Source organism: Salvia hispanica, chromosome 1, assembly GCF_029641045.1.
Source record: "Salvia hispanica isolate PSC_SH4W2 chromosome 1, Shi_PSC_v1, whole genome shotgun sequence".
NCBI lineage: Eukaryota > Viridiplantae > Streptophyta > Magnoliopsida > Lamiales > Lamiaceae > Salvia > Salvia hispanica.
The window spans coordinates 44,293,686-44,351,597 of NC_142692.1; the positions used below are offsets into that span (position 1 = coordinate 44,293,686).

The 57,912-nt window shown below is 35.1% G+C and overlaps 1 pseudogene; it reads right to left on the reverse strand.

The window, feature by feature from the left end:
• Positions 1–23,696: 23,696 nt before the first annotated feature.
• Positions 23,697–51,141, reverse strand: LOC125220589 (limonoid UDP-glucosyltransferase-like; annotated as a pseudogene).
• Positions 51,142–57,912: the final 6,771 nt, after the last annotated feature.

The window sequence follows — 57,912 nt, forward strand, 5'->3', positions numbered from 1 at the left end:
ACCATGGTCAGCCATCCTCACTAGTGTCCTTACTGGTTGGGGTGGAAGCTCAGGGAGCTGGTACTCTAGCTCCTCTTTTTCTTCGTCGCTACTCGTGCCGAGGTCGGACAGTGCTGTCGACAGGCTAGAACGAGTGGTAACGAGTATTGTTCCTCTGGGAAGTATCCTTGGTCTCCACTGGCCAGGAGCCGAGCCACTTCTCATAAACTGAAAATAAAAAGAAAAGAAAAATTATAAACAGTATGTACACCAAAAAGATCACACACAATAACAGGTATGAACGCCATCCATCCCCGGCAACGGCGCCATTTTGAAGTGTTCGGTCTGGGTCTTATGTCCTCGATGGTTTCGCATGTGGAATTGGAGTCTATCCAACTGATTAGGAAGAGATTCCCGACCCAGCTGAGTCGTTGATACAACGACCGAGACCTGACTTCAAACAAATTTCCTCAACCCACTTCTACTGATTAGTATAGCGGAGGTAAGGGTCGAATCCCACGAGGATGGACACGTTTAGATAACTGTGGTGACTTTCCTGGGTGTTTGGTTAGTTACCACGCTTGGGTTGAGATTTTACCTAGACAGGAAATAAGGTAGTACTCTACTGACTAGTAGGCGGGAAAATAACAGACATGTGGGAGTGTTCATGAAAATAGGGGACAAGGTGTATCAGAGACATATGGAAAGTAGACAGTTACTAAAAAAAGGAAAGTTAGACAACAAGGTGTATCTGATGGCTGGGGGCTTTCTGACAAGTCTGGATAGTACCTTTGAAAAGTAGGGAACAAAAGTAAAAAGTAACTTAAAAGTAAAAGTGGTTCAAACTAAAGTTGATTTTGACGTTTTCTTCTTCACCAAGCATTAACATAATTCAGATAAACACAAACACCATGACTGAACTTCAGATTCACAAATTCAAACTCAAGATTCATCGATTAAAATGTTTAAACTTAATTTAAACGGTAAACTGCAACTTTTACTCCTACTGACTGACATGCAAGGTGGTAATCACGGCGCATAAAAGAACTCATGCACGAAAACTTGACTAACTTAGCTACAACTTCAAATCAACAACTCCCGATAAGAAAACACTTAGAAATTGAAAGCAATGACTAAATCTAACTTTCCTAGGCAGAATGAAGCAAACTCGAACCAAAGTGACATGCGAAATAGAAACTTCATAACGTAAAAGCTGGAAATTAGCAAGGTACTTCAAAGGAGCAACAGCGATGAGTGTTTGCAGAATAACTAACGATGAAAACAAGTAAACTTTAACTAAGAAAGCGATTAAGATTGTTTTTGCCACTCCGGGCGGTGATACTACTATACTACTGCGATAACTGGCTGGAAAGGCGAACTGATGACTTCTCCGGCAGACTCTTGGACGTCAAGTGACCATAGCTGTGGCGAGGAACGAAAGGTAAGATAATGCTGAAGGATGGATCTTCTAGAGAGAATTCTACTAAGTGTGATTGTCAAAACTCCGAACCGAACTCCTTCTCTCTCCAAATGGCTTCCTTTTATAGGGAGGCTTGCCCTTGCTTTTAGGGTAGACTTCTCCCGCATTTTGACCTTTTTGCCCTTGTAAAATAATCATCCCAGCTATCCTCCTTCTCCATCTCGAGCCTTTTCTCTGGCGTGCATTCTGGTCAGTATCGCACCCTTCTAGTTCCCTTTTCACTTTCGTCACACGAATCGTCACCTACTGACTTGGATCCTTCAATCCTGCACACTTAAGCAACTGTTTTGCAGATAATACATGTATTTCACGACATACTGACCAGTAACCAAGGCTTAGAATACGACTTATCACCCACCTACCCCCACCTGGATCCGCCACTGGCGCCGACGGCTTCGGGGGCGCAGAAGGTGACGAGGGCACCGAAGGAGGCGAAGCGGCAGCCGAGGCGGAGGAGGGGGTTGACGTGGCCTTGTCCCGGGAAGGAGACCATGAATGCATGGATGTTTTTCCCGCTGTTTCCTGCCATATCTATTGTCAGTCTTCTTCTTCTTCTTTCTTTTGTTTTTATTCTTGTTATCAATTTGGTAAGTGCTTGTATGATTTCACAATATGGGGAGAGAATAGGAGAATCATTATGAAGATAGTTAAAATGGCCCACGCATCCTATTCAATGCTGCAATACATATCGCAGTAAGTAACAAGACTTGTGAAGGGAAGTAAGGTCTACAAGTGAACTAAATCCAAAGGAACGAAAATCGTGGAGTCTGATGTCGATGACTCGCTGCCTTATGTCCGCAAAGTTCGCTGTAGGCAACTCTGGAGCTCGATTAAAAAAGTTATACTCCCTCCGTCCCATTAAATATGCAACATTTTGGAATCGCCACGGGTTTTTATATATGTAGTGTTGTTTTGTGAGTTAATGAAGAGAGAGTAAAATAAGAGAGATGAAAAAGTAGAGATAAAGATGTATCCGTTTTAGAAATTTTAGGAAACGTTTCATTTTTAATGGGACAAACTAAAAAGAAAAATGTTTCATTTTTAATGAGACAGGGGGAGTACTCGACAACACTAATGGGTCAAGTATGAAACGAAGGGAGTATTATTTTGTGACATAAAGAAAGTTATACTACTCCCTCCGTCCCAAAAAAAATGTCTCACTTTCCTTTGTAGCTTGTCACATAAAAGATATCACATTTTTTTTTGAAATAGTTCTCTCTCACATCATTATATAAAAATATATTTTCTCTTTCCATTTAACACACAAAATAAAATCTCCTAAAATCTCGTGTCGTTCCACAAGTATGACATCTTTTGTGGAATGGAGGGAGTACTTTAAATTTAATCCGTAACCAATAAATTTATTTTTCTTTTTTTGTCATCCACAAAAATAAATTACTTTTATTTTAGGTAAGATACTCCCTCCGTTTCGCGGTAGTTTAGTCATTTTGCCATTTCGGTACGTTCCATAGTAGTTGAGTCATTTCCTTTTATAGCCAAAGTCAACACATTTATTATCTGTTACTTTACTCTCTCTTAATTTATTCTTTCTTCATCTCTCTACCTTTTTCACTTTTTACTTTATTCTTCCTTTATTTAACACACTTAACACAATTTTTCTTAAATCCCGTGCCGAAAAGAAACGTTAGAGAATAACGTTATTTTCAATTATTTTTTTCTTGATATCTTTTATATTTCACCAATTTTTTATGGTACTCTTTCGTTCCGTCATAAGCGAGCCACTTCTTTTGGCATGGGACTTATAGAATTACTCCCTCCGTCCTTGAAAATTTGTCACTTATTTCCATTTCCGTCCGTTCATAAAAATTTGTTACATTTCCCTTTTATCATTTTTGGTAGTGGACCTCATATTCGACTAACTCATTCCCACTCACATTTTATTATAAAACTAATATATAAAAGTAGGACCCACATGCTACTAACTTTTTCAACTCACTTTCTATTATATTTCTTAAAATCCGTGGCGGGTCAAATAGTGACAAATTATGGGGTACGGAGGGAGTACGAAGATTTAATGTGGGGAGAGAAAAGAATGAGAAAGAAAAATAAAGGAGTGTAAAGAAAGTAGGTGGGAAAATAAAGTAAGAAATATAAATTTAACTTAAAAGGGAATTGGACCATTTATGGTGGGACATCCAATAAAAGAAAGTGAACGAATAGAGTATTAAATTTGGTACTATTATCTACTCCCTCCGTCCATGAAATATTCTCCAGGTTTACCATTTTAGTTCGTCCGTGAATGTCAACTTGATTTTGCATACTATTTTGGTAAATGGGCTTCACTTTCCACTAACTTTTTACACTCATATTTTATTATAAAACTAATATATAAATATGAGACCCTCATTACACTAACTTTTTCAACTCATTTTTCTTCATATTTCTTAAAACCTGTGCCGAGTCAAACTTGGATAATATTTTATTCCATTAGGGAGTACTATCAAGGAAGAATATCCATAGTGGACAAATGTAGAAGTATCAGTTCCTTCTATTCTTTGAATACTTGGCTGGAATTCGCAAGGCCCAGACTTTGGGAATATGTATTGTGTATGAATATGGGATTCAGTTCTACATTCAGTCTTGAAAGAGAAGATAGAGTACATGTTTTCAACTACCTTCTGCACAGGTAGAAGATTGTCACAACACTACAACCATGGATATTAGTCCTATTTGAGTTTGGTGCGGATTTTAGGAAATAAAGAACACTATATTCTCCATCGACACACTAATTCAAGAAATAAAATATTATCTTTACTTGGCAAATTACCCCTATTTCGATATTTATAGAAATTTTAACTCGAATTATAGTAGAAAGTTAGTCACATCCAGTATGAATACTCGAAACATATTTATACGGAGCTACTTTTAATATCCACCTCCTCTAAACACTGCACATTCATACAAGACGAACCTCCCTCTCTCCGCCGCCTTCTCTCACCTACTAAGAATAGTGAAAGTGTAATAAGATATTACTCCCTCCGTCCCACTCAAGATGACTACATTCTTGGATGACATGAAATTTTAATGGTGGAATAGTTGCACTACCAAAAAAACGCTAATTACCAAGGGATTTACTGGCAACAAAATATCCATCGGAATTTACCCATGGATTACCAAGGGATTTGCCGCTGGTAACTTTCCCGACGTTATTTCCAACGTCTTTGTCACGAACTTTGTCAGTTTATTTTACCAACAGACGATTTCCGTGGGTAAAGCTATTATTTTAATAATCATTAATTTAGGAATTAATTTCCGAGGGAAACATCCGTGGGAAAATTAAAATTCCATTTTTAATCATTAATTTATGAATTTAATTTCCGAGGGCCATTATCCGTGGGAAATTAAAATGCGCTATTCCGCTTTTTACTTTAACCCTAGCTCTTTCTACCGTTTCGACCGTTCTACTTCCTCAGCTTCGTGAAATCAAAAATTGCTCGGTTCTCCTCCAATCTGCGAAGATTGATATCTCCAATCTGTGAAAATTGCTCGGTTCTCTATCTCCAATCTGTGGAAATTAACTGCGAGGAAAGAGAGAGAAGACGAGAGAGAGCTGTCGTTTTTTCCGACACTGATTCGGTGATTTCTCTCTTCTTTTCTGCGGTTTACTTTAGGAATTCTCCACATTTTTCTGCTTTATTTGTGCATTTCTTTCTATCTCTCCAACTCTGTCAATTTTCGTCCATGAGTGTTGGTGTGCATTTTCTCATTCTCTATATTCAACTCTGTCATTCTACTATAGTTTGATGCATTTGATTTTTAGTTCAGAATTAGTCTTGATTTTGGGTTAAACTATGAACTACTAGTATACATTGCATTAGAAGGTTGTGGTGTTCACAAACATTTCTCAGTTGACAGTAGAATGCCGACATCTGAACTATGAACTATGAACTATGAACCACATATTTCATTGCGTTAGTTTATGAAAAACTCTCAAACTAGTAGAATCCAAGGCTATGGAAATTATTTCACATTGATGTGACTCTCATCTGCTATATCTCTGCGTTTGATACTTTGATTTGTGGATAGCAAGAAACTTCTCAGTGGGAATTAAAAGAGCATATTTGTATGACCTTCATGTTCTAGCGATCTCTGTATGTAGCATTGCTTTGGCCGGGACTTAAAAATTGTGGTGTTTGCATTCATTCTTATTCAGAGTTATTACTGCTAAGAGCTTCTTTATACTACTGTATAAGTTATACTCATTGAACAGTAGAGCTTCTTTATACTTCTCATGTGTAACCCTTTTTCTGTCCAACTGCATTCGGAAGGCTGCCACTGAGGAGGAAAGGACATCGGTAATGATAAGAAGTTATGGACTAATAGCTGCAAAATGCATTAGTACAGTCTATTAGATGAAATATGGAATATACATATTTCACAGATTAAAAACATTTGCTTCTCCCAAATTCATTTCAAAAGACAAATGTAGTATTCACAAAGATATCACGCAGAAATATGGGTTTAACAGACCACCATTCCCGTGTAAACTAAATAAACTTGATAGCCGAGTTGGTCTTTTCTAGTTTCATGCTTTGATAAATAAACTCTTTTTGTACTATTGATTATTTGTTGCTGCTAATTATTAACTATAATTATGTTGGCAGATATTCTTGCTTTTGCATGCTTTTATTTGAACTCTTTGATGCAGCGAAGAATGAATGAGGAGAAAATGCCAGCTGCTTGATCAAATATAGATGGTTCATTCTATGATTTCTTTTGGTTTTGGTGTTATAAGTTACATGTCAAAATAAATGGACAGTGAAGAACAGATGTAGTACCATTTTATTTTGTGCTTATCTGCTACTTGCTTATGCTCTATAGGCAATGGACCAGGCTTCAGAGCAAGGCTTAATTCTGATAGAGGGATCGGGGCCTACTTATGCAACTTCCACGGTGAGGAACACTATTGCAAAATACCGACTTTTATTACGTTCCAGCGATTGTTAACTAATATTTGAGATGACATTCCATTTCCCTTGAAAGATAGATTTATGATACTCATACGAAGTACAAGTATAATTCTTGTAGTTAAAGTAACAATCATCAGAATATTTCAGGCTGCTTCTTTTTTATTTCTAGTTGCATTTGTCTTTAGACATGTAACTTATAACACCATTATATATAATAAGGTAGAATAGCCATGCCACTAATCTGCTTCCATTTCTTCTCATCACAACAAAGCAAAGAAATTCCATTTCTTCTGAATTTTGTTTAAAAGCAGTGGAATAACCAAGGAAAAAGAAAGGAAGAGCAGGACCTTTGAGAGAGAGAAAGGAAAGTGAGAGGATGAGCATACCTTCCGTTTTCATTTATGTGTACTCCTCTCATTAGATCTTGGTTTACCTCTAATTTCCAATCCTTTTCTTCTTCTTTCAATGGTGAGGAATTAACTGGCATTGATGATTTTCTGTTGTTCTGGTTTACCTCAGGTTTGCTGATATTGAATCTTATTGATGAACCAAGGATCCGATAAATCCTACTTAGTATTTATTTGATCACTGACTGCTAACTGGATTCCTGCCTGATTTTCTGGACAAGGTATGATTTTTTTATTGCTTATTGGATGAATGAAGGATCCAATCATTTTATTGCAAATCCTGTATTTCGTATTTTATCATCGGTTTTGCTTTGCTTTGCTGCAGGATTCTATTTCAAAGGAACCCCTATACCGGGTAAAAATTCTTCATTTCTATCTTCTATTTCACAGTTGATTCAGTATTTTCATTCATCTTTCGAGCTTTTATAGGAAGATCATCGTATTCAGCAAGATAGCAAGGGTGATCACTAGTTCATTCCATCTCATTCCTAACATTACTGGTTTTACATGGGCATTAAGTGACTACACACCCACGCACTACACACTTACAAGGACAGGAGTTACACATATAAAAGGGCTGCTGATATAGATGTAAGTTGTGAATAGAATTGATGGTTGCATAAGTAGTACATAATTAATTATTTAGTTACATTTATATTGATTTAAAATTAATTGGTTGGCTTATTTTGAAAGAGAAACATGATAGGTCATAGTTGAGATATGTGGAAGATTGACGTTGTTGTTGTGAGAAATCAAGAATTAAAGTCAATTTGCCATTGGACTTAGGAAAACAGTGAAAAAAATTGATTTATTGACAAAGTCACAGTATGTGAGAGAGTGAAAGAGGGATGAGGTCTTGAATCTGCCTTCAAACTTTTGAAACTGTTAGCAGAACTATGATGCATAGATAGAAAAAATATTTCAATAATGTGTCAGTAAGATTGATATTGGCATCCCAAAGTTAACAAATTTTGACATTTGAAATCGCCAAGTCAAATGCAAAAGCTAGTACACAACCTGAGTGCTCCATCTGAATAGTAATTTTCTTATGATAATATTTTATTAACAGTTGGTAAGCTTCAGGGTTGATCCAATTCACTGTCAAATACATATATAAGGTGGATAGAAATCACAATTATAGAGGACCAGATGTTTGAATATTTGGAAAACTTTCTCAATCATCCACTGTGTTGTTTACTCTTGCAATTTGAGTAGAGTAACTGAGTAACCAAAACTTTTAGCTAGAAGGACCAATTTTCTGCTTCCTACTGCTCGTGCAAGCTCATTTATTTTTTCTGGAACTTCAATGAAAATATGTCCTATATTTTTCAATATTACATGGCAGCATGTGTTTCTACCAGCTAGCATATGTTTACTATTTCCCTTTGGACTTACTGCTTTTTTTACTTATGACTCGTTCCACGCACTACACACTTACGAGGACGGGAGTTACACATATAAAAGTCACAGTGTGTGTGAGAGTGTGAGAGAGTGAGAGAGGGATGGAGGTCTGAATATAAAAGTCACATATAAAAGTCACAGGAAATGATGGCTGAAATGGAGCTAGAAATGCTTAAGGAAAGACGCGAGCGAAAACTGGAGATGGAAGAGATGATGAAGCGGTTTATGTCCAAGCTACCCCAACAATCAAGTCACACTCATGTTGTTGATGATGACGATGATGATACTGGCTAGAATTGATGATGATGATGCTGCTGCTAATAGTTATTAGAATTGATGTCTCACAAACTAACTTCTAAACTTGATACTCTGTGCTTCTTTTTGATTAGTACAATATTGGTTATGTTTCGGTGAAGAATTCTAAAGTTTATATATTGTGATTCTTATTTTGTTGGTCATTATTTGTTTGATATAGATTTAATTATATAGCTAGAAACATGAAAAGTGAAATGGTGTTGTATAAAATTTATGCATTATTACCAACGGTCAATTGCCGTTGGTAATACTCTAAACCATAATCATCAGTTACCAACGGACAACTGTCGTTGGAAATTCCCTACACCATAACCCAAGATTTACCAAGGGATTTGCCGTTGGGAATTTTTCCAACGACAAATATCCCTTGGTAAAAGAAATTTGCGACGTGCCTTTTCCTCACGTCTGGTGTCCCTTGGTAATCCCTTAGTATCACAGTTTTCCAACGGATAATTTAATTTTACCCACGGATTTTGCCGTTGGTAATTAGAGCGTTTTTTGTAGTATTGATTGAATATTTTGATGAGGAGAGAAGAGGGAGGGATTTGATTCCAAATATAAAAAGTGGATATCTTAAATGTAACAAATTTATAAAAAGGAAATGTGGACATTTTGAATGAGATGGAGAAAATAATAGAAAATGGAGGGAGTATAACTTTTGACACTGATTTTAAAATTATTATTTTCCTACTTTTAGCAACTATCCCATGATAAGAATCGACAATTGTCCCATGATGTGAACTTGGAAAAGTTTGTATGCTATTTATTTAGCAAAAAAATCACATCGATTATTTCAAATAAATCGACGTTGTTTTAATCAACACTTAAAATAGAATAATGCCATTATCTCCAAAATATGGTAGTTTTAGTAATCACATCATATTTAATTTTATCATATAGTATTGATATTGATTTTAATCATCGAGCAATGATTGAAAATTTTAAAATTAGTGCAGTACTATAATTTTATTTCAAACTTAAAATTATGAAATTAACTACAAATATCCCTAAATTGATTGGTGTACTGTGACCCTGACAATATTTAAATAGGATGTTGACATGGTCACGTGATTCTAAGAGCATTCACAATAGGAGGATACTTTTTCCTGGACATTTCTTTTTATCCATAGCCACTTTTTATTTGTCCACGACCAAAAAAAAAAGTTTTCGCAGCAATAGTGGACACTTTTGTTAGCCACATTTCACTTTATTTTTATTCTTTGTATATTTTAATTTAATTAGAATTAAAATTATCGGACTAAAAATAATTAGAAAACGAGATAATAATAAAATTAAAAAAAGCGATGAGACCAAATATTCGTTGTATTAATGGATACCGGAAAAGTATTAGTGGGTCGATAATCCCGGAATGCCGATCGACCCAAATTCCTCTGATGCGAGGACTGACCCCGATATTGGGTTTGTTGCCACGGCAGGGATGTCGGTGACCACGACTGGAATGGAGGGGGATTGGGACTTGATCCCCGGGGAGTGGGACTCGATACCCACAGCTGAGATGGCTGGGAAGAAGGATAGGATCCGTATCCCGATTCTTCAGTGCCAGGTGAATCTTCGTCTCTCCCGTGCATTTTGTAATTCTATAGAGTGAAATTGGATGGGGAGTGAAAATGAAATGGGTGTGGAGTGAATATGGGTGGGATATTTATAAAAATAGGCAAAAAAAACAATATTAAAATTCGAAATTAAAAAAAATATATAAATAAATAAAAACCGCGACCTCCGCGGCGGTTTCGCCGTGCAATAGATAGTCGCAGCGGCCGCCGCGTTTCTCTCTCATACGGCTCGTCCTCGGCGCTTTCGGGGCGAAAGCCCTTCCGCCCCCAAAAAATCGTCTGCCTCCGGGGCGGACGCGTCCGCCACAATAGCCCGCCGCGACTTAGCCGCGATCGGGGCGGCCGCCGCGCCGCCCCTATAGACATGCCCAAGCCACAATGACAAAAATACTCTTTCACTAGCCACAAAAATTTATTCAGCCCAATAGTGAATTTGTCCACGGCTACAAATCACATTATTTTATTAGTTATTGATATATTTTAATTGGATTGGAATAAAATTACTTGAAAAAAATTAATAGAATGGAATGTAATGAAAAAAATGATTTGGGAATATATATTATAGATGAATTTTTTTAAAATAAAATAAAATAAATTATTCACAAAATTGGAGTCGGGGTCCGCCACGGCTTTCTTCGGCGTGCAATAGGTGTCGCGGCGGTCGCCCTCATCCATGGCCCGACCGCCCCATCCTCGCCGAGAGCTCTGCTCATGGACGTCCATACCACCCCGCCCCGGCCGCCCTTGTCCACCCCAATAGGGAGCCTTTCTATTGTGGACACTCTAACAGAAAGTATTCAAGTTGTTTTTAATCACTGTAGTGTGTGGGCAATGATCTTTTACTGTGCACAACAAGTTTGTGCTAAATATGCACAAACAACAATCTAAAAGAAAAGGAAAAAGCGATAATAAAAAAGGGATATTGGCACCTAATAACATGTAATTTTCAAAAAGTTGGATTTTTCCCACGAATTTTGAAATTGGCAAATAATATCACGAATTTTACCCCGAGTTTGTTATTTTCCACCAATGAAAAATTTTTGGCAAATAATTATCATTTTTATCGTAATTTCTCGACAGCAACTTCAAGAGTTTCAAGATCTTCAATCTTTGAGAATAGTTTTTCTTGAAGCACACCCTCCAAATTTTCTCTTCAATCTATTAATATAGCTTAAATTTTTTCATTGGAGGGAAATAACAAACTCGACGTAAAGTTCGTTCGTGATATTATTTGCCAATTTCAAAGTTCATGGGAAAAACCCAAAACTTTTTGAAATTCAAATATTATTAGGTGCCAATATCCAAAAAAAAAATAGTACCTTATACATACTAGGTGGAGCATATTTACCGTGAACTGAATTCCGTTGTAGATTTCTTGGCGAAACAAGCGCATTAGGTCTCTCATTCGAATACAACTATGCTTTTATGCTCTCCCACACTTCAACAGGTTTGCCACGTCTTGATAGTATTTCCTACCCATACTTGCGAGAAAAAAGGGCAACAACTCCAGGGTGACCTCCCAATACAAAAGATAATGGTGTGAAGATGCTCGAGTTGGATTTTCACCTTTGCGTCGAAGAGTGGAGCTGGGGAAGGAGAGGTGATGGTTAATGATAGCAGAAGGGCTTTAAAGAGTTTTACCATTTGATTGTTGATATGCAACCCGAAATAAGGATTGTTAGTTTAAAAAAGGGAATGTTATAAGATTTTACTTGCAGATTGTTTATTGACCGGCAATCTGTCTATCCTCATCATATATGAATTTGTTTAAAATTGATTAAGTTTATTAAAAAAAAAGTAAAAATGTTAGCCTAGTGTGAATCATACTTTTATATATAGCAATTATTTGAATGACATCTATCCAAATAAAAAAATATGAGATATTTAAAAGAATAGATAATATATTGAATGAACTTCATTTTTCTTTAATTTATAATCTTTATTTTCTCAACAGCTATTGATTTCCTTACTCCAAGTTATTTCAATAAAAAAAATCAACTAATAAAATGCAGTTTTTTCCAAATTTTTATTATCGACGGCTACGTAGAGTCGTTCACATCGTAGTTGTAGAAACATTATCAATCAATGTATTATATATGTTGAAAATATTTACCGTTATCGGTTGTGGTTGTTATTAAAATGGGCCCTTCTTCCTTAAAAGGCACCACAAGGGGAGATGGTTACCCACTCTTATATATTGATTAGATAGGACTAGGTAGCCTATTTATATGCTTGCAACTCTTGTTCATTTTTCAATGTGCGATATTGTGTACCCTTACACACGTTCCATCTCGTCAAAAGTATCCATCAACAAGCAAAAGGGTATCGAAAATTGCTAAACTGCCCCAAGATGGCGTCCCACACGAAAACGTACGGACTCTGAGGATGCAAGTTTTTAGGAAGCTCATTGTGCCTAAGGAGCGGCATGCGCGGGAGCTGGACGTCCATCTCCACCTCCTGCGCGGTCGGGAAAGGCACGAGGCCGTTGTGGTAATGTTGGTACGTGGAGAAGCACTGAGTCTAGAGGACCACGTTAGGGATGGCGAGCGAGGCTCTCCGCCACGTCGGACACCCACGGGATTAATGGATTGTTGATGAGGCACGAGACGGGACGGCCCGCTTTGGCCTCTTTGAGTATCAGTTACGGGAGTTTTACCCTCCTGATTGCCTCGATTTGGGCAAGGTAGGCGCGCAAGTTGTCGCGGCTGGGACTGTTGAAGTCCCAGCTGTCGTCGAAGAACTGGAAGCGGATGGCGCTGCGGCCACTGGGGGTGGGGCAGCAGCTGTTGTCGGTGATGTTGTTGGCCTGCGGATGCTGGCGCCGGCGGCTTCGGGTGTGTAGAAGATGACGAGGGTGCCCAAGGCGGCCAGGCGGTGGCCGAGGCGGAGGAGGGGTTTGATGTGGCCTTGTCCCGGGAAGGAGACAATGAATGCATGGATGTTTTCCCCGCTGTTTCCTGCCATATCTCTATTGTCGTTCTTATTCTTGTTATCAATTTAGTAAGTATTTGTTTGATTTAAAATGGGGAGAGAATAGGGGAATCATTATCAATAAAGTTAAAAGGGTCCATGCATCATGTCAAGGGATGTCAGTGTTAACGGTTAGGTAAATTGAGGGACGAAACTCGTGGAGTCTAATGCAATGGAGGGTGTCGATGACTCGCTGCCTTCAAGTATGTAGTTTAACAAAGTTATACTCCGACAACATGTGGTGTTCGATTTCCTAGATAAAATAGTACTACCAATATGTCTAGGATTGAGTTGTGAGATTATTTTAGTTGCGGGGGTTGGCTATGACTAATTATCCCATGATTATTCATCTAGGATTGAATTGTGGAATTAAATCTCATGAACCAAACACACTACATATACAATCCTGGGATACAATTTTGCTAACCGAACGCCCCCTAAGGGGCTTCTTGGTATGATGAAATGGAATGAAGATGAGAATAAAATGACAGTTCCATTCCATTCTTGTGCTTGGTAAGTGCATTGATAGGCTAGTTTTCGTCACTCGAATTTAATCACTTTTCGCACTTATTAGTTGAATATTTTCATGAGAAGATGCTATTTTGGTAGAGAATTGAGCTTATGGTTTGGAGGCACTGTAGAAAGGAATTTGTGTTGAGTGATGCAAAAAGGAGGCAACATGTGCAAGAATTGGAAAAAAAATCAGAACAATGCAAATTGCCAAGCTGTTGGTCTGGCTAGTTTGGACCCGACGGGAAAATGATTAAAGCCACTTCCACACACTTATCAAGGACAACTCTCACTTGCTACACACGCCCATATCTGCCCTTGGAGAGTAAAAAAGAAGGGGAATATCTTTTATTGAATATATGTATTAAAAAGACTTAGTCACCAACAACCCAGACACTTTATCACTTTAGCTTTAGTTTAGTTTAGCTATTTCTCTCTCTAGGAAACTTTTCTCTCTTCCTTAAGAAGAGAGATTTCAACTTCAAGGCTGCCAAGATCAGTGTTCACCATTGGTTGAAGTAGTAGTAATTTAGTAGTAGTGTTTGTTTTCTCTAGTTGCTTGTTCTTCACTTTTGGAGTTCTTTGCATCAATCTAACTCTTAGTTATTGTTGTTGTTTTTGTTTTAAAAGCTTATTTCAATAGTAATTTCTCTAAGTGTTTGTGTATTTAATGTTCTTTAAGTTTAACTCTTGTTTATTTTCGGTTTTTAGCTTGTTGATTAGCTCTAGTGCTTTTTATGTTCTAAAACTTCTTTCAAGCTTTTAAAATCAGTTTCTCAAGCATTTTCTTTTCACCATGTTTAAGTGTTCTTGAAGCTTCTTTCTATCATGTTTAAGTGATTTAATTTTCAGTTTTTCATTTGGTGTTTTCAATGCATGTTTATGTAGTTTAATTGATGATTTTATGTTTCTCTTGCATTTTTAATTATGTAGCAGCCATCTATTCTCTTTCTTACTCATAATTTCGTGGCCTTAGTGTAGATTTAGTAGCTAAAATCAGCTTTTAGAAGTTAAGTTAAAGAACCATTAGTTGTAATCTTTTATCCAATGGTTTAAACCTTGGGTAATAGAAGGTAGGAGACAACGAGTACATGATTCCTTTTCACTTTTGGCAGCCCTTTTAGCTTAGTTAATCCCTGCACTCCACCTCCCATTTACATGTAATATAGTTTACCTTTTAGAAGTTAATTAGTTTAGCCACTTTTAAGGGTCACAGTCCTAGTTTACAGACTTTGTTTAGTATCTGACACTTTTGCTTTCTAATCTTAGAAATGCTCATGCGAGTTACTGATCTGTTTTCATTTCCGAAATGTTCTTATTTTCGCCAAGTGCAAAATTCTCTGCCAAGTTGCCTAGTTTATCAGATTGCCCAGTCTACGCTTCAGTTTATATGCTTTCATCTTACTATATTTTATTTGCATGTTTAGTTCCCAATCTTAACTTAAGTGTTATTTATATTTCATAGTTTAGTTCCCACCCCCAATATAGAGCATGGCGGCATCGCCAAAACCCTTCTAAGTGTGGAAATACATAACAGATGCTATTGTTCCTCATGAGTTCGACACCCTAACTTACCATATGCTAATTAATACTAGTATTTTGGAAAGTGGGAACTTATAAATCTTGTTGAATAGGAAGGGACATGTGCAACGATACGCGTGCAAAACCCAACCTTTCAATGGCGCCGTTGCCGGGGAACGGTGTTGTTGTCTTGTTATGTTTTTCAACACTTATTGTATATAGCTTTTGACTTGTTTTCCTTTTGTTTGTTGTTTTTTTTTCTTTCTTTTTATTTTTAGTTTATGAGCAGGTCCTCTTCTCCAAGGTTGTTGTTCGATTGAAATTAAGAAGATGACGAAGAGGCTGCGTGAGGAAGCCGGTTTCAGAAGATAAGCAGGGGCAGTTCCTCGAATTGTCCAGTTCCACAGAATGCCCAGCTTGTCTAGTCAGGGAGTTTGGAGAAAACTGGCGAGGAAATCAATTCAAAAGCCAATGACGAGACTGGTGTGCCATTAAAGGGAAGCATGGATCATTTCACAGATCCATACGATCTTGGATGGGGTGATCGCTCCGATTTTGTATGACCCAATCGGAATCAACAATATCAAGGTCCACCACCACAAGTACATCACCAAGCTTTGCATGGGTTAGACAGAAATCATGTTTATTGGCCTCCGGATCAAAGTGGTTTCCTTCCATATTTCCAGCCACAAGAATTCGACCAATCTCAATCAAATAATCCGTCAATGCTGCCCAAGTGCTTAGAAGAAATGATGGAGGATCTAATCACATACCAACAACTCATGCAAAACAATTTGCAAGCCAATTACAATTTGGTGCATGAGATGCATGACGAACAATATGAGCAAATGATTAGTCTTGATCATCTTGCACGCCAAATGACACAATTGGCGACTTCCATCAATGATATGCGTGGGAATCATGGAAGAATTCTGGCTCAAGTGCAACCACCAAGGACGGAGACATTTAATCAGATTCTCTTTAGGTCGGCGAAAGAGTTGAAAGCTTCATTCAACAATAACTCGAACAGCGGACTGGGGGAAACAATGGTACACGGGCCCAGATTGCCCAGTGCAGCATACTGCCTAAGTCAGAAGACTGCTTGGTTTGAAGACGAAGAGGATAGCGATGAGGAGATTGAAGTGAACATTATCATTCAACCCGATAGGACTACACCCATATCTTTGAGACCAGAAGAGGAAACCATCATGAAGTGGTGCAACAAATTGGAGCATGCAAACTCCGCCAGCAACATGCCCAATCCAGACGAACTGCCCAGTCAGTGCAACCTGCCCAGTCTGAGGGCAGAGGAGGAATTAGTGCCATCAGAAGTTCGGCCACCGAAATTGGAATTGAAGCTGCTTCCTGCCAACCTCAAGTATATATACCTCGGGGAAAATGACACTCTTTCGGTCATTGTCAATAGTGAGTTGCAAAATGGCGAAGGTAAGAAATTGATCAAAGAGTTGAAAGGTCCCGACTTTCTTGAAGCCGAGTTGTTGCAAAATATGTATCTATTGCCCTCCATTGAAGAAAAAGTTGTGCTTGAAAAACTAAGTGAATGCAAGTTTTTCAACACTCAAGGGCTTAGTGATGAAGAGATAGAGGCTGAAATAATGACTTGGTGCAAGAAGAGGAATCACACAAACCCACCCGAGAGATGTAAACTGCCCGCTTCTAAGGAACAACCCAGTCAGAATGACCTGCCCAACACGAGAGCCAAAGAAGATTTGATACCGTTGAAGATTTATTCACCTAAATTGGAGTCAAATGAGACCATTACCACAATCAGTAGCCTAGACAAGAGCCAAGAAAAAGAGCTAACCACAGTTTTAAAGAGGCAAAAAGAGTTGATTGGTTGCACTTTGGCCGACAACATCGTGAGTATATGTCCACATGTTTGCATGCTTTACATGAGTTCAGAGAATGGCTCCAAACTCTACAGAGATCCTAAGAGGAAGTTGAATGCTTCTGCTTGGAAGAATTGGAAAGCAAGATTTGATGATATGTTTTTAGAAGAACACATGTATCCTGCCCAGTTTGTTGAACAAGGCAATATGAATGTCACGGTGGGTAAAGTAGCTGCAGCCAAAGGCGCCGCCAAGCCGACACATGAGCCTGAGATCGAACCCCAAGGAGGCAGCTCCACCAGCACCATTACCACCTAAACCCACATCAGCCCGTACCCCCGCTTTGTGCGGGGGAGGTGATTTCTATCCAACCCTCTCTTTTATTTGTTGTATATATGTGTTATGTATGTGATGTATGTGTTTGCTTTAAAGTTTTTGTAATTGTGGCCTTGCCGACCTTGTTTTGTATATATTGTGGCCTTGTCGGTCTTGATGCATGCTTTGTGGCCTTGCCGGCCTTCGTGATTGTTATGTGTTGTTAGTAGTCAAACACTTGGTCCACTTGCTCTCGAGCAAGCAATGCCCAAGTGTGAGGAGGTGGGATTCTTGTGTGTCGTTCTTGGTTTTCTAAGTTTTATGCGATGTGTTTCCTTTTCGAACATTTAAACCAAACTTGCTTGAGGGCAAGCAAGGTCTAAGTGTGAGGAGGGGGTTTGTTCTGTTGTTTGGTCGTGTTTTTATTGTGCCATTTTAGTAAAGTGTCGTATTTTATCTTTTCCCCAAGCCTTGATGAATGATTTGGTAATGATCCCCCTATTGAATCGTAGAAAAAACAAATGACTCGTTGAATCATAGCATAAAAAAAATGGCTTGTTGAATCGTAAAAAAAAAAGAAAAAAGAATTGGTTTGTTTTGAAAAATCTTTTCAAGAACTTGTGATTTTGATTGAATGAAGTGGAGTATAATGGAAATGTGAAGCACTATCACTTGCATAAAAACCCACAAATGGTAAGGTTCAAAGCCTCAAAGTAGAACACTTTCTACATGTATTTCGAGCATGGATTGACATTGCATTGCATGATAATTGATATCGCTTGGTCACTATGGCATAGATAGAGGCCACTAGGAAAAGCCAAATTGAGCCTTATTCTTTGTGATTATATCAACCAAAAAGAGCTATCCCTAGTTGCCACTTTGAAACCTTGAGCCTACATTTCATTCTATGTTAGAAAATGGTTTCCCTCTTGTGCAAAATAAATGTGCTTAGTTGCTCCTACATGATCACCACTTTTTGGGAAAGAGATAGTAGTTGTGAACATCCAAAAAATTTTCCTCTCCCATCCAAAAAAAAAATAGAAAAAAAGAAGAAAAAAGAATGGGAAAAAAAAGAGAAAGGAAGAAAGCAAAACAAAGAGAAAATGGCAAGGAACGGGTGGGAAGGAAGATGTAGATCGAAGAAGAAAAAAGAAAAAAAAGAAGAAGAAGAAGAAGAAGAAGAAGAAGAAGAAGAAGAAGAAAGGGAAAAAAAGAAAAAAAAGACAAAGAAGAAAATGAAGTGCATCTCTAGTTTTGGTTTGATCGTGGGTGATTGTGTTTGGAGTTTCTAAGTATCCCTTTGGAGAATAAACACAAGTTTTTGTTGTACTACACTCAATAGCTTAGGATCCCTAGGATCTAACCGACAATTTTAAATGGTCCCAAGCCCCATTACATCCCGTGCAAGACCCTCTTGAGCTACATGTGATAAAGTGATATCTCCTTGATGCATTTTCATCATTATTATTGAGAGAATTGTCCTTACATTTTGAGAGGGTAAGGGAGTGAATCTTTTGCTTGTGATATGTGCTTAACTATCTTGATGAGACCCGACGGTTGGAACCACATTGTTCGATGAAGAAAATTATGTTTTAAAAATTATGTTTCAAAAATCAGTTTTGAGCTTGTTCTTGGGGGTATCATTACGCTTATCATACAACTTGCTTGGTATGTCTTTCGTGTGTACCTTGAGTCGTTGTGTGTGTTTGTGTCTTGTAAATCTCTTTGTATTTTGTGTTTGTTTAAGTTAGTGTGTGTGTTTAGAAAGTAGAGGGGAGTGACTTAAACTAGCAATTGAGTTAAAAGTCCAACCTCATACTTGGGACAAGTATGATGCAAATGTGAGGAGGTTTGATAGGCTAGTTTTCGTCACTCGAATTTGATCACTTTTCACACTTATTAGTTGAATATTTTCATGAGAAGATGCTATTTTGGTAGGGAATTGAGCTTATGTTTTGGAGGCACGGTAGAAAGGCATTTGCGTTGAGTGATGCAAAAAGGAGGCAAAATGTGCAAGAATTGGAAGAAAAAATCAGAAGAATGCAAATTGCCCAAGCTGTTGGACTGGCCAGTTTGGACCCGACGGGAAAATGATTAAAGTCACTTCCACACACTTATCAAGGACAACTCTCACTTGCTACACACGCCCATATCTTCCATTGGAGAGTAAAAAAGAAGGGGAATATCTTTTATTGAATATATGTATGAAAAAGACTAGTCACCAACAGCCTAGACACTTTATAACCTTAGCTTTAGTTTAGTTTAGCTATTTCTCTCTCTAGGAAACTTTTCTCTCTTCCTTAAGAAGAGAGATTTCAACTTCAAGGCTGGCAAGATTATTGTTCACCATGGGTTGAAGTAGTAGTAATTTAGTGGTAGTGTTTGTTTTCTCTAGTTGCTTGTTCTTAACTTTTGGGGTTCTTTGCATCAATCTAATTCTTAGTTATTGTTGTTGTTCTAGGTTTAAAAGCTTATTTCAATAGTAATTTCTCTAAGTGTTTGTGTATTTAATGTGCTTTAAGTTTAGCTCTTGATTATTTTCGGTTTTTAGCTTGTTGATTAGCTCTAGTGCTTTTTATGTTCTTGTCTATTTAAAACTTCTTTCAAGCTTTTAAAATCAGTTTCTCAAGCATTTTCTTTTCACCATGTTTAAGTGATTTAATTTTCAGCTTTTCATTTGGTGTTTTCAATGCATGTTTAGGTAGTTTAATTGATGATTTTATGTTTCTCTTGCATTTTTAATTATGTAGCAGCCATCTATTCTCTTTCTTACTCATAATTTCGTGGCCTTAGTGTAGATTTAGTAGCTAAAATCAGGTTTTAGAAGTTAAGTGAAAGAACCATTAGTTGTAATCTTTTATCCAATGGTTTTACACCTTGGGTAATAGAAGTTAGGAGACAACAAGTACATGATTCCTTTTCACTTTTGGCAGCCCTTTTAGCTTAGTTAATCCCTGCACTCCACCTCCCATTTACATGTAATATAGTTTACCTTTTAGGAGTTAATTAGTTTAGCCACTTTTAAGGGTCATAATCCTAGTTTCAGACTTTGTATAGTATCTAGCACTTAGTTTATTATCCCTAGTCTGTTAACTTAGACTCGTATGCTTTCTAATCTTAGAAATGCTCATGCGAGTTGCTGATATGTTTTCATTTCCGAAATGTTTTTATTTTCTCCAAGTGCAAAATTCTCTGCCAAGTTGCCCAGTTTATCAGATTGCCTAGTCAGCGTTCCAGTTTATATGCTTTCATCTTACTATATTTTATTTGCATGTTTAGTTCCCAATCTTAACTTAAGTGTTATTTATATTTCGTAGTTTAGTTCCCACCCCCAATATAGAGCGTGGCGGCATCGCCAAAACCCTTCTAAGTGTGGAAATACATAACGGATGCTATCGTTCCTCATGAGTTCGACACCCTAACTTACCATATGCTAATTAATACTAGTATTTTGGCATCAAGGAATACAAAGGGAATGAAATTGTTATTCCTTGATGTATTACATTCATATGCTTGGCAACTACAAATAATTGATACGCTCGGATTTTGCACTATTTTAAGGCCGTTTTTTGGTCCGTTTTTAATGTCAAAGTCACTCTACACGTCCATTATTTGCATATTTTGTCTATTTTGGTATTTTGACGTGTTTTGTGAGAAACGTGCATAATTGAGCCGAAAAATGGAGCCAAAACACAAAGTCTGGAAATCTGGAGTCAGACGGCGACCGGAGACCGCCGTGGATGTGTGCGGCGACCGCCGGCGCCCGGCGGGCAGATCAATGCAGCGGTCCGCCTCGGAAAAATACGCTTGGAAGAGAAGTCTCGCCCGGCGACCGCCGGAAGTCGTGCAGCGGTCCGCCACCGAGGGAACAGACTCCCGGGAATCCAACGCGGTGACCGCCGGCCAAGGTGCGGCGGTCCGCCGGAGAAAGACGGCGATCCGAGATGCCCTAGATTTGCTCCAAGATTTACCATATTTTGGAGATCTTTTCCTTCTACAACAAGGATTGCCTTTCCCCTATAAATAAGACCTTAAGCTTCTTCAAATAGAGAGAGCTACTACTTGCAAAATAATTCATAGAGATCAAGAGCTAGAGTACTTCACTTGTACAAGGAGTTGGAGAAGGATTTCAAGAATATCAAGAACGACAAGGATTCAACGTACAAGTTTTATTTGCTTTAGTTTTATGTTCAAATTGTCTTTCCTTCAATCTATGTGTTTAGCTTATTTCATCATGTGTAACTAAACTCATAAGATTGTAGGGATGTGTTAGTAACGACTTTAGTTATACAATTCCTTTTTCTATTTAATATCCGTTTTGTTTTTACTCTGTTTCTTCCCTAAGTAATTCTGATGCTGCATGATTGAGTGACACAATCTTGTATGATTTAATATAGCTTGTTTCATAACTGTGACAGAGTTCTAGCGAGTTAGATTCACTTAGTAGACGCTACAGTTAGATTCCCTTAAAACGACACTGTTAATTGAGAGCGAGGACTTTTCAAGGGTTTTAGGAGCTTTTTGGAGTTACGTGTTAGGATTGACAACCCTAATGTTGTAATCAATGTTTGTATCGCATGAGCATAAGCTAGGTGACTCGTCCTTTCAAAGTATAAACTGTGCTAAGGTATTGTATTTTGGAACTTGTATAACCATAACTGTGAACACACATCCCTGGGATTCCCTTATCTCTATCTATTATCTCCGTGTTTTATTTGCATTTAGTTGTTATATGCTTTTTATTGTTTTTAGTTTTCAAAAGTTTTCCAAAACCTACTGGTTTTCCAGATAGTAATTGAGTCTTAGTAGAGGATAGACACTTTGTGTTTGCCTTCCCCGTGTTCGATATCCGGTACTGACATTTCGCTATACTATATATACTCTGTATACTTTGTATACTTGCAGGTTTATTTAGTGCTAGAAAATAGTGCATCAATAATATAGGAGTCGAATGGAATATGAATAATTAATATGTTGATTCAAAACAAGATAAACGACGCGAATTTAAGCTACGAATGACTGGATCTAAGCTAACGGACTAAGCAAAAGGACGTACGAACATAAACATACCATAATCATGCAGATCCAAAACTAAGAACACCAGATTTGATAAATTAGAACACAAAATAGCATGGATCCATGGAATTAAATGTTAAACAAGCTAGATCTACTAGATCCTAACAACTACCAGCTTCGAAAAGCATCCAACAAACACAAATCACACTCAAAATTATTAGATCCACATAGAACTTCAACATATACTTCGATAGCATCAGAAATAAATCAAATCCAACAAGATCCTACGTAGAAATTTAAATCTAACAACAAAATAAGTACGAAATTCAACTACTAAGAAGTTCAAAGTACCAATAACTTGCAAACAAAATTTAAAACGCAACAAAACAGAAAATGAAATTGTTTTTTCGCTCCGTAGAGCGTTGGAACACGATTACAACTAAAAGACACGGCCGAAACAAGATCCCCCTTTCAAGTGTGCGACTGAAAGTTGGAACATGGAGTAGTGGAGTGATTTTGAGCTTGGGAGACTATTTTGAGCTCAAACGTGCTAAGAGAGCTAAAAGAGCTACTAATTCGTCGATCTTCATCCCTTTATATAGGGAGGCCTGAGGCCCAAATCCCTAGGGCATATCTCCTTTGATTTGACAATCGTACCCTTAAAAATAAAGGTTTCTTCAAGTTTTTAGCTCCTTTCACCCTATTCCATGCTACTGCCTTCTTCTGTTCAGATTCTCCTAGGTCGGTTTGGTGTCTTTCAACAATTTTTCACTCCAATTCCTCTCACTCTGCATCTACTTGACCAGCCAACACGATCTGCTGGACCTAGTAGCTGCCTGCACACCTGAACTCAATTTTTGCACATTAACTCCCCAAAAGTATGTAAATTCACTCAATAACCAATTCATGAAACGAGCCTTATTAGTGAGGACTACTTTTACATATTGTTTTATAATAAAATGTGAGTAAAATGTGTCAGTGTAATGTAGAGTCCACTTACCAAATATAGTAAAAGTAAAATGAAACATTTATTGGCGGACGAACGAAAAAATACAAAAACATTTAATGACGGATGGAAGAAGTATTATCTCCTATCAAGAATATTTATAGTGAGACAACTCCTCATTTTGGTAGTGCATTAGAGTTAAAATCTTATTACTTTGTATTTAATTATCTACTATCATGAATATGGATAGTGGACAAATGTGGTAAGTACTGCTCCCTCTGTCCCATTAAATATGAAACATAATATTTTCGGCACAAGATTTTATGAAGTGTTGTTTTGTGAGTTAATGAAGATAGAGTAAAGTAAGTGAGAAGAAAAATAGAGAGTGTTGTTTACATTATGAGAAATGTTTCATTTTTAATGGGACAACCCAAAAATAAAAACGTTTCATTTCTAATGGTACGGAGGGAGTATATTACAATGAGGAGTAAGGGTCAAATGTGGTCCTAAACATATGACATTTATATGATTTTGGTCCTAGACATTACGTTTTAAATTATTACATCCTATACACATTTGAAATCGGGCCGGACACAGTCCAAAATTGACAACTCCGTGAAAAATAAACGATGAAGGGATGATTAAGCTATTTTAACTAGATTAGGGTTTAGAGTTGAATAATTAGGGGTACTATTGTAATTAATTTTAAAACCAAACATGTTGAAATCGTTTACATGTACACGCAGTGTTTTACGGACCGGATCGGCCGATCGAAACGGTTCGGCTGTGAACCGGTGCTCAATTCGGTCTAGTTCACCACATAAAACCGCTGGGAGGTTGAGCCATTTTGGACCGGACGAACCGACTGCTTCGACCGGGAATTGCCAACCGGTTGAACCGGTTTTCTTGATTTTCAGCAGTTTTTTCAAAAATTTGAGTTTAATGATATTCAAACCATAGAACTCATGTATGTAAGTCCAACTCCATTACCACTCCACCACTCCCTCCGCCACCGCAGTCTCCGCCGCCTTCTTCCACTTGAGCTCATTCGTCCTAATCTCATCCGCCCGAGGCCCACAGACCACCGCCTCCAGCACGCTTGCCACCTCATCCCGGGGAACAATCCTCCCCTCCGCGTCCCCTCTACACATCCTCACCCCGACCTTGAAAACATCAACCATAAACTTGGCATTGGTCACTTGATCCCCCCACTACGGGAATGCCACCACCGGCACCCCACTCGCTAACGCCTCCATTGTCGAGTTCCATCCACAGTGCGTCATGAAGTAGGCCGTGGTGGGATGGGCCAGCACCTCTTCCTATGGGCTCCACTGCACTATCCTCCCCCTCTCCCCCATCTTGCCCAGAAAGCCCTCCGGTAGAACATGCGGCTTCCAGTTTATCTCCCATGGCGGCGGCCTTACCACCCACAGATGCGCCACCTCCGACTCTGCTAGCCTGTTTGCTATCTCGTCCACCTGCTCCTGCAAAGCAATTGGGTACCCAAATATATAGTTTGTATTACTACATAGCTCTGTCCCATTAAATATAGTAAAACGTTTGTTTTTCAGCAAGACATTTTTATTATAGTGTTGTTAATACTCCCTCCGTCCTCCAAATATTGTCCCACTTTGATTTGGCATGGATTTTAAGAAATGTAATGAAAAGTGAGTTGAAAAAGTTAGTGGAATGTGGGTCCTACTTTTATATATTAGTTTTATAGTAATAAAATGTGAGTAGGAATGAGTTAGTGGAATATGAGGTCCACTACCAAAAATGGTAAAAAGTGAAATGAGACAAATTTTGTAGGACAGACGAAAATAGAAAAATGAGACAAACTTTCAGGGACGGATGGAGTAATAGAGAATAAAGTAAGAGGAGAAAAATTAGAGATGATGTTGTTTCCATTTTATTAAACATTTTATTTTTAATAAGACAATCTAAAAGAGAAAACATTTCATTTTTAATGGAATACTTTTATAGCAGTAGAGCCATTTTTCTATTTTAGACATTCCATGGTAGTAGAGTTATTTTCCTTTTTAGTAAAAAGTACTCCCTCCGTCCCACAAAAGATGTCACACTTTTAGGACGGCACGAGATTTTAGGAGGTTTTATTTTGTGTGTTAAATGGAGAGAGAAAATCTTATTTTTATATTTATGTGAGAGAGAACTTTTTCAAAAATGGAAATGTGACATCTTTTGTGGGACAAACTAAAAAGGAAAGTGTGACATCTTTTGTGGGACGGAGGGAGTACAACATTTTCTTACTCTTTTCTTTTTCTCTCTTTTATTTTATTCTACCTTCCTTTTCCTCTCTTTTTTAAGGAGTACATTACATATTTTTTTTCTTAATCTCTGAAAAAATATATTTTCACTACTATATAAAGGAGGGAGTAAGACATAGAGGAATAAGATAGGGGTCGAGAAATTAATGAATAGTGGTCCAGGAGGTACAATCACAAAATTAAATTGTTAATAATAATTTCCACCAACCAAAATGAATACCACAGCAGAAGCAATATAGCTATCATCTCACTACATCAAACACCAACAAAAATCGGACCGAAACTCTCTTTTTTAAGGAGTACATTACATATTTTTTTTCTTAATCTCCGAAAAAATATATTTTCACTACTATATAAAGGAGGGAGTAAGACATAGAGGAATAAGACAGGGGTCGAGAAATTAATGAATAGTGGTCCAAGAGGTACAATCACAAAATTAAATTGTTAATAATAATTTCCACCAACCAAAATGAATACCACAGCAGAAGCAATATAGCTATCATCTCACTACATCAAACACCAACAAAAATCGGACCGAAACTCTCTTTTTTAAGGAGTACATTACATATTTTTTTTCTTAATCTCCGAAAAAATATATTTTCACTACTATATAAAGGAGGGAGTAAGACATAGAGGAATAAGATAGGGGTCGAGAAATTAATGAATAGTGGTCCAGGAGATACAATCACAAAATTAAATTGTTAATAATAATTTCCACCAACCAAAATGAATACCACAGCACAAGCAATATAGCTATCATCTCACTACATCAAACACCAACAAAAATCGGACCAAACATTCAATTCGGTGAAAACCCACACAAAACCATGTTTGTTTCACTCAAAAAACCTTAAAATGCAAAAAAACTCAAAAACGAACACATCCATCAGGCTAATCATACACTAACACCAACGATATGATAAAAACACAAAAAGAAATGACGGAAAAACGAAAAATGACCAAAACACGACCATCACTTGGACTTATCGATCAACCACAATCAAACACCAACCAGCCAAAATCAACACAGAGAGATAAAACAAAGAGGCAGGACAAGGAGGAAAAGCGAGGACCGACTAAATCAATCAATCTCACCAAAATAGTGATACGTATAAAAATACTCGATTTTGTAAGTACTACCTCCGTCCGTGAAAGTTTCCCATTCCAGCTCGTTACTCAGCGGGCCCACAGTTCTAATGGGTCGACCGATAATTTGAGACATGTATTCAATGTTTTCACCTTCCAACTCTTCAAAAGTATCCATCAATACACAGAAGGGCAGAGACGAAGCCAGAAACTTTATGTTGGGGGGCCCGAGGCTTAGGTATTTTTTAGTGTTGGCATCGTCGAAATTTTTTTAGCATCAGCAATGGAGAATTGCAAAAGATATAGTAGATAAATAATGAGAGGAAAAAAAAAGAGAATGCATAATAGAAATTAGAATTATGCTAGTACTATATGTGCTTATAATTGTTATAAAACAAGGTGCAAGTAAATTAGAGTAATATAAAACTAAAAGTTGGATATATGCAAATAAAATAGCAGTGAGAGTAAAACTATTAGACATAAAAGTGTAAGAAAATAAAATAAGGATATTTTTTTTTATTTATAGGTAGAAGGATTTGAACTTGGAAACAAGAAAAATACTGTAATTAAGAAACTAAAACAAATTCTTGGAAGTAAAAGTGTAAAAATAATGATTTGTTACTGAATGAATTGAATTTTGGGAACATTAAACAAACTCCTAGATATAAGAATGTAAGAAAATAAAGCAAAGAAAAAAAATTGAATTTTAGGCTCTAAGGGGGGTCGACTTGGGAGCATAAAAATGTAAGTAAATTGTGCAAAGGATAAAAAAATGAACAATTTGCTAGCTTAGGGATTTGAACTTGGAAACAAAAAAAATACTGTAATTAAGAAACTAAAACAAATTCTTGGAAGTAAAAGTGTAAAAATAATGATTTGTTACTGAATGAATTGAATTTTGGGAACATTAAACAAACTCCTAGATATAAGAGTGTAAGAAAATAAAGCAAAGAAAAAAAATTGAATTTTAGGCTCTAAGGGGGGTCGACTTGGGAGCATAAAAATGTAAGTAAATTGTGCAAAGGATAAAAAAATGAACAATTTGCTGGCTTAGGGATTCAAACTCGGGTATTGCAAGAACAATGACTTCAGCTGAAACCAACTGGGCTACTCACAATCTTTATCTTTGTAATAGCATATATATACTAATAATTGTATAAGCTGGGGGGCCCAGTGGCCCCCCAGGCCCCATAGTGGCTTCGTCACTGCAGAAGGGTATCGACAAATTACGAAACTCCCCCAAGATGGCGTCCCACAGAAAAACATACGGACTCCTCGGATGCAAGTAATTAGGAAACTCATCGTGCCTTAGCAGCTGCATGCGCGGGAGCTGGACATCCATCTCCGGCTCCTACACAGTTGGGAAAGGCCTGACGCCGTTGTGGTAATGGTTGTACGCGGAGAAGCATGCGCACGACTGAATCCAGAGGACGGCGTGGGGGATGGAGAGGCTCTCCGCCACGACGGATACCCACGGGATGAATGGGTTGTTGATGAGGCAGGAGACAGGATGCCCGCTTCGGCCTCTTTATGGATCAATTGCGGGAGCTTTATGTAAGTTTTATGTCTCACATGTGTGATATGTGAAAGAATCCTAAATATAATTGAAATTTTAATATAGTACATTCACTTGGAACAAGATACATTTTTCCATAATTAATTAGCTATCAATTAATTATTGGTCTTCGATCAATTAATTAGCTATACTGTATATTGTCTATTTTAACTAGACATTAATTGGTTGAATTAAAAAGAATATCTTCATTCCTATTACTAACCAAGAAATGAGAATATATATATATATATATGGCATGATTACAATTAGTTTAATTGTTGATATTAAAATAATTGACTTTAATCAATTAGTGTTTCCAATTGATTGAGTAAACGTGTATATTAATTGATTGTGATCGATTATAGTCTTGATTAATAAGAAATGTATATATTAATTATTTTAATAGTCATTTTGATGGAAAGAGCTTTAATGTTTTATAATTAGGGCTTGTCCTCTCTGTCTAAAAATACAAGTGTGGTGATCCCATCAAACACACACATTACAGAGAACACATAAACGAGAGAAAAGAGAGAGAAACAAATCCTTGGAGTTGGAGTTGCGCTATTACGCCAAAGAAAGTCCGAGGAAGTTCTCTCCGTCTTCCCCAATCGCTTATGCTATGGATCATAAAGATAAGTTTTTGATCCATTATGTTTATGGTTAATACATGAAATACATGATATTCAAAGATCTTGCTTTATTTATATTCAATTATGTATTCTTGAATATATTATGATAAATAATTTTCAACATGTGGTAAATCATGTATTTTCTATAATTGAAACCATACTTATTGAATGAATCGACTATTTTTAAAACATGTTTCAAGCATTTTATGACTTCAGAGTCGATGAATCAATTTTTATTGAATTCAATTCATGTATGACGTATTAGTGGATTTAATGACTAAATGAATGATTATGATTGACTCTCTTTATGAAAAAGTTATTTCTGAATCCACGAGACAGTGGATGAAGGGAGTGGAAATTTTATTTGCGTTATTTTTTGTGAATTATCTTTGTGTAATTATTTTATCAATTGAAGGCTGTGGACGAAGGGAGTGGAAATTTTGTTTGCATAATTTGTCTGTGAATTATATTGGTTTAATTACTTTATCGATTGAAGGCTGTTTATTTTGAGTGATTATATTTGAAATATGTTTGTATGTAGTAGTTTATACAAATGATTGTTATCTATTGCCATAAATTTGAGAGAGAAATTTGTGTGTGTGTTTTCTCAATTTTAATTATATTAGTGTATTATTATTATATTATGTTTATTTTGCAATCATTAAAGTGAGGCAAAATAAGTAGAGTTTATAATCAAATTCATATGAAAATTTGTTTAGCAATAAATCACTATATTTTTTTTTATTATATTATGTTTATTTTGCAATCAACAAAGTAATGTAAAATAACAAAAGTTTATAATCAAATTAAGTAAAAATCTGCTTAAGCAATTAATTAACTATACATTCTTGATTATATTATAGTCATGTATAGTTGCACGGATTCTGTCTGGGAAAGTAATCTGATTTCTTAAATTTTAAATTCATGTGTTTGTTTCGGTTTTTAATCAAACTGGGAAAGTAATCAAAATCCCGGAACAAGGAAAGTTAGTACAACTTTTCAGGATTCTAAATCAAGCTTTTCTTAGGTATTCTTTTTTCGAGTTTTTGGATTCTGACACATTTAATTATTTAATAATTTCAATCTTATACAACTATTATTATTATTATTATTATTATTATTATTATTTAATATTTAAAGATTTTTGTTAAAAAATAATTTAAAATTAGGAATCTACTTCTTAATTTAATTATAATAAATAACTATAATAACACTATAATTATAATAATTATTATATTATTATTATAATATTTATAATTATTAATAATTACTAATATAATTATTTAAATTATGTATCATAATAATATTAATAATAAAATGTTACTACCATTTTATAAACTAATTAATTACAAAGCTTAATGAAATTTTGAAATTATAAATTTTATTCAAATATAATATCAATAAATATTTAAAATTATAAGAATATGTTTATATATATAATTATATAAGATAAACTAATAAATTAAGAAAATCTTAATTAAATTATTAAAATTATCATTGTAATAATAAATAAAATAATAATATATTATAATTTTTTTAATTAATAATTTATTAAAGGAATCTTAATATAATATCAACATTATTATTATTATTTAATCAAATATGAAATTTAAAATCTTGATATTTTTCAAAAACAAGAGAGTTAAGTTGTTAGTAATCAAATTTCAACAATTCATTTTCCTAGGATTCATTTTCCTTGCAATCACCAAAGTGAGGTAAAATAAGAAGAGTTTGTAATCAAATTGATATGAAAATATGTTGCAATTAATCATCATGCTTGTTATGGCTATTCATTATCTAAATAATTTGTTTGTCACAAAAGGTCTAGATTCTCAAAGGAAATAGTCTTTGCGACATAATAAACACTAATGGAGTTAATAATATAAATTGGTGTCGATTACCCAAAGATAACGCCAATTTATTATTACTCAATTATTGAACTAAGATATGGATATTAAAAGCATGATTTTTATTATTATATGAAGACTACCCAAAGGAGTTTTCATAACTGCTTCATGATATGGATTTTCAAATTAATGTTTGTGTTATTATTCAAAGCTTTTATATGTGAGCATTCATCTCTTAATTGCTCCTATAATGAAAAAACAACATTTTTTTTCCCTACTAATATGTTTACTTCAAACGTTCCCCAACTTAATGGAATTAACTTCTTTGAATGAAAAGAGAAACTTAAGTTCACTCTTGGAGTAATGAACTTAGACCTAACACTGTTGAATGATAAGCCAATTATCTTATGATCAAAGTAGTTTGGCCGATTGCCCATAATGCTTGGGAAAAATCTAACAGGACTAAGTTTACAGTTCATTAGAATGTTCGTTGCAGATAAAGTCTCTCAACGATTGATATTGCAAAAGAATGTTGAGGATCGCTTTACAACTGCATATAAGGCTATTGCAGGAAAACTTATGAAGGATCTCATGAGAATGCAATATAATGGTTCTCGGACTATGTACTAGAATGTGATGGACATAAATAACATCTTTTCTAAGCCAAAAAAAAAAAGAAAAAGGATTATAGGTGGATGAGGATTTCCTTGTCCAATTCATCCTAACTTCCTTACCTCCTCAATATGAACCATTCTAAATTGATTCACTATAAAAGATTAGTGGACTCTTAAAGAATTGGGAAACCTATTGGTCTAGGAGGAGCATAAGATGAAGAAGTATGGAATGGGTGCATCTCATGCTCACATTGCAACCGAAGGAGCGTCTAAAATATAATATCCATTCGAATTTATCATTCTTATGGCATAAAGGAACTGGATCATATTTCTAATGAAAGAATTAAGAGGTTTATATAGGATAATATTCATTCGAATTTAGACTTTACAAGCATTACCGTTTGTGTGGATTGTATTAAATGTAAACAAACCAAACACAAACTAAAAATGCCACAAGAAACAATGAGCTTCTTAAAATTATACATACAAATTTTTGCGGACCTTTTGATGTCTCGACTTTTGATGGAGAAAAATATTTTATCACCTTTATTGACGATTTTTCCGCGTTATGGATTTATTTATTTGCAAGAAAAATCTCAGACACAGTTGAACATTTTATGACTGAGGTCGAAAGGCAAATAAATAGAAAGGTGAAAATTATTCAATCTGATAGAGGTGGTGAATTTTATGGTCGTACCACTAAAATAAGTCAATTACATAGACCTTTTGCCAAATACTTAGAAAAGCATGGCATTTATGCTTAATATACTATCCCAAGTATGCTTAGACGAGTGATGTTGCTGAGAGACGAAACCGAACTCTCACGGAAATGGTTAGAAGTATGATAATTCTACTCTACCCATAACGTTGTGAATTTATGCTCTTAGAACGGCTATTTATGTATTAAACTAGGTTTCTATTAAGGTTGTTCCAAAGACTCTTTATGAACTTTGGACATCTAGAAAAATCTAGTTGCAGCACCTTCATGTTTGGGGCTATCCAGCAGAAACTAGAGTATACTCTTCGCAAGAAAAGAAATTGGACTTTAGATTGTTAGTGGTTACATTATGGGTTACCTAGTAAAGTCCAAAGGGTATAGTTTTTACCGTCCTAATCATTGCATGAAAATTGTTGAAACTGGAAATGTGGGACTCTTTAAGAATGATGAGATCAGTGGGAGTTTTAAAACTCATAATGCGGTCATCAGTGAGATAAGGTAGATTTCCCTCTTCTCTCTTTTCCTTAAGAGTTAAGTGTGCTAAATATTGTTGAACAATCTTACAATATTGAACATTTGAATCACCAACCACTTAATGATGATACCGAAGTCATTGAACATAGGTGTGGAAGAAGCATCTACGGAAGTGCCATTAAGGCGTTCTCAACGAGAATGAAGGCCGGCTATTTTTGATGACCGTATGGTATATCTCTAAGAATCTGAATGTGATATAGAGACACATAACAGTCCATATTCATATTCACTAGCCATTAAGCGTAATAATTCTAATAAATGGATTAATGTCATGATAGAAGAGTTAAAATCTATGGATTATGATAAAGTCTGGAACCTTGTCGAATTACCTGATAGACACAAATGTATTGGGTGTAAATGGGTCTTCAAGACCAAAATCGACATGAATTGTTTAATCAAACGATTTAAAGCCAGACTTGTTTTCAAAGGTTATACTCAGAAAGATAGCATTGATTATAAAGAGACTTTCTCTCAAGTATCAAAGAAGGACTCACTTAGAATCATTTTGGCACTTGTAGCCCATTTTGACTTGGAACTACATCAAATGGATGTGAAAAACTGCTTTTCTAAATAGCGATTTGTAAGAAGAAGTCTACATATGAAACAACCTGAAGACTTCATTAAGAAATGGAATGAAAATTTAGTCTGCAAACTTAAGAAATGAATTTATGGATTGAAATAGGCTTCTCGACAATGGTATTTAAAATTCCATGACACTATTACTACTTTTGGTTTTAAAGAAAACACCGTCAATCGGTGCATGTACCTCAAGATTAGTGGGGGCAAGTTCATATTTTTGGTTCTATATGTTGATGATATATTGCTTGCTAGTAGTAACATTGGATTACTACATGACACTAAAATTATATCTCTAAAAATTCCAACATAAAAGATATGTGCGAGACATTCTACGTCATAGGATAGAAATATATTGTGATCAATCACGTGGACTTTTGGATTGTCTCATAAAAGCTACATAGATCTAATTTAGAGAGATATAGGATGAGTGCATGTTCTCCAAGTGTTGTTCTTATTCATAAAGGTGACAAAATTTGTTTGAATCAATGTCCAAAAACTGAATTAGAACGTAACGCGATGAAAAATATTTTTTATGCATCTATCGTGGGAAGTTTGATGTACGCTCAAGTCTTTAAGCTTTGCGCTCGAAATGCTAGGTCGTTACCAAAGTAACCCTAGCATTGATCACTGGAGAGCTGCAAATATGATAATGAGCTACTTAAATGGGACAAAAGATTATTATGCTCACATTTAGGAAATCTGATCAATTAGTAGTGATTAGATATTACGATTCCAGATTATGCTTGATGTGTTGACTTTTGATTACATTCTTCTTATGGCTGGAGGAGCCATATCATGGAAAAGTGTAGAGCAAAGTTTTAATTCAACATCCACTATTAAAGCTGAATTTATGACTTGCTTTGAAGCATTATTGATTGCAAAATTTTATTTCAGGCCTTGGTACTGTCTCCTCAATATCCATGTCCTTGAAATTGTATTGTGATAATAGTGCAATCGTATCTTTCTGTCAGAATGACAAGTATTCAAAGGAGCTAAACACATTGAATTAAAGTTTATTGTCGTGAAAGATGAAGCTTTGGGAACAAAGAATATCTATAAAATATATAAGCACACAGCTTATAGTAGCTGATCCATGGATAAGTTAACAGAATGAGTCTTGGGTATTGGAATGTCTAATCTTTATGTTTCCATGTTGATTCAGACACTTAAGTTATGGATATTTTGAATTCAATAAAGTTGTTTCTAGTTTTCTTGCATATACTTATTATTTGATATGCATATGTACGTTTTCTTGCATATACTTATTATTTTGAATATATGTCTCACTTGTATATATTAGTTTTAAATGATATGTAAGTGCATTGAGTTGGTGGAATATGGAACCTCTTTATCATTTATGATAATTATGAACCGGGACTCTTGTTCGCGGGTGAATCAAAATAGAAAAATGGGACTCCTATTCGCAGACGGAGGGAGTATTTCACTATCAAAACTACCTATTAAGTCATACAACCTAGTATATTTTATCATTCATTAATCATCCAAGAAATTAAGGTAATGATTTGTCCTCCTTTTCAAACCATCTTTTTCTTATGAGCCGCAAACTTGAATAATCAATCGCCAGCTTCAATTACCAAAAAAGTGCACGAAATCATAAAGGTACAGAACAAGAAAAAAGGATTTCATCAATTTTGCGTATATAATTGCCTTTATATTCGTCTGTTCCAAAAAATATATCAATTAATATTTTTGGTTGTAGACCTCATATTCCACTAATTCTTTTTCAATCACATTTTACTATAAAACTAATACATATAAAAGTACGACCTACATGCTACTAACTTTTCAACCTACTTTCTATTAGTATATTTTTCAAAATTCGTGTCGGGTCAAATGGTGACAAAATATAAAGGGACGGAATGAGTATTGTGTAGGAATAGGTTATTCAAGAGTATACGGAGTACTTAATACTCTCATACCATAATAGGAGTCACATTTAGTGTGGACACAAATTTAAATAAATATAAAAAATAGTAGGTCGAAAAATTTAATGCAATATGAAGTCCTTTTTTATATTAATTTTTAATAAAATGAGAGTAAAGTGAGTTAGTGGAATGTGAGACCTACTTACTATACTATTTATGATAAAAATGAAATATGACTTTTATTGTGGGATATACTAAAATGATAAAATGTACTCCCTCCGTTCTATAGTAATACAGTTATTTTGTCATTTTGGTACGTTCCATAGTAATAGAGCCATTTCACTTTTTAGTAAAAGTCAACACATTTCTCCACACATACTTTGCTCTTTCTTCTTTTTCTCTCTCTTCATCTCTCTACCTTTTTCATTTTCCACTTTATTCTTCATTTACTTAACTCACCTACACAATTTTTTCTTAATCTCCATGTCGAAAAGAAACGCCTCCATTACTATGGAACGGAGGGAGCAGTAACTTTTATTATTATGGGACGGGGAGAGTAATAGTATTAGAGTAGATATTGGTGATGTGGTACATGGAAGGAACTATATCGATTGAATGATATATGTCCGCCATGACTCTCATTAGTAGTTTCTTTAATATAATACTCATGTTTGTCTATGATGAAAGTATTTATAAAGTCCAATATTATGCGCGCCTTATGTTTATTATGTCTAGTTTACTGTGGTTCTGTCAAGTGTGACAAGTGGTAGAATAGGAAACTTTGTGTCCCACATTTCCATTAAGTGATAGAATCCTAAATAAAATTGGATTTTTAATATAATATATTAACTCAGTACAAGACACATTTTTCACTAATTAATTAGCTATCAATTAATTATTAGTCTTCAATCAATTAATTAGCGATAATGTATATTATCTATTTTAACTAGGCATTAATTGGCCGAATTAAAAGGAACATCATCATTCCTGTTACTAACAAATACATGAGAATATATATATACATTTTGATTACATTCGGCTACTCAATTATATATATATATATATATAGAGGGATGTACTAAGATGACAACACTCTTTATTGTAACATCATACCACCATTTTAGGTCATTGGATCTGAAAATCATGTGCTTGTCATGCTGCCACGTGTAAAAACACGGAGGGGTAAAATAGGAAATTTCTAATTTTACGTTACCAAATTGCAGTGCTGTTCATTGAATATTGCAGTCTTACCACAACAATATTGCAGTTTACTACGACTGCAATATCTAATACAGTAGACTGCAAACCCGTGTTTTTTCACGAAACTTAATCCTAGGCGTCCATAGATGAGATCTACCAGACTATATTGGTGGTATGGTGTTATCCTATCTATGGTGGCACCCTAGTGCAACCCTATATATATATATATATATATATGGTAGTGATAAAATGAAAACTTATATATTGTACAAACTCAAAACTCTTCAACATAGCTTCAACACAGTTTCAATACAATATCAACACAGTGTAAAATTTCAAGATTTTAATGTCAATACAATATCAACACAACATCAATCATTGACTACCGTTGAAATTCTGTTGATATTTTCCTATTGATGCTTTTTTGTGATCTGTTGACATTTTTCAATTGTCCAGATCATAGTTTTGAGTTTGTACAATATTTAGAGTTTTCATTTGATCACATCCCTATATATATACATATAGGTGCGTTAAAATGACAACACTCTTAAAATAACACTGTGACACCACGCTAGACTGCAATATCCAATACACTAGACTGCAATCTATAGATTGCAGTCCAGCATATTGGATATTGCAATTCGCGAAAATTTACCCTTGAGCAATTTTTATGATTGCCACATGGCAGATGATTATTCGTCCATGTGTACAAATGATTGGCTAGGATTGGTGGTATGGTGTTACCTTAAGAGGTGTTGTCATTTAAACACAAAAATGCAATCTAGTTGTATATGCATTTTCACAGATTGCATTTTAGTTGTATGTAAATTGCATTTTATAGTGTTGAGTTTTGCATTTTCACATAAATTGCATTTTTTATTATTAAGTTTTGCATGTTCACATATAAAAATGCAATTCGTCTATATATAAAATGCAAATTAAACAGTCAATATCAAAAATGCAAAACTCAATGATAAAAAATGCAATCTGCATATAACAAAAATGCAATCCGCCGAAATTCATTTATAGCTTCTACAAATGTGTATTGCATTTTTCTGTATACAATCATGCATTTTTCGTGCCACATGGCAGCACGTGGTTGGATGTACGTTGTAACTTTAAAATTAGTTGTTATACTAGTACATCCCTATATATATATAGGGGTGCACTATGGTGCCACCACAGATAGGATAACACCATACCACCAATATAGTCCGTTAGATCTCATCTATGGACGCCCAGGATTAAATTTCGCGAAAAAACACGGGTTTGCAGTCTACTGTATTAGATATTGCAGTCGTGGTAAACTGCAATATTATTGTGGTAAGACTGCAATATTCAATGAACATCACTGCAATCTGGTAACGAAAAATTAGAAATTTCCTATTTTACCCCTCTGTGTTTTTACACGTGGCAGCATGACAAGCACACGATTTTCAAATCCAATGGCCTAAAATGGTGGTATGGTGTTACAATAAAGAGGGTTGTCATCTTAATACATCCATATATATATATATATATATATAGGGGTATGTTAGGCTCCTTTGCACCCTAAGTGTCCTATTTCCTTCTTAATCTCAGCCCTTGGATCCTTGAATTGGATGGTTGTGATCAATGCATTATTAGTCTATAATGTTGCATTATTAGCCGCAGTGCATTATTAGAATGAAAATGTGCATTATTAGTCTATAATGTTGCATTATTAACCGCTGTGCATTATTAGAATGAAAATGTGCATTATTAAATGACACGTGGCATTAATCTAACCGTCAGATGACAAAATCGTGGGGCTAGGATTAAGAAGGAAAAAGGACAAAAGATATGAAAAGTATTTGAATACATCCCTATATATATATATATAGGGGTATACTAGTATAACAACTAATTTTAAAGTTACAACGTACATCCAACCACGTGCTGCCACATGGCACGAAAAATGCAATATTGTATACAGAAAAATGCAATACGCATTTGTAGAAGCTATAAATGAATTTCGGCAGATTGCATTTTTGTTATATGCAGATTGCATTTTTTATTGTTAAGTTTTGCATTTTAGATATTGACTATTTAAATTGCATTTTATATATAGACGGATTGCATTTTTATATGTGAAAATGCAAAACTTAACAATAAAAAATGCAATTTAATGTGAAAATGCAAAACTCAACACTATAAAATGCAATTTACATACAACAAAAATACAATCTGCGAAAATGCATATACAACTAGATTGCATTTTTGTGTTTAAAATATTGCATGTTTTGTGCCACATGGCAGCACCAGATTGGATGTACGTTGTGACTCTAAATAAGGGGGCACCCTAGTGCTCCCCTATATATATATATATATATATATATATATATATATATAGGGGCATGTTAGGGTGCCACCACCCCTTAAAATAATACCATACCACCATTCCTAGACAATCATTTGTACACATGGACGAATAATAAGCTGCCACGTGGCAAAAAAAAAAAAAGAGACGGTCAGCAAATTGCTGGTCTTTATCCAGCAATATCCGACACACTATACAACAATCTATAGATTGTTGTGTAGTGTTTGTAATATTGTGTAGCGTTTATAATATTGTTGTATAAGTGGTGTCACAGTGTCATTTTAAGAGGGGTTGTCATTTTAACACAAACCTATATATATATATATAGGATTGTGATCAATTGAGATTTTTTATGTTAATTGAGAAATGAGATGCAATATCAGCCACTCATTTTTATTAAATGAGTGGTTAAGATTTTTCCACATGGAAAATATCTTTAGATTAATTAATTATGAAATGGCAGAATGGTAATATCATAGTAAATTTTATTCAATAAGTATTTTTAAAAATTTTTAATTTTAATTTTTTATTAATTTGTTTTTAAAAAAATTAAATTATTTTTTATTTTTTATTTTATTTTTTATTTTTTTTAAAAAACAATTTCGTTTTTTTTTAAAAAAAAATTTTCATTTTTTTTTTTTTTATTTTTTTTAATTTTTATTTTTCAACTACATATACAATTCATGTCAACTACACACATATAATGTCAATTATGTGTGCAATCCATGTCAACCATACACACAATTCATGTCAACTATGTGTACAATCCATGTCAACTACATATACAATTCATGTTAACTACACAATATAATGTCAACTACATGTACAATTCATGTCAAATAGTATTTATTGAATAAAGTTGTTGACATTTGATGTGTAGTTGACATGAATTGTACATATAGTTGAAAAAAAATAAAAAAATAAAAAATAAAAAAAAAACGAAATTTTTTTTAAAAAAATTAAAAAATTTTAAAAAAAAAATTAAAAAATAATTAAAAAATAATTAAAAAATAAAAAAATTAATAAAATTACAATTATGCCCCTCTTTGACATAAACTACATGCTGTTGACATTTCACAAATATTCTGGATGAGTGGCCCATATTGCATCTCATTTCTCAATTTAGCTAAATAATCTCAACCTAACAAGACCATATATATATATATATGATATATATATATATATACATAGTTGTGATCAATGCCGAACCCTTCTTAAAGATCGAACTAGAGACCAAATATTGCCCATCCATTTTCTTAATCTTGTGGTTATAATTAATTTACCATTATTTCATTATTTTATCCCAAAAAAAACTTGTTGAAGGGTATTTTGGGAAATCAAAATATTATGAAACATAAAATACGTGTTTCTTCCCATCTCTCAATTATTCAATCGCTGATCTCTCATTTAATCTTCATCAATCTCCTTCTCGCAATTTTCTTCATCTTCATCGATCTCCTTCTCGTAATCTCCTTCAATCTTCATTGATCTCCATCATCGAACAATTGTGTTGCCTTAATTGCCTCAATTGGAAATTGAATTAGAGTAGAAATCATACTACGCTGGAAGAACCACGTGCTTGTGCGTCGACGATTCAATTTGAGAAACATCGAGAAACTTGAAGATTTCTCCATGAATTGGCCGCCGCCGCTGCCGGAGGAGGTGCTTCTCCCGCTCTTGCTTCGGCTGCTGCTGCTGCTCCCCTTCTTGTTCAGCCTCTTGAAGAACATCGAGAAACTTGAAGATTTCTCCATGAATTGGTGTCTCCGTTGATCTGATTGAGAATGGGAAATGGCGGTTGGTTACGATGAGTTTTGGGTTTTTTATTTTTGAGAATTATGAGAAAATTGTGTTGTTATTGGCTACAGATTTGGAGAAGAAAAAGTATAAAAATCATTGTTATTTCGATTTCTATATTTACTTCATTCAGCTAGACTATTACTTCATTCAGTTACATAACTACTTCATTCAGCTAGACTATTACTTTATTCGGATATTTCTGTTCTTCATTCCTTAGGTTCTGTACTTCAGTCCTGTAGTTTCTTACTTCATTTACATTTTGAATTTGAATTTGTTTAAACTTTTTGCAAGCTTAAAGAGAATAGATTGAAGTATTTTTTATAATGGCTATTAATCTTAAAGATAATAGAAAAAATATATAGTAGGAGTAGATTATTAATCTTACTTTGAAAGTATTTTCCATTTGTCAATCATCTATCAATAGTCAATAGATCTCTGAAATGATAAAGTGTATGAATGAAGTAACAGGAAACATGAATGAAGTAATAAGGTATATGAATGAAGTAACTGGAAACAAGAATAAAGTAATAAAGTGAATGATTGAAATACAATGAACAATCTGAAAAATGAAGTAAAAGGCAACACGAACGAAGTAATAAAGTGTACAAATGAAGTAACAGAAAACATGAATGAAGTAAAGTGTATGAATGAAGTACTATGAAGAATCTGAAAAATGAAGCAACAGGAAACATGAATGAAGTAATAAAGTGTACGAATGAAGTAACAGGTAACATGAATGAAGTTATAAAGTGTATGAATGAAGTTATAAAGTGTATGAATGAAGTACAATGAACAATCTGAAAAATGAAGCAATAGGCAACATGAATGAAGTAATTAAGTGTACGAATAAAGTAAGAGGAAACATGAATGAAGTAATAAAGTGTATTAATGAAGTACAATGAACAATCTGAAAAATGAAGCAACAAGCAACATGAATGAACTAAGATCTTATTAGTTTCTCTGAACTGAACTAAATCTGTTACACAATGCAGTATTTCAGACTGACTTATAATGAACAAAATTAAAAAACATGGACTTTATTCTCAATTGCTCAAAACAGATGTATGTCTATTCCAAAACTTTCCTAAAATCATCATTTCTTCTTTAAATATGATGCAATCATGTTCTCAACATCTATTACACTGTGTTTGCTTTCCTTCTTGTAATATGCTGCTGTAACGTTTTTGTTGTTGAAGAACGGATGGAGAACTGTGTTGTAAGTATAGTTTGCTAAGAATTAATATTGCAATGAACTAAATAACACACATGATGAACTAATAACCTCAAATAATGAAGTAATATGAATTGAACTGTATTGTATGCATAGTTTGCGAAGAATTATAATAGTAATGGACTAAATAACGCACTTGATGAAGTTATAACCTTAAGTAATGAAGTAGCGTAATATGAACTGATCTGTGTTGTATGCATAGTTTGCAAAGAATTATAATTGTAATGAACTAAATAACATACTCGATAAAGTTATAACCACATGTAATGAAGTAATATGAACTGAATAGGGTTTATGTATAAGTGTGCAGTTGGACTTGTACTTGTGTTGACTAAATAACCTAATTGATGAAGTTATAATCTCATTTAATAAGGTAGTGAACTTTAGTAATAACCTACCTAAAGTTTGATGAAGTAAAAAACTATTGTGATGAAGTGATATACTTGTTGAATGAAGTAAATGCACGTACAAATGAAGTAGTGATCACTCTTCCTGATCTACACTTGAATCATTTATAGTATTGGTTTATAAATTTCATCTCGTAAATGATTTAGTTTCGTCCGTTCATTACTTTGAGTCAACATAAAAGAAGACACAAACTATTGATAAATGATTGTCCAACAGAATATTTATCATGATAATCTTAATCATACGCTATATATTTTGTTTGGAAAGAGATTGGAAGGTTAAAGTTTGCAAAAAGTTTATACAAATTCTAAATCAAAGTGGAATGAAGTAATAAAGTACAAAAATGAAGTAGTTAACTACTAAAGTATCAAACCTATTGGAATGGAGTAAGAAATTACAAACAAATAAATGTATCACAACATTTTTAGAAAATCAATATACTAACAAAAGAATATCAATAAAACAACTCATCACTTATATTTGTTGCTTCTTCTTCTTATTTGTTTTGTCACAATTTCTTGAATCATGCCGACCAACCACGTGGCATTTTGAACATCTGTGACTAAGCTTGAACAAATCCTTTATTTCTTCATTTGGCACATCTACGACCGGGCTTGGACATATACTTTATTTGGCATAAAACATAAAAACTAATTGTTGTTAGTCAAAAATCATAACAAACACAATTATTTCAGTATGTAATAAATTGAAAATGAATAGATATTTACTTCATTCGAGTAGGATTTTACTTCTTTCTAAAACATTATTACTTTATTGGACTACGATTTTACTTCATTCCAGTGTTTGATCAGGTGAACTTTCCTTGTGATTTCATTTTTCTACCGATTGTGATTTAGCCAAAGGCCTATGAGTATATTTGACGCCTATATTGACCTTTTCCCGCGTTGCTTCATGAACTTATTGGACAAAAATAAAAAAACAAATACAAACAGATGAAGTAAATTAGAATTTCGAAAACTATAAAGCTTCAAACGAGTGTATTACAAGTTACAACAATGAAAAGCATTGGATAGACAAAGTAATTCTAAAGCAAGAAACGTACGGGGAGATTCATGTACTAATCCAGAGATGGAGAGGAAGTTGGGGTTGGATGGAGATGAAAAAGTAGACGCTGTCATCGATTATTACTTCATCAATCATGTTATTTAGTTCACCAAGATTTAACCAGTTCAAAAAATATAAACACAACACAGCCCCTAGACCATATACTCATGCATCTACACTTTAAATTCATTTTTTACCTTTGGTATGAGGGATTTCTGTCGAATTACTTACATCCTTCTTTGCTTCAGGGAAATGTTCACCTATACAAAAGAAACACATAATAAAAATACAATATATGGCCCACAGTTATAGTTAGTTCACTGGAATAGTCTGTTACTTCATCAAATAGGATACTTGGTTCATTACAAGTATTATTTCCATTCATATTAGAAGAAACACAGAATAAATATACAACATATGATCCATAGTTATAGATAGTTAATTGAAGGAGTATGTTACTTCATCAAAGAGGATATTTAGCTCATAAAGTTATTCTTAAATAAAATTAACAAACAACACAATTATTTTTATAAACCCCGATCCTAAAACCCTAAACCCATAAAACACAGTTTATTTCATTCTATAAGTAGTTCATTGGAAGAGACTGTTCCTTCATCAAGTAGGCTAGTTAGTTCATTACATATCATTTTACTGTTGCAAGTCAGTTTAACTTCATTTTTACCTTGTGGAAGACGATCTCCAGTTATCTGCTTCCTTCTAATTTGATTGTTTTGATTTACCCTTCACCTTACGAGTATATTGTGTGGCTATGTTGACAAAAATCAGAAACAAATTTATAAATATATGAAGTAAATTAGGTTTTAGAACTCTTCAAAGCTTTAAAAGTGTATTACCTGAGGCAGTTGTTCGTCCGGAACGCAATCGGCGTCCTTCATCTTCTATAGATGTGTTGTGCGTTTCAACCATTTTTGAATCAGCGTTGGATTTGAATTAGCCGCTTTAGTTGTTGAGCTTCACAACTCGAGATGCTTAATCGTTGATGAAATCGATTTGAGATGAGAAGTTAATTGGATGTAGGCGAAGTCGTATGAAGCGAATCGGGAATAAATTGATTGGGTGTTGATTTCAGTTGAGATGAAGGTACTTACTCGATCTGAGATGAAGATGCTAAATCAATCCTCAGTTGATGATGAAATAGAGTAGAGATTGAGATGAAATGCAGATGGAGATGAATCGGCTCTCAATTTTGAGATTTGGAGATTTGGAGAAGAAGAAGTAGCAGCGGGAATGTGAGAGAGTAATTTTGATTTGGATGTGTGTAGCCCTAAATTTTTAATCTCAATGCAAAATGACATAAATACCCCCGTGTTGAAGTAATTTGTGTACGTAATGAACTGCGAAAATTAACACTATAACATTTCATCTAATCCATCAAATTTAAGATCTAAGGGCCTAAATTTGGCCTCTAATTCGGTCTTTAAGACTTGATTTGTGAATAATGGGACTATATATATATATATATATATATATATAGGGGTGCGTTAGGCTCCTTTGCACCCTAAGTGTCCTATTTCCTTCTTAATCTCAGCCCTTGGATCCTTGAATTGGATGGTTGTGATCAATGCATTACTAGTCTATAATGTTGCATTATTAGCCGTTGTGCATTATTAGAATGAAAATGTGCATTATTAGTCTATAATGTTGCATTATTAGCCGCTGTGCATTATTAGAATGAAAATGTGCATTATTAAATGACACGTGGCATTAATCTAACCGTCAGATGACAAAATCGTGGGGCTAGGATTAAGAAGGAAAAAGGACAAAAGATATGAAAAGTATTTGAATACATCCCTATATATATATATATGATTGTGATCAATTGAGATTTTTTATGCTAATTGAGAAATGAGATGCAATATCAACCACTCATTTTTATTAAATGAGTGGTCCAGATTTTGTCACACAATAAATATTTTTAGATTAATTTAATACGAAAGGGCAGAATAGTAATTTTAACAAAAACAACAAAAATTGAAGAAGAAGCGGCTCGTCAATTCTTCTCCGCCAATGAAAAGAAAGAGAGGAAACCAATTGCAAAATCGTTCTGGCAATTCCGGCGCAGCAGCAAGTGTCAACTGCAGTTATTGTACAAATTTTGCGAGAGGTAACGAAAAACTAATCTTTTTGTTTTATAATCCGAGTATTAAACGCAATTTTTTGTGGCGATTTTGGTTGTTTTGTTTGAGGAATCATTGAATTACGCATTCGTATTTGATGAATTATGATAGTTTGCTCCTTTTCTAGATTGAGTTCTGCTACGCTGATTGATTTCCTAATTCGTTGAAAATTTATGTTGTGTAATGCGGTGGTGTTCAGAACTCAATTGTTGTGATGATAGAATGCAATTGGTAATTTGTTGCTCATTACTTGTTTGATGAAAAGCATGTTAGAATTCTGATATTATATTGTTCTGAGGTTGGTCATTGTTCTGAGCTCCGAAGCTGTCAAAGAAGTTTAGCGAGAGTTTCGTGAAGGAGGGGCAAGCGTCGGCGTCAATTGGATTAAACTCACGTAAGCAAGCTGTTCCGGAAGATATAAGGGAGAATTTTACATGTGGTGTTTCTGATTCAATCGATTTGTTGACTTTTCATTGTGCTATGATTTTGTTGCATTAATTCGAAATTGTGGGGAATTTTAGTGTAATCATGTGTTAGAATTGAATTCAAATTTGTTTCTGTGAATCATTTGTTTTTATTTGAAGAAAATTGCATTATTTGAAAAAAAAATGTTGATTATTTTGTAATCTATTTACAATCTCAAGAATTTGATTATTAGGATGGAGTATATGTAGATCTATTGACATTTTATATAGCTATTGACATGTTGTTGACATTTTGCTATAAGTTGTTGATATTTGATGTCAACTACACATATAATGTCAAGTATGAATTGAATTGAAAATTTTAGTGTGATTGTGTGAGTGTGTGTGTTCAAGAACAGATGTTTTAGTATGGATTGAATTGAAATTGTTTTTCTTGGATAGGTTTAGGGGTAAAGGATCTGATGCTTTGTAGCTTCTTCTAGCAAATAGCTTTTCTGTGTGAATTTGTAGAACATTATTGTGACAGGTATTAATTCCAAATTTCCTCCCTTAAATAAATGAAAATTGAAATTTTGCTTGATGTATTGATGTGTTGAAGGCGATGATCAAGCTGAGTATTCCAGCGGAAGCAGGGCATTACAGTGTTTTGATTGAAAATTGCTGCAAGGCTGGTCAACATGATAGAGGTATGAAGATGCTTGACCAGCTCATTAAGAAGGATATCATATTATAAGGCCTCATATTACTTTGCATATGGAACCGAGTGCTTACATGATGAAAGGTCAAAAATTTTCTTCACTTGAGGTGGAAGCTTGTGCACCAGAGTTCAGGAGCGCGTGAACATGTACGCGCCACTCAGAGTGACGAATTTGAGTGCCAAGAGTAGTTGTTACTTCATATGTCTCTGATTCAAGCTTCGTGGTTGTGAAATTGAACGATTTTGCTTTTGATTCGGAAATGTGAGATTGTTGGAAAGTTCTAGATTTATTGTTGATAAGCTGTTGAAATTTTGTTGTAAGTTATTGACATTTAATATGCAGGCTATTGACATGTGTTGTATGATCATGATGCCGGAACTTGTGTTAAATAAAAAAATTAAGATAAAATAGTTGTTAGTTTTTAACTGCAAGAATTGTTTTTGAGTTGTTGACACTATATAGAAGTTGTTGACAAGCTGTTGACATTTGATATATAAGTTGTTGACATTTTTCTATAAGTTGTTGACCGAGAAATTGTTGATTGCATGAATGGAAGTCGTTGTCGGTGAAAGCTGTTGACATTTTGTTTTCAATTGAATACTTCTACAGTAAAGAGATGTTTTGTTTCAGCATAAATTTCTTAAATCTGAGGCTTCTTTATACGAGTTGTTGACATTTGATATTGTGGCTATTGATATGTGAATTATAAGTGTTATTTTTTAGTTGTTGACATTTTAATACGAGTTGTTGACATTTGATATTCTGACTATTGATATGTGAATTATAAGTGTTATTTTTTAGTTGTTGACATTTTAATACGGGTTGATGACATTTGATATTCTATCATTTTAGAAATGAAATGACGATAATACCCCCTAGTTGACATAATCATGTCAACTATACACATATAATGTCAACTATAAGTTGTTGACATTTGATGCAGCCACTCATTCACAAATTTCACGCGATGTCAACTATAATTATGTCAACTATGGTGCACATCGTGTCAACGACACATAAAAGTCATGTCAACTACGGTACATATCGTGTCAACTACATATACAAGTCATGTCAACTATGTTACATACTATGTCAACTACACGTACAAGCCATGTCAACTACTCATAGAAAACATGTGAAAAACAATTATAAGTCATGTCAACTACACGTACAAGCCATGTCAACAACAATCAGAGTTATTTTTTAGTTGTTAACATATACTACAAGTTATTGACATTTTCTTGTTAGTTGGTGATATTTGATTTTGCTCTCTATTGACATCTATCGTATGATTTCTTTTTAATTATAATATTTGTTTTCCGAGTTGTTGACACTTTATACAAGCTGTTGACATTTGGTTATAGGTTGTTGACATTTCAATATAATTTGTTGAACTGATTAACATTTGATATAACTGATAAGTTCAAAAGTCAGAATTCACAATAATAGTTTTAAAACCCATCCAAAAAATAAGTTAACATCAAACATTAAAATCACTTTTTGTTCACTTCTTATTTCTACGACTAAACAACTCCTTGTACTTGTTGTTTAGCTCAAGCAATTTGTCCATGTTTGCTTCTATCAAATCATGAGCCAGTTGTAACATCGGCAACCTCTGGTTATTGTAAATTGATGCAATCATCGTGTAGCAATACATTTGTCACCATATCCGATGGGAGTAGGTTCTGAGAAGAAGACCCAACTCCACTGTCATCTACATCAAGACTTTGTTCTTCATTCCCTTGCTGTTGCTCCTCATTATGAATGTATCTCTTCTTTATACGTCCTAAACCAAAAACTTCTGCACTGATCTCTCTATCTTCTCTAGCCTGAAGATGCTCACTTTCCCATCCTTTCATTAATGGAAATGTCCGAGGAACAGAACGCTTGTCTTTTGTAACTCTGTCTAAGTAGCAGAGCTGCATATGTTAAAAAATGCATGTCAATTACTAGTGTGTAGTGTCAACTCAATACGCAAGCCACTTAAATAACTAATACAACTTATGTCAACTATAGTACAAGCTATATCAACTACACATACAACTCAATGTAATCATGTTAACGGTTAATAGTCTGTAATGCAAAATGTAAAACATACCATAAGGAAGAGAAATGGTCCTGCAAAGGCGTTCTTCTCTGTCTTCGACCAATTTCCCATTGCAAACTTGAGGACATACATTGTATGTGATAAACAGTTGATATTTCTCACGTTATCCAGATCATCAATTATCTCTCAAATCTTAGATTTTATCATTCCACATGTTGATTGCTCAATCAATGCTGATTCTAATAGGACCAAGAACATTCTCTTGAACTGTGTTCCTCCTTGAAGATCTGCTAACATAAGTTGTTCAACAGCTTTATGGTTCACGTTTCCTAGTTTCGTATTACATTGTTCTGCTATCTCCCTCATGAAAGGTGCATTTCTTTTCCACTTATCTCTGGAGTAAGTAATGTCACCTGTTGGAAATCTGTATACAAGCTCCACATCCTCTTCAGTGATATGAATTTTTTTTTCCCATTATAAAGCTTTATCTTGCACTTTTTTTCATCAAAACTTTTTAATAATGAGAATGCTAATCTACTAGGAATGTAATCAATGTTGAAATGTAGGACACTCTCAAAACCCAACTCCTTCACAACATTAATTTGTTCCTAATTCAGTTTGCTTATCAACAAAAAACAAAGGCTTCCTTTTCACTAGAAGCATTTGAGATAAATTTTCAGCAATCTCAATCCGTTTTTCATCCTTTACTGAGATACTGAAGTACTCATTTTTCGCTTTGATATTTTTCAGTTATTGGTTTTAAATCAAACATAATAAATCAATATCAATTATACACAATATCATGACAATAACAAGTATACTTTGTTGACAGCAAGTGTATGTATATTACTAAAATTACGTCAATAGATATACCAAACACAATTAACAGAAGTTCAGACATTAAGTATACTCTGTCATTAACAGGTATATCCCATATATAGCAAGAACAATTATCTTTTACTATTATGTCAATAGTTAAAGTTTATAATGTTGACATACCTTGTTGATTATCTTATAAAGTTTATGGCAAGCATACCCTGTTCACATAAATATGACTATGTAAACAACTATTCAAACAAACACACAATATGGCAATAGCTATTGATATACTATTACGACCATACATATGTTTTCTACAGCCATCCTAACAGTCATTCAAATAAGCATACACTATGTCAAACAAGCATACACTATGTCAATATAATTATGTCAACACCTATTCAAACAACCATACACTATGTCAATAGCTATTGACATACTACTACAGCCATACATATGTTTTCTACAACCTACCTAACAGCCATTCAAACAAGCATACACTTTGTCAAACAAGCATACACTATGTCAATATAATTATGTCAACAATCATTCAAACAATCGCACACTATGTTAACAGTATATTATTATAGCTATGTCAATAGCGATAAATTTAAAATGTCAATAATCTTAAAAATTTAAACAAATCCTTAACTGGAAGGTGATGCTTGTCCTCTTCCGTTTTTTCCAGAAGCATTGTTCATTTCCATCTCTTCCGATTCTACCATTGCTAATAAAAAAAAATCAGCAGAAATTGATTTCATAAGAAAACGAATCCAGATGTGTGGTAATACACTAAAATCGAAGCAATATACTTAAAATTTGAATCAATTTCTTAACCTGAAGAAGTCGTTTCAACGACCGCCGATTTGGAATGCCTTTTTCTGGATGCAATCGCCGCTTCAGCTTCAACTATTTCTTCGATCCTCATTTTTCGAAATTAATTGATGTAGAAAACTGACCGAAATCTAAGATTGGGAAATGAATCGCAACGAAGAGGAGAGAAGATTCAAAATTGTATTTAGAATCGCGATGAATCGCGACAGAAACTTGGGAGAGAACTTTGAGAAACCGTTCGAGAGTTTTACAGAGTATTTAGAATATAATTTAAACATTTTAGAACTAAAATGACAAAAATACCCGTGTTGACATAAACTACAGGTTGTTGACATCGCGCGAATGAGTGGCCGTGGTTGCATCTCAATTCTCAATTAGGCCCAAAAATCTCAACCTAACAAGACCTATTATGTCAACAACAACATTTTACAAATAATTAATGTCAATAACAAATATTTTCATGTCAATGACCTATATTATTTATGTCAACAACAACGTTTTACATATAATTCATATCAACAATAATGTTTTACATATAATTTATGTCAACAACATATTTCATAAAATTTATGCCAACAACCTATATAATTCATGTCAACAACAAACGTTATTATGTCAACGAGCTATATAACTCATGTAAAAAATAAACATCTTCATGTCAACAACTTATATAATTTATGTCAACAATAATATTTTAGGCAATATCACAAACACCTTATCTACACAACTAAAAAATTCCAGCACCACAATCGAATTAAAAGCTGCATTCATATATTCAGATCAAAGATTGAAACATTACTTCTCAACTAGCAGTATACTTAATTGTTCAGATAAAAGGAAGTTAGATCTAAACAACAGCTATTGTGATTCTGTGATGCAAGCAGTAGTAAAGAAAAATCACTCAATTGACTAAAGAGAACTTGAAATCCTTAACCTAACTGAGTGATGTTCTTCATTTCCCCAATTTCACCCTCCCACCCCAATATTCGTATAACTCAGCTCTAGCATACACAATTAATCAAACCATAACCTCGCAAACAAAAAAAATTTGACACACAGAGATCCGTTTGATTGAAGAAAACCTACCTTGGAAAGAATGTTCTCAAAAATTCAATCTCAAAAATTGCTGACGGCGGATTCTCCGATGCGGTCGATTGCGTCGACGAGATCTCCCCAGCAGGAGCCGCCATAGATGGTAGGGAGGAGGAATTGGAGCCCCTCGTACATATCGAGGTATTTGAAGAGCTTCTCGGCGGATCTCTTCGCCATGGCCGTCGTGTCGGCGAAATCGAGGAGTTGGATCACGACGCCGCGGATGATGTTGCTGAGGTAGCTCCGGCAAATCAATGGGTAGTGAGCGAAGACGGACTCGCCGAGGCGTTTTTCGCCGGGGAAGATTAGATCTGAGCAGGATCCACCGCGAGGTCTCCGCCTCCAGCGTCTCCGGCGAGAAGGAAGGGGATTAAGAGAGAGAATGTGGAGAGGTGAGAAATCACGACAGACTGCTTCAATTGGGTTTGTTTTCGTTTATTTTTACTGAATTTACCATTCTACCCTTTCATATTAAATTAATCTGAAAATATTTATTGTGTGGCAAAATCTGGACCACTCATTTAATAAAAATGAGTGGCTGATATTGCATCTCATTTCTCAATTAGCCTAAATAATCTCAATTGATCTCAATCCTATATATATATATATAGAAGTTTGTGTTAAAACGACAACCTCTCTTAAAATGACACCGTGACACCGCTTATACATCAATATTATAAACGCTACACAACAATATTACAAACACTACACAGCAATCTATAGATTGCTGTATAGTGTGTCGGATATTGCTGGCCAAGAAATATTGCTGGATAAAGACCACCAAATTGCTGACCATCTTTTTCTAGATTTTTTTTTTGCCACGTGACAACTTATTATTCGTCCACGTGTACAAATGATTGGCTAGGAATGGTAGTATGATGTTATTTTAAGGGGTGGTGGCACCCTAACATGCCTATATATATATATATATATATATATATATATTATATATAGGTTTGTGTTAAAATGACAACCCCTTTTAAAGTGACACCGTGACACCACTTATACAACAATATTATAAATGCTACACAACAATATTACAAACACTACACAACAATCTATAGATTGCTGTATAGTGTGTCGGATATTGATGGACAAGAAAAATTGCTGTATAAGGTGCAGCATATTGCTGGCCGTCTTTTTTGCGGTTTTTTTTTTTGCCACGTGGCAGCTTATTATTCGTCCACGTGTACAAATGATTGGCTAGAAATGGTGGTATGATGTTATTATAAGGGGTGGTGGCACACTAACATGCCCATATATATATATGGCAAAATTACAATTAGTTTAATAGTTTATATTAAAATAATTGATTGTAATCAATTAGTGCTTCCAATTGATTGAGTAAATGTGTATATTAATTGATTGTGAACAATTATATTCTTGATCAAAATGGAACGTATATATTAATTATTTTAATAGCTACTTTGATGGAATGACTCTAGACCATGTTTATCAGCAACCATCCAACCCAACTCAACCATCAACTTTTTCAATATTTAATTTATTTCTATCTCCACCACATCATCTTCCACATCATCAATATTCATCCAACCCAACCACACCTATTTTCATGGTTTATCAATTACCACCCAACCACACTATTATACATTTATTTTAATATCATTTTTTAAATAATAATATTATTACATGAATATTTATTATTGAATAATAAAATTTATTAAAAAATGCAATAAATAACAAACTAAAAATTATAGAGACAAACTTAAAAAAAACATAAATTACAATAATTGAATTACGAAATTGAAAATACATAATTAGTACTCAAACATAAGATGAAAACTAGACATTAAATTAGAATTGCCGAATTTCGCCGATATATGCTCAACCAAATCGTTTAGCAGAGCTTTGTGAGCTTCTCTGTTTTGAAGTTTGGCTTTATTTTTCATTTAAGAAGCTAGACTCGCGATCCTATTCGTAGAATATATGAAATCATTATTCGCATCTCCACCTTCATTCTCACGACTACTTCGTCCAAATCAATCTTGAATAAATTCGGCTAGATCACAATAGTTTGAATACGTGTTTCTTTCATCTTCCACTATCATATTATGCAAGATTATGCAAGCAATCATTATTTTTCCCATAATATCACGATCCCAAATAAGACATGGGCATTTGATAAAAGCAAAACGAGCTTGCAAAACACCAAAAGCTCGCTCAACATCTTTTCGCGCGGACTCTTGATGTTGAGCAAACAATATGTGCATCATCGTTTGTGGACCTGAATAGATTTGACAAATGCCGCCCATTGAGGATATATGCCATCAGTAAGATAATACCCCATAATTTTTCCGTGGCCATTTACTATGTAATTGACCTTCGGTGCTCGACCTTAAAAGCATGTCAGATCCACAGATCTTGAGATGCTACTGCTACCAAGATGATTGTCGGACTCCCGCTTCTTCCGGCATATTGTCCAGCCCATGAAGTGGGACAATTTTTCCATTCCCAATGCATGTAGTCAATACTACCCAACATGCCTAGAAACCCACGTTGTTCTCCAATATGCAGAAGTCTTGCCAGGTCTTCTTCGGTGGGCTTTCACAAGTACTCATCGTCGAAGTTAGAAATTACACCTTCAACGAACTTGAAGGTGCAAGTCGGCTGTTGTCCCGTAGGCCAACACCCTCATCACTGCTGTACATTTCTGAATGGCAGACATACCAAGCCGAGCAGTAGCATCACACTTTTGCATAAAAAAGTTGTCGGTCTCCACGAGCTTGTTCATTATTTTTTCGAACAAAGGTTTTCGCATGTGATACCTTGTTCGGAAAAAATCTGGAGGATAGATTGGATCTTCAGCAAAGTATTGCTCGAAAATAATATCATGACCCTCCTCGTGTTTCCTTTCAATGTATCTCCTTCTAGATCTAACCGTCAGGGTTGTAGGTTGTGAAGACATGGTTGTTGGCCAAATAGCTATATCCTGGATTAGTTGATCGAGTTGCTGATTTTGTTCAACAATTTTTTCTTCCCATTCATTGTCTTCGAGAAGATTGGAAGTTTCAAAATTAGAACTTGATGACATTTTTTAGGGAGAGTTGGCTCAATAATTGTGAGAGGATTTGTATGTAATTTTCGTGAAGCATATGGGTAAATTTATAGAAGTTATTTGTTGAGCATAGGCTTCCACTACTATTATTTGTGAGCACATGGGTTTTCTTTGGATTCTACCACCACTTGTGATTAAAAAAAAAATGACTTGTAATGTAGTCATACTTTGATTTTCGTGATCACATAGGTTTCTATTGGATTCTACCACCACTTATGATGGAGAATGGCTTGTCATGTAGTCATACTTTGATTTTCGTGATCAAATGGGTTTCTATTGGATTCCACCACCACTTGTGATGGAGAATGGTTTGTCATGTAGTCATACTTTGATTTTCGTGATCACATGGGTTTCTATTGGATTCCATCACCACTTGTGAGTGGAAAATGACTTGTCATGCAGTCATACATTGATTTTCGTGATCACATGGGTTGCTAATGGATTCCACCACCACTTGTGAGTGGAAAATGACTTGTCATGTAGGCATACTTCCATTATTCGTTATCACATGGGTTACTAATGGATTCTACCACCACTTGTGAGTGGAAAATGACTTGTCATGTAGGCATAATTCCATTATTCGTGATCACCTGGATTTCTAATGGATTCCACCACCACTTGTGAGTGGAAAATGACTTGTCATGTACGCATACTTCCATTATTCATGATCACATGGGTTTCAAATGGATTCCACCACCACTTGTGGGTGGAAAATAACTTGTCATGTGGGCATACTTCCATTATTCGTGATCACATGGGTTACTAATGGATTCCACCACCACTTGTGAGCATATTTTATCTATTCATGCTTTGATTGAAGGGCTTATCACATAAACTGGAAATTACATAAGCAACGAAAATTGGAGATTACATACTAAGCAACGCCAAATAAAAGTTACATACTAAGCAACAGAAATTGGAGATTACATACTAAGCAATAGAAGTTGAAAGTTACATACTAAGAAACATACATTGAAAATAGATAAACTATGATCACTTCCCAAACAATTCTGCTATTAAATTGCGTTTCAGCGTTTCTTCTTATGGAGTTAAGTCCCTCCTAGCCATCAGCGGAGTAAGGATAGCTGCCTTGATGTTCCGTTCCTGAATATCACTAGCTGCCTTGATCTTCCGTTCTTGAATATCACATTCCCTTTCACATGTGACTCTCATTTCACGCAGTGCTGCAGTGAAATCATTAGGAACTGTATATGATGGTGTTGCAACTTCTTTGCCTTTTCTTTTAGCCTTAGCCTTAGCTTTAGCTTTATCTCTTCCAATAGGACGTTGTAAAGTTGAAGAAACACTCCCAGGTGTGGAGTTGATTTGAGGTCCTCCCTCCTCACTAGTCCTCGACCTTTCTGAGCTTCCACGACTTTCTTCAAGGCTGCCGTCGTCTGGCTGGTATCGCGATGAACCGGTGTTATTCAACTTCAATTCCCACTTGGGATGGTGTCGCATCACGCTCTCAAACACCTTATGGTGAGTAAATTTACTCTTACCATAGATTTGTTGAGCTGCTATCTCAATGTCCTCATTAGATTCGCCGCTCGTAGCTCGATCGTGTGCATACTTGTATGCACCAATCCACTTAGAGACATTTGTGTTGAGTCGTCTGTAGCGCTGTCTCAATGACTCCAAACTCCTTTGTTTGCCCATTGTTGGATTTTCTTTTCTTGTTTGTTCATATTGATCAAGAATATTTTCCCATAGATTCGCACTAGTTCGGTTGGTGCCAACACATGCATTTGTGTTGATGAAACACCAAGCAGACATTAGTGTAATGTCTTCTTGCGCATTCCAACCATGTGGAGCGTTTGAAGCATTCACGTTAGTTTCTAATTGGCTAGAATTTGGAAAATTATCAAAGCTAGGGAAATAATCTTGGGAAGGACTAAAAGTTTGAGAATGATTGAAATTTTGGGTTGAGTAGAAAATTTGAGAATCAGAGAATATCTCATCATCATCCATGATGAACAACAAAGAGGACTAAAAAAATAAGAAATTATACCAAAGAAAGGATTATAGAATGAGAAAAGATAAGATTTTTTTTTTGCAAAGCTATAGCAAATGTGGTCTCTATTTGTAGAGAATGAAAAATTATTTTTAAGATGTATTAATTATAAAAAAAATCAACCAATGAGAATGTGCCATTTGGCACAATCTCATTGGCTGAATCATTAATAAAATTGACCAACCAAGTGGTTGGTGGTTGCCATTTGACCGACCTTTGTCTAGGAGAGAGAGACCCTTGAATTCATTTTTTATTTTTATTTTTAAATGCATGGTGATGTGGCGGTCGACCATGGAATACCGATAAACGTGGTCTTAATGTTTTATAATTAGGGTTTGTTCTCTCTCTGCCTATAAATACAAGTGTGGTGATCCCATCAAATCACACACATTACAAAGAATACATAAACGAGGGAAAGAGAGAGAAACAAAATCTTTGGAGTTGGTGTTGCTCTACTACGCCAAAGAAAGTCCGAGGAAGTTCTCTCTGTCTTCACCAATCGCTTCCGGTATGGATCACAAAGTTAAATTTTTGATCCATTATGTTTATGGTTAATACGTGAAATACATGATGTTCAAAGATCTTGTTTTATTTATATTCAATTATGTATTCTTGAATATATTATGATAAATAATTTCCAACACTTTACTCTCCCGGCTGCCTCGATCTAGGCGAGGTAGGCGCGGAGGTCGTCGCAGTTGGGACTGTTGAAGTCTCATCCGTCGTCGAATAACTGGAAGCGGATGGCGCCGCTGCCGAGGGGGTGGGGCGGCCTTCGTCGGTGATACTTTTGGCCTTTCGGATGCTGGCACCGACGGCTTCGGGGATGCAGAAGGTGAAGAGGACGCCCAAGTGATACGCTCAGATTTTGCACTGTTTTAAGGCCATTATTTGATCCGTTTTTTTATGTCAAAGTCACTCTACACGTCCATTATTTGCATATTTTGTCTATTTTGGTATTTTGACGTGTTTTGTGAGAAATATGCATAATTGGGCCGAAAAAGAGAGCCAAAAAATCAAGTTTGGAAATCTGGAGTCAGACGGCGACCGGCGACCGCCGCGGATGTGTGCGGCGACCGCCGGCGCCAGGCGGACAGATCAATGCAGCGGTCCGCCTTGGAAAAATGTGCTTGGAAGAAAAGTCTCGTCCGGCGACCGCCGGAAGACGTGCGGCGGTCCGCCGCCGAGGGAACAGACTCTTTGGACTCCAACGCGGGCGACCGCCGGCCAAGGTGCGGCGGCCCGCCGGAGAAAGGCGGTGAATTCGAGAAGCCCTAGATTTGCGCCCAGATTTACCATATTTTGGAGATCTTTTCCTTCTACAACAAGGAATGGCTTTCCCCTATAAATAAGACCTCAAGCTTCATCAAAAAAGGAGAGAACTTTTACTTGCAAATTACTTCATAGAGATCAAGACCTAGAATACTTCATTGGTGCAAGGAGTTGGAGAAGGATTTCAAGAACATCAAGAACGACAAGGATTCAACCTACGAGTTTTATTTGCTTTAGTTTTATGTTCAAATTGTCTTCCTTTCAATCTATGTTTTTAGCTTATTCAATTATGTGTAACTAAACTCATAGGATTCTAGGGATGTGTTAATAACGACTTTGGTTATACAAATTCCTTTTTCAATTTAATATCCGTTTTGTTTTTACTTTGTTTCTTCCCTAAGTAATTTTGATGATGCATGATTGAGTGACACAATCGTGTATGATTTAATATAACTTGCTTCATAACTGTGACAGAGTTCTAGCGAGTTAGATTCACTTAGTAGACAC